At 42.5% G+C, this 72,089-nt stretch overlaps 2 protein-coding genes across 2 annotated transcripts; both read right to left on the bottom strand.

Moving 5' to 3' along the window:
• Window positions 1-36,788: 36,788 nt before the first annotated feature.
• LOC134286718 (uncharacterized) lies at window positions 36,789-38,798 on the bottom strand. The gene has a single exon (XM_062848379.1). It carries the CDS (start codon window positions 38,796-38,798, stop codon window positions 36,789-36,791), a length of 2,010 nt encoding a protein of 669 aa, XP_062704363.1.
• A 1,513-nt stretch (window positions 38,799-40,311) lies between these two features.
• On the bottom strand, window positions 40,312-51,039 carry LOC134286717 (uncharacterized). Its single transcript, XM_062848378.1, has 5 exons — window positions 50,935-51,039; window positions 41,914-43,025; window positions 41,196-41,872; window positions 40,483-41,151; window positions 40,312-40,436 (listed from the first exon to the last, which is right to left on the bottom strand). Exons 1-5 carry the CDS (start codon window positions 51,037-51,039, stop codon window positions 40,312-40,314), a joined length of 2,688 nt encoding a protein of 895 aa, XP_062704362.1.
• Window positions 51,040-72,089: the final 21,050 nt, after the last annotated feature.

Below are 72,089 nucleotides of genomic sequence, written 5' to 3'. Positions count from 1 at the left end.
TTCATCAGCTGCGAGAGAACCAACCATCGTTCATACCGCGAAAATAAGGGAGGCTACACTGGGCGGATTATCAGGATGTCGGATAGCAACCCGATTAAAATACTTCTCTAGAACAATCGGACCGGTACGAGAAGACGTGGTGTGCAGCGAGCAAGGTAGGTCGATCAAGTGGAGGAAGATTTGCAGACCCTTCGCAGAGTTCGGGAATGGAGATGCACAACCATGGACAGAGTCGACTGAAGACGACTCCTACGTACAGCAAATGACACTCATGTCTTAGTCTAAGAAATCAAACACAGTGTGGCACATTTTGAATACAGCCATGGGAAAAATGGCATTCACTGGTCATCGGTACCTCTTCCGTTTTCCGTTGAAAATCAAATAGTGAGTTGGATGCATCTGACATAGGACCAGCTGAGCACTGTCGGGCATAAAGACTGCCAGGGAAGCATTCCATATATTTCTATCTTCAGCAATATTGATCGTAGTTGTTCGATATACAAATCGTAATGGTGAACGATACTCGATGGCCCAGCCAACACATATCAATTGGAAAACTGTGACTGAATCGGAAATGTGAAGCTCAGCGATCAGCAGGAGTATTGCGAGCATGTGGATGTTTTGTACAGTGTGGAAAATAGATGTCTACAGATTTGCTATTGTGAAAAAATCGGTTCAAGGATTTTTTTATTTGTCTACGATTTGATGATCGAGAAACCAGATCTGAAAGAGTTCAGAAATCTAACAATAAGCTTGAGATGTTTGTTGAAATTTATCGGAAAAGTTATAACCCGCCATGCGTCCTAACCATTGAAAAACAAATTATAAAAAAAACAAAGTCCAGTTTTGCGTGCAGATTTTGAATATTGAAGCCTGGAAAATACGGTCTGAAATTACGAGTTTTCTCATCCAGCGACGGCTGTAACCTGAACTTGCAGGTTTACACAGGAAAAGTTCAAAACGTCCCAGAATGAAGGGCAGAGGATGCGAGTAGTGAAAGGTCTAATGGAGCCATTCATAGATAAATGGCATGAGGTCACTGCCGACAAGCTTTTTTACAATGGATTGACCCCGGTAGACGTTTTGTGGGACAAAAGAAAAAAAAAACGCTTCACACAGAAACAATCTTGAACACCAAAGTCCGTGAACACAACTCCGCAATTACATGTTTTAATGGCCAGAAAACATTGACGTCGTATTTCGAGAGAAAATTCACTGTTATCAACAAGTTGAACTCTGTCAACAAAACAGTTTGAAAACTTCCGTGAAAAAAAGGATAAACCAGAGATTGTGCAGTCCTATAATCACACGAAGGGAGGCGTAGACATTGGAGACCAGCAGGCCAGAAACACCACCGTGCAGCGGAGAAGCAGTGTGTGGACAAAGAAAATTATCATGGAGATGATCAACGTAGCGTGTCTCAACGCGTACAAGATGTTTACATCCCTTAACCCAACGTGGAGTATAGCGAGATCAGGACTTCGAACAAAACCTTTGGTATGTGGATTATCTGAGAAGATAGTATGTGTTTGCCCGTTTTTATATATTACTCACTGTATTGTAAACGCTATATATGTATAATAGACCGGCCCACATATGTATGAAGCGAAAAAAAAAGTTTTCAAAATTCACGGGGCACCCTCTAGAATCGTGCCTTTGGATGAGAAGAACAATCTGTGAAAGATTCAGCACAATCGGTTGAAAACTGAGCTGGCGCAAATGAGTTGAAGGTTTGTATGGGATGTTCAGTCCAAATATATGGGAAATTAGATGACCTCCAGTCTCTCATACAGCACGCCGGTTTGGTGAGTTCGATTTGGCTCAGAATTGAAAGAATAGCAATTGATACCCTAATGAACAACTTTTTAGAAGACCATATCATGATAAAACTTAATTTAGTTGCGGTTTTAACCAACGAAACCAGGATTAGGACATCTTCCCCCGTTTACTCTCGGTTGTTATATGCAGCACGTGTTTGCCGTTCGAAACTTGCTCACTGCATCATAGGCGGCTATGTTGTCCTTCATTTTCATTGCTCACGCATGTGGGTGAGTATCGAGACAATGTAGAATTACACAGCTGCCTATTATGTAGCGCGCAAGCTACGGCCGATCAACACGTGCTGCATATAACAACCGAGAGTAAACGGGGGAAGATGTCCTAATCCTGGTTTCGTTGGTTAAAACCGCAACTAAATTAAGTTTTATCATGATATGGTCTTCTACAAAGTTGTTCATTAGGGTATCAACTGCTATTCTTTCAATTCTGAGCCAAATCGAACTCGCCAAACCGGCGTGCTGTATGAGAGACTGGAGGTCATCTAATTTCCCATATATTTGGATTGAACATCCCATACAAACCTTCAACTCATTTGCGCCCGCTCAGTTTTCAACCGATTGAGCTGAATCTTTCACAGATTGTTCTTCTCATCCAAAGGCACGATTCTAGAGGGTGCCCCGTGGAATTTTTCGACATTTTTGTATTTGGGCCGGTCTAATGTATAAAGAAGTGGAAGCAATCGAACCCGAGACTGCATAGGAATAGCTGAGGATTAGCAGCTGCCAGCGCCACAGTAGGCTTGGATTTACCGGGCGGAATCTTACCAAAATCGGCTCCTAAATCTACATATTTTGCAACAGAATGGAATCTGAGATTGCTAAGAACTGTGAGTTATCTCCACTTTCGATATTGTCATAATATACTGTTTTCCGCTCCAAATTATATTTCTTGCACTTGATCAATTTGATCAAGTGCATAAAAGCTGCTTCCAAAATAACTCACAAAATGACGATTTGTAAAATGTTGAGAAGTTAGTTGCAATGTGGATTCCGGCGCGATTGCCTAACAGCTCTAATTTCCTTATTTTGTGTTACCACGTCCCAGAGTACTGTAAATTCTGTGGAAGCGATTTGAGCAAATACGGCGAACAAGCCAGTGAAGCAGTGCATTTTTATTTTTAATTTGCGTGGAATCGTGTCAAAGTTCCAAAAACTCAGAAACGTACAACAGTTTCGTATTACAAGAGGACCCGCATTTAATGCCTAAATGTAGGCAATTTCTTCCAAAATCGTCGGACTTCAATATTCTTAAGATCTAGGGTGCCTGTACCAGTTATCGCACTACCTACGGAAAACTACTTCTACAAAAATAAGAAGAAGACCGACGAATGTCGTCGATATGTCAAATGATAGATTTGTTTTCATACTTTACAGGAAAAATATAAAATCTGAGCCAAACCCACTTTTACAATTTATTACGGCGTGTGCCAATGATAGGAACCCTGTACCAGTTATGGACATACTTTTTAATTTCGGTTCCACTTCGCACTATTTACATGCATTCCTTATGGGATTTGCCATAACTGGTACACTATGGCGAAATAGGGTGCAAGGAGGCCGAAATTTTAAGGAAAATGATTTATTTATATCATAATTTGAGCAAAATGTGAATTTTAAATGAGTGCAATCATTTTTTATGAACGTGATCTATTGTTTACATATTTTTTCTTGATGATTTGCATCGTTAAAGATTGAACATCTACTATGGCGAATTTGAGGTACTATAGCCATAACTGGTACACTGAGCCTAGCTTAGAACAAAAAATTCTGCTCCTTGCGTGCCTTTCAATCTTTTACAAGCGCATATAAATTAGACTCAAATTTAAAAATGTGTTGAAGGCCTTGAAAAAGTTCTACACCACTTTTGTACTTCTTAACCCCCTGGCCCGACGCAATATACAACAATACATACAACTAACCACTTTTCAGATGAAGTCATCAATTCCAGCTAATGGGGTTCTTGCTAAAAGTGTAACCATTCGCCGAATTTGCTCGAGAAGTTTCTTGAAACTCGGTGGTTTTTGCGCCACTCTCGCAAACGAGAGACCACCGGTTCATTCTAAAGTTTGCCCGACTAAATTTACGACTCTTTTCTCAAGGGCTTTCTCGAACGGTCGCTGGCTCAAATCAAACCCTAAACGCACTAAATTTAATACACAAACTGTACAACTGGAACAATAACGGAAACTTACTCAAAAAAGACTAAAGAACTAAATAAACTACAACAACCGATCAAAAATATTTTAAATGAATGTATTAATTAACTAATCAAGAGAACGAACACAAACCAATGAAAACAAGAACAATAAACAATCGAATTCATTTTAAATGTATATTATTTCACAAAAGCCCGTCAAGTGGGTGTGTGTTGTGTGTGTGTGTGTGTGTATGAGCATGACCATGAACTGGAAAACGTACCTGCGCAGGTTTTGTTTGTCGTCGGTGCTTTCTCGTGGCCAATCGTCGACGTTGGGTAGCTCTCCTTTATGTTCGCCGAATTAAAGGTGCGGAGGGGAGTCGGCGGTCCGGTACTCTGCCCGATCATGCGTCAACCGCACGCAGGTAGGCCGGAAGTTATCCCCTTTACTCCGTTTGACTGCCATTGGTTGGCGGGCGAGGAGGAGCACCAGTAGAAAATGGCTTGAAGCTCAAAATAAAAAGCGCCTCTTGGACGCTTTTGTTCAACAAATTAACGCACAGGGAACAGAGTGTCTGCCCCTGGCGACAAAATCCAAAATTTAGTTCACTTTACAAACTAAAAACTGGCAGAAGATCGCCGGAGCTCACTTCTGTTCACCAGCCGACTCTAACTTAAAGTGATCGAGTCAAGGCGAGTTCTCTAGTCAAGTAAATTTCCTGCTATTGAAGCAGTCGTCTATTCAATCTACAAACTATTATATACAAGTGCGCCAAATTCAAATCGCACATGGCCGTAAAAACTATTTTGCGCCATCGAAAAAGTCCTTATAAGATACGATACATGAATTGTCATTAGCTTAGCCTAGACACACACCTTACATGAAACGGATAATCTCTACTAGATGAAACGGTTCAAATCCAAAGTCAAATTCAACGAATCCAATTCAAATAAGATTGTTGGCGAATCCACGCCACCGCGCCTTCACTACATTGTCGGACCAGCGTAGAGTCGGGTGATCCAGAACGACGTTCGAGACTACGTCAGGTATCGGGTGGTACCGAGGAATGGAATGGCAGTTTTCACTGTCATGTGGTGAGTTACCCACACACAGAAAACTGAATTGTCAATCATGATGTAACAAAAAAACATGATAAGCGAAAGTGAACTTACATACTTTTTTCAGTCATCAAAAATAGTTTATTTAAACCTTGAATTATAATTAGTGAATTATATCTATGCTTAAAGGTAACTTATTGCTATGGGAAGTGTTCGAACATATATAAAACTATGTACTATATTTGCACAGTTAAACCTAAATCTACATAATCGACCGCATATAGTCTAAACGTAACCTATCCGCTATTACTGAAAAAGGTAAAACTATATATGTAGAATATCATGCATTTGTTAAAACTCTAAAATTATAGTACGGCAGATTATATAGTACGGACTAGTGCAAACGAAACGCAAAACAAACATACATTGTACCAACGGTGGATGACTAATCGATTCGACTCGAGACAGACTTGTACTGACTACACGGAGAGAAACGAAACATTGAAATCGGGACTAAACGTAAGTGACAATTAGTAACATTAGACATGCATATTTCTCTATGATTTATATTGAACTGCACAAAGAAAGTTAATACGAACTACATGTTAAAATTATGTAACATTCTTAGGGAAATAATAATCATCCGGATTAAAACCAAAAAACCCATTCGCCGGCCGTTTTATTTCCGGGATTATTATTGCGGAATCACCCGAGGTTGTTGGCAATTTCCAACAAAGATTTTACCTGAAAAAGATAAAAACGTCAAAAGCTACAAATTAACTAAAATAGTAATAATTTAAAGAAACAAACTTTGAATTAGAAATCTTAAATATTGAAAAAAAAAACATATTTATCCAAGTGTATCGAACTGAATTCAAACTTTATTTTACTTAAAAAGATGAAAAACGTCAAAACGTTACAAAAGGAAGGTTATACAATGTTTACCCCTCCTGACCCAACGTCCACCGAAATAAAACTGTCCTTGTGGCTCCAATTTTTGAGACTCCCAGCATAATTGAAACTACAACTAGTAATGAAGTGAACCTAAAAATTTCATTGAAAAATATTGATGTTCGTGTTTTTGGCAGCGGTTTTCAAATTTTGTTCTAAGTCTCGTAGCCTACGGGTTAATGAGCCTTGTCGGAACTTGCGTGCGAAGTTCTAGCAAAGCTCGTTAGCCTCTGTTACCGTACGGTAACATTTAATTTGATTTGCCATGATGTGGGTCAGTAGGGACCGAAAATTGTTCAGCTAAAAAAACGACCGATTCAAACGGTGCGGGCGGCTGACAATCTGGCAAGACATACAAATGAGTGGGCGGTAACGTGAAGATGACGCCCACGATACGACGGATGCACCAAAACCTCGGGTGTTTAGAACATTCTGTGCACGTGAGTTTGATCGGTCCCTGGACATTTTCAACCGAACAGGAGGACCAATTCCCAGCCGTGGTCCCGAAGAAGTCCGATACGGGTGCCTCGAAGATTTTCCCACCCCGGCAATTACGAAGACTGATGGCACCGTGAAGTGGTCAATTTTCCGGCTTCTACTGGGATAGACAAGTATCAGCAGGGGCCACAAAACGCCGTGTCCCCGATCTACCACGAAAGCCATCATCGAAGCCACCTAGTTTGGCCATCCATCCGAGTGCCCTTCCAAGGAACCACGTGTGCGTTGCCCTACCAAGTTGCTACCAACGTTCTTCGGCTACCACAAGGCCGCCGGGCGAGTTTCGGATCCCTGGCGCTGGCGGTGAACCCATCGTCACGTTGAGGATCTCGATCGACCAGCGACCGCCCACCCCGGCTACCCGCGGCTACAACGCCCTCGGCTGGTAGTCCCGTTCAACACCAAGCTCCTACCAACGTTCGCCGGCTACCGCCAAGCCACCGGCGAGTCTCGGATCTCTGGCGGTGAACCATCCGTCACGGTTGAGGATACCTGCCAGCAATTGACCAACCCTATCGCCCACTCCGTCTACATCCACCGACCGCCAGGACATCCTCGGTTGCCAAGTGTGTCTCGTCGCCCATCGCCGAATAAATCACCGTAGGGTAAAAGGGTATAATGCGCCCCACCGGGACAAAACGCCCCCCTTCATTTTCTAGCTATTCACGCGCTTTTCGCATGCGTGATCTATTAGAAATCTTGAATATTGAAGAATAATTGCCATCAAGCTGATCCGTTAGTTAATTGGTACAGAAAAGCAACAAAAATATCAAAAAGTCTGAAATCGAGGCTTTTGGCGTAATATTTTACCTCTTGTAAACTGACATCATTGTAAACGAAGCTAGCTCTGTTCGCTTGTGTTATTTTGCAACTTTCATACAAATAAACACTTGTTAAAAGACCCTCCTAGGATAAGCATGGAGTGGAATTATTCCCTGGGACAGTTTTATCACGGGGCTGGAGGTTTTTCTTTTGATAGGGCGTATTGCCCCGTTTGTTTTGATAAGGCAAATTTTGGAACGTTTTCGAAAAATGTTTCAAAGCTTCCATAGCCGCTCCTCCAAAGGCAAAGTTTGCATGCAACATTTCACTAACTTTAGGAACAACGATTTGCAGTGGACAATAGATGGAATAAGGCGCAAGTTTTAGATATGTTGCTATTTCTGCTTGGGGGGGCTATTATGCCTGTTTACCCTAAGTCAAATTTACATTTTCTCATTAGGACTCCCACATCCGAAACACCCCTCTACTATCTACGCCCTGGGACCCGGGAGACAGAAGACGGCCTTGAGTGCCCACCCCGGAAGCGGCCGTCGGCTGAAGACCAGCTCCTTGGGGCTTAGGCCAGTTTCCGTCTGGGACTGAGCAGCTTCTCCCGGGTTCAAATCGTTTCACCTCTTAAGCAGCCAAAAAGTTCCATTCGGAACGTTATCTGAATTTCGTGCAACTTGTAAGTGCAATTTGCCATGGGAAGCGGAACTTTTGGTTACTTGGGTACGGGCATCGAAAGTAAAAGAGATTGCATACTTTTCCAACGAGAAAATTGTGCGGAAGAGTTTGACATATGATGACATTGTTTTTTGCCCTGGCAGTGTCTTGTCCGTAATTGTTCTCTATTTGTTTGAAGAAGCTTTCGTGTAAGTCAGCCATCTTATGAGTTTGCGTAAGATTTTTGACTGGAAGTTTAATGTTTTGGAGATTTTGGCTTTCTCAGTCTAAGGAATCCAAACGATTAAATTGGCATTGCCCGACGTTTCGGCCTAGTTTATTTGGCCTTTTTCAAGGGTAAACTTGTTTTTTGCTTAGTAATTCCGAAATGAATTTGTAAGGAATTTTCAACTAAATATTGATAAATGTACAAAAATAAAACAAAAAAAGCAATAAAAAATTGGAAAATATCAACGAAAATGTTCAATCAAACAGGATACATTCATCATAAAATAAAATAGTATTGCAACCGTATCCACTACATTTGCTGCTATATCTTTGTACTATATACGCAGTACAACCAATTTGGTTAACAGGCGTGAGGTGGTCGAGAGGTGGCGAGGACCACAGAGAGGACCTCAATGCCAACGTGGCAAGCACCGAAGGTGGCGTGGTAACAGATCTAGGAGTACGTGCGCAGGACGAATGATTTCCAGCCTCAAACCTCCAAGAGGTTGAGGAGGAGGTTGGCCGGTTGAAAAACAACAAAGCCGCTGTAGCAGATCAGCTACCAAGCGAGCTTCTAAAATATGGTGAACATTACCAATATTTGGGAGGCGGAAGTATTACCGGAGGAATGGATGGAAAGTATCGTGTGTCCCATCTACATAAAAAGGCGACAAGTAGATTTGCGCGAACTATCGCGCGATCACACTATTGAGCGCCGCCTACAAGATATTCTCTCAATTGTTTGCCGTCGTCTGTCACCGTTTGCAAGAGAGTTCGTGGGGCAATAGCAGGCTGGATTTATGGATGAACACGCTACAACGAACCAGATGTTCGCGATCCGCCAGGTGTTGCAGAAATACCGCGAATACAACGTGCCCACACATCACTTGTTCATCGAGTTCAAATCGGCGTATGATACAATCGATCCAGATCAGCTATGGCAGATTATGTACGAATACGAATTCCAGGATAAACTGATAGGATTGGTCAAGGCGACGGTGGATCGAGTGATGTGCGTCGTTCGAGTATCAGGAACACTCGAGTCCCTTCGAATCTTGCAGAGGGTTATGGCAAGGTCATTCGTGCTTGCTGTTTAACATTGCTTTAGAGGGGTGTTATAAGGAGAGCGGGGATAAACACAAGTGAAACGTTTCTTACGAACATGTGGAGGACACCTTGCGGACCATTCGCAGAGTGCGAAACTGGAGACACACAGCCATGGACCGAGTAGAATGGAGACGACTCCCATGTACAGCAAAGTTCACTCAGGTCTTAGTCTGACCGGTAAGGTAACGTAAGCGTGATTTCGTCTTGGCAGTTCGGTGTTGTAGTGGATAATTCCAAACCAACGCCTAGATACTGACTCCTACAGATACATAAAGGGAATTATGTCCATCCCACCCGAACTTCCCTCGGAACGACTACTGTTGCAGATGTTCATCGCTTTGCTTTCGCCACTGTTCCGCGTACATGTAGGTACGTACCGATTCTTCCGTGGCTGTCGCAGGTATTACGGAACTGCAAACCATCAGCTTTGTATAAATGAAAACATTTTCGTTTCCTCCTCCATTCGGGGAATCCTTCCGGTTCGGGCGGCATGTCCTATCTTCTCGGTAACCGTATCGGGCGGGAGGAGAGTGGCCCCGGCGATTCATTCACCCATTTGCGCCACGGCGACGGCTGGGGCACAATCCTCTTTGCACCTCGCAGGCAGTCGGCCCACCCAATCCGAATGCAAATAAACTCACGTGAATAATTTAAATTAAAAAAGAAGGAAAGGGACAGCGAAAAAACACCGTTTTGTGGGGGGGGGGGGGGGGAGACGTTGGTGCACGGGAAATACCAACGGGGGTGGGCAGAGCCGAAGTATGTTGTATGTAGAGGTGTGCAAAGCAGTAGGACGAAAGCTTGTTTGCCTTCATGTTTTAATTTAATTTTAATGACGCTTTTGAATTAAATTTCGGTGCCATCCACATGAGACGATTACGAGTGATGGCAGTCGGTGATTCTGCGATCACACTGAGGGACGTTAATTTTTTTTCGGAATTTCGAAAGATTTCCCACGTGGGTTACGAAAAGGGTGGCGGTTTGACAACCTGTCAAACGAATCCCTTTCACTCATCGTGGTCACCGAGAGTTTTAAATCATATGTTTAAGCACGTGTGAACTTTAGGTGGGTATGCTCACAAACGAAAAAACTTAAGAAACCATAAAACAAGGTTCGTGGTTGCAACGTTCCGACATCGGTTGTGCCAAAAGGTTCTCAGATGTTTACGCTCCACCTGGTCTGCCTACCGTACTCTCTGCACTGCGCACCTTTTTTTGCCTTTATTAACGTGGTTTTTAGCACCCCCCCCACCAGCCCTAGGTGAGAGAAGCACTGCGCACCTTCTTATATCAACCGAATCGAAAAGAGAACACCAACTATGTAGAGTGGTTGTTCGGCTTTCTCGCAACGTGCCCTGCTCTGTTTCCTATAGACTACTAGTAATTCTGCTATATACATCTGCATACGGATTCTATCGCCCCCGTTATTTTTGCTAATTAAATATTAGTAAATTTCGCTTTTAATAATCGCAAGTGACTGATTAAACGTTGGATTAACAGACGGAGTGAGTAGTTAAGGTGCAGTAAGGTGACGGAGTCTTTTTTTACGATAAATCAACAAATTATTTGTGCCGAAAGAAGTACTTTCTTATAGTACTGCGGTGGTGCGAACAAAAGGGGTTGATTGGGCAAGAGAGGCTGATATTGAATCCCGACCGTGTTCAATAGTGTGTGTAGCTCCGTTGGAGTACATTATGAAGACATTTATACGAAGCGAAAGATCAACAGCAGAAATTTTCGGTTTTATTACTCGTGTTTGTTTTGCATATGAACGGGATGCTTCCCATTTAATGTTACTAAGAAGTGGTGATAGCAAATATTACCGGACTAATACAAATACTCAAGTCCTAAACGATCGATTACGACCAAATCTGACTTATACATACAAGTGAAACAATCTTTTGACCCCGGAGGTGATGTGAATCACCTAAAGTGCGGCGAAAGGAAACTAGTCGGCTCTTTCATTCCTACGGCATTCTTATGGGAGTGACGCCATGTTTCATATTTATAAACATGACGTCACTCCCATAAGAACGCCGTAGGAATGGAAGAGCTGACTAGTTTCCTATCGCCGCACCTATGGGTAAATCTACATCGACTCAAGGCCGTCTTTTGGCTCCCGGGTCCCAGGGTGTTTAGCTATAGCTCTATAGAGGACGGTGGGGTTTCCTAAAAATTGAGCAATTACCGTTGAGTGAGTTTATTCGTTCGTTCGTCGTTTTCATGCCGGAGGATTATACACGTAAGGCAACCACGTGCACTGAAGTTAAGCGGGGGCCACAATGGTGCGTCAGCGTCGATTTCGACTTCAGCTTCAACGCATCCGTAAATGTAGGTAGTAAAAATGTTGACGGATGCGTTGACGCAAAGTATGCACACTACACGGAGAGACGAAACTACCCAAAAGTGAGTTCTTTCCACCCAACTTCGGGGTTGCGTGTGTCAAGCCAATTTTGAGTTGATGGAATCGATGTTTTTGTTGGGTTGTTCCCACTTGCTTCCATGTGAAAAAAATACCTAATTTTAAGGGGGCTATTTTATAACTCGAGTCGACCGTAATTTCATGTGACTCGATAGTTGTCGAATTATACAAAACGAGTTAGTCGATGGATGTCGAGTAAATAGTCTAGCACAACGAATGCTCGACTCACTAAAACGACTCGATGAAAACGGTCGGCCACCTGTCATCGCACAGCAATCAGTGCCTGCTGCGCACAGCGATCAGATAGATTGATGTGAAATTTTGAATTTTTACCAACAACATGGCTTTGTGCGCGTAGGGATTTTTTTGCATTTTATTAGTAAAACTACTCTAGAATATTCATTAGAATCCGTTTTAAACCCTCCATCAGTCGCGCCAAAAAGAGATACACGAGCGATCGCGTCGGGTATTCAGTACACGGCATACGCTTTAAGTTATGGTTGCAGTACTAGATAGCATATTGGTGTATTAGGCAAAAATGTGCTGATTATGAGTGTTTGATAGCTTGGTTGGTAGTGGACATGTAGAACCGACCAACCCGATCTGGTCCTGTCGCGAGTGTCAGAATGGCCCCCACGGAAACCTTGGCATTCAGTCAAGGCCGCCTTGGTCAGAACACCAAAGCTAGGCATGCGGCGGCTCTTTCTTGATGATTCATCATATCCATCATCTTAGCGAACCAACGGCCACCCTGGTGAACCCGTGGCCACCGGAATGTGCCCTGGAGGAGCCTACTCCGAGGACGCTTTGGCCATAGCGCCAGATCTTCTATCTTTTTATGTTTATCCTGTGTTTAGGTGATCAAAAACTGATTCTTCGCCTGCAGGCATCTAAGAAACTGAAACCAGGAATTGCGTCGGAATGAACAGATTACACTCAAGGAATTCCTCCAGAAATTCCACTAGAGATTCCTGCAGAATTCCTCCAACAATGTCTCTAGGAATTCCTCCAGATATTCCTCTAGGAATTCCTACATAATTCCTCTAGGAATCCCTCCGGCAATTCCTCTAGGAATTCCTCCGGCAATTCCTCTGAGAATTTCTCTGGAAATTCCTCTTAGAATTCCTCCAGGAATTGTTCTAGGAATTCCTCCAGGAATTCTTCTAGGAATTCCTTCAGGAACTCCTCTAGGAATTCCTCCAGGAACTCCTCTAGGAATTCCTCAAGGAACTCCTCTAGGAATTCCTCAAGGAACTCCGCTTGGAATTCCTCAAGGAAATCCTCTAGGAATACCTCCAGGAACTTCTCTAGGAATTCCTCCAGGAATTCCTCCAGAAATTCCTCTAGGAATTCCTCCAGTAATTCCTACAAGAATTCTTCTGGGAATTCCTACAAGAATTACTCCAGGAATTCCTGCAGGAATTCTTTTAGGAATTCCTCCAGGAACTCCTCTAGGGATTCCTCAAGGAACTCCTCTAAGAATTCCTCAAGGAACTCCTCTAGGAATTCCTTAAGGAACTCCTCTAGGAATTCCTCAAGGAACTCCTCTAGGAATACTTCCAGGAACTTCTCTAGAAATCCCTCGAGAAACTCCTCTAGAAATTCCTCCAGGAATTCCTCCAGAAATTCCTCTAGGAATTCTTCCAGAATTTCCTCTAGGAATAACCCCAGAATTTCTCTAGGAATTCCTCCAGAAATTCCTCTAGCAATTCCTCCAGAAATACCTCTACGAGTTTCTCCAGAAATTCCTCTAGAAATTCCTCTTGCAATTTCTCCAGAAATTCCTCCAAGAGTTTCCCAGTAATTCCTCTGAGAATTTATCCAGAAATTCCTCAAGAAATTTCTCCAGAAATTCATCTAGGAATTTCTCCAGAAATTCCTCTACGAATTTATCCAGAAATTCCTCTAGGTATTTCTCCAAAAATTCCTCAACGAATTTCCCCAGAAATTCCTCTAGAATTTCACCAAGAATTCCTCAGGGAATTTCTCCAAAAATTCCTCTTCGAATTTCCTAGAAATTCCCCTAAGAATTTCCCAGAAATTCCTCTAGGAATTTCTCCAAAAATTCATCTAGGAGTTTCTCCAGAAGTTCCTCTAGAAATTTAACCAGGAATTCCTCTAGGAATTTCTCCAGAAATTTTTCTAGGAAAATCTTCAGAAATTCCTCTAGGAATTTCCTCAGAAGTTTCTCCAGAAATTCTTCTAGGAATTTCTCCAGAAATTCCTCTAGGAATTTCTCCAAAAATTCCTTCAGAAATTTCTCCAGAAATTCCTCTAGGAATTTCTCCGGAAATTCCTCTAGGAATTTTCCCAAATATTCCTCTACGAATTTCTCCAGAAATTCCTCTATAAATTCCTCTAAGAATTCCTCTAGGATTTTCTCCAGAAATTCCTCTAAGAATTTCCCAGAAATTCCTCTGAAAATTAATCCAGAAATTGCTGAAGAAATTCTTTTAGGAATTTCTCCAGAAATTCTTCTAGGAATTTCTTCAGAAATTCCTCTAGGAATTTCTCCAAGAATTCCTCCACGAATTTCTCCAGAAATTCCTCTAGAAATTTCACCAGGAATTGCTCAAGGAATTTCTCCAGAAATTCCTCTACGAGCTTCCCAGAAATTCCTCTAGGAATTTCTCCAAAAATTCCTCTAGGAATTTCTTCAGAAATTCCTCTCGAAATTTAACCAGGAATTTCTCTAGGAATTTCTCCAGAAATTTCTCTAGGAATTTCCCAGAAATTATCTAGGAATTTCCTCAGAAAATCCATTAGTAATTTTTCCACAAATTCCTCCAGGAATTGCTCCAGACATTCTTCTAGTCAATTCTCCACAAATTCATCTAGGAGTTTCTCCAGAAGTTCCTCTAGAAATTTAACCAGGAATTCCTCTAGGAATTTCTCCAGAAATTTTTCTAGGAAAATCTTCAGAAATTCCTCTAGGAATTTCCTCAGAAGTTTCTCCAGAAATTCCTCTAGGAATTTCTCCAGAAATTCCTCTAGGAATTTCTCCACAAATTCCTCAAGAAATTTCTCCAGAAATTTCTCTAGGAATTTCTCCGAAAATTCCTGTAGGAATTTTCCCAAATATTCCTCTACGAATTTCTCCAGAAATTCCTCTAGAAATTCCTCTAAGAATTCCTATAGGATTTTCTCCAGAAATTCCTCTAACAATTCCCCAGAAATTCCTCTGAAAATTAATCCAGAAATTCCTCAAGAAATTTCTTAAGAAATTCTTCTAGGAATTTCTCCAAAAATTCCTCTAGGAATTTCTTCAGAAATTCCTCTACGAATTTCTCCAGAAATTCCTCTAGAAATTTCACCAGGAATTGCTCAAGGAATTTCTCCAGAAATTCCTCTACGAATTTCCCAGAAATTCCTCTAAGAATTCCCAGAAATTCCTCTAGGAATTTCTCCAAAAATTCCTCTAGGAATTTCTCCAGAAATTCCTCTAGGAATTTCTCCAGAAATTCCTCTAGAAATTTAACCAGGAATTTCTCTAGGAATTTCTCCAGAAATTTCTCTAGGAAAATCTTCAAAAAATCCTCTAGGAATTTCCTCAGAAATTCAATTAGGAATTTTTCCAGAAATTCCTCCAGGAATTGCTCCAGACATGCTTCTAGTCATTTCTCCAGAAATTCCTCTAGGAATTCCTCCAGAAATTTCTTTCGGTATTTCTCTAGCAATTCCTGTATAATTTCCTCTAGGAATTACTCCAAAAATTCCTCTAGGAATTCCTCTAGTAATTCCTCCAGAAATTCCTCCAGGAATTCCTCCGAAAGTTCCTCTAGGAATTCCTCCGGAAATTTCGCTAATAATTCCTCCCGAAATTTCTCCAGTAATTTATCCACAAATTCCTCTAGGAATTCCTCCAGAACTCCTCAAGGAATTCCTCCACAAATTCTTCTAGAGATTCCTCCCAAATTCCTCCAGAATTCTTCCAAAAATTCCTTCAGGAACTCCAACATCATTCCTCAAGGAATCCCTCCGTTCAATTCTCTAGGAATTCCTCCGAATATTCCTCTAGAAATTCCTCTGGAAAATTCTCTGGAAACTTCTCTAGGAATTCCTCTGGAAATTGCTTTGAAAATTTCTCTAGGAATTCCTCCTGGAATATCTCTAGAAATTCCCCTAGGAATTCCTCCAGAGGAATATTCGGAAGAATTCCTAGAGGAATTTCTGGAGGAATTCTGGATGAAACCCTTAAAGGAATTTGTGGAGAAATACCTTGAGGAGTTCCTCCGGAAATTCCTGCAGCAATTCCTCCGGGAATTTCTCCAGAAATTCCTCCTGAAATTCCTCCGAGAATTCCTCTGGAAATTCCTCCAGGAATTCCTCCAGAAGTTCCGCCGGAAATTTCTGCAGGAATTCCTCCACGAATTCCTCTTAAAATTTTTCAAGGAATTCCTCCAGAAATTCCTCCAATAATTTTAATTCCTCCAGAAATTCCTCTGGGCATTTCTCCAGAAATTCTTCTTGGGATTTCTCCGAAAATTCTTAGAGGAATTGCTAGAGAAATTCCAAGATGAATTTCTGGAAGAATTTCTAGAGGAATTTCTGAAGGAATTCCTAGAGGAATTTCTGGAGGAATTTCCGGAGGAATTTCTGAAGGAATTCCCAGAGGAATTTCTGAAGGAATTCCCAGAGGAAATCCTGAAGGAATTTCCGGAAGAATTCCTAGAGGAATTCCCAGAGGAATTCCTGGAGGAATTCCTAGAGGAATTCCTAGAGGAATTTGTGGACAAATTACTGGAGGAATTTCCGGAGGAATTCCTAGCGAAATTTCCGGAGGAATTATACAGAAATTCCTCAAGGAATTGCTGGAGAAATACCGAAAGAAATTTCTGAAGGAATTCCTAGAGGAATTTCTGGAGAAATGACTAGAAGAATGTCTGGAGCAATTCCTAGAGGAATTTCTGGGAAAATTCCTAAAAGAATTTCTAAGGAAATTCCTAGAAGAATTTCTGGAAGAATTTCTAGAGGGTTTCCTGGTTAAATTTCTAGAGCAATTTCTGGAGAAATTCCTAGAGGAATTTTTGGAGAAATTCCTAGGGGAATTTCTGGAGAAATTCCTAGAGGAATTTTGGGAGCAATTCCTAGAGGAATTTTGGAAGAAATTCCTAGAGGAATTTTCGGAGAAATTCCTAGAGGATTTTTCGGAGAAATTTCTAAAGGAATTTCTGGAGAAATTTCTTGAGGAATATTGGGAGAAATTCCTAGAGGAATTTCTGGAGAAATTCCTAGAGGAATTTTTGGAGAAATTCCTAGAGGAATTTCTGGAGAAATTCCTAGAGGAATTTCTGGAGAAATTCCTAGAGGAATTTTTGGAGAAATTCCTAGAGGAATTTCTGGAGAAATTCCTAGAGGAATTTCTGGAAAAAAATCCTAGAGAAATTTGTGAAGGAATTCCTAGAGGAATTTCTGAACAAATTCCTAGAGGAATTTCTGGATTAATTCCTAGAGGAATTTCTGGACAAATTCCTAGAGGAATTTCTGGCGAAATTTCTAGAGGAATTTCTGGAGGAATTCTGGATGAAACCCTTAAAGGAATTTGTGGAGAAATACCTTGAGGAGTTCCTCCGGAAATTCCTGCAGCAATTCCTCCGGGAATTTCTCCAGAAATTCCTCCTGAAATTCCTCCGAGAATTCCTCTGGAAATTCCTCCAGAAGTTCCGCCGGAAATTTCTGCAGGAATTCCTCCGGAAGTTCCTGCAGGAATTCCTCCACGAATTCCTCTTAAAATTCTTCAAGGAATTCCTCCAGAAATTCCTCCAATAATTTAAATTCCTCCAGAAATTCCTCTGGGCATTTCTCCAGAAATTCTTCTTGGGATTTCTCCGAAAATTCTTAGAGGAATTGCTAGAGAAATTCCAAGATGAATTTCTGGAAGAATTTCTAGAGGAATTTCTGAAGGAATTCCTAGATGAATTTCTGGAGGAATTTCCGGAGGAATTTCTGAAGGAATTCCCAGAGGAAATCCTGAAGGAATTTCCGGAAGAATTCCTAGAGGAATTCCCAGAGGAATTCCTGGAGGAATTCCTAGAGGAATTCCTAGAGGAATTTGTGGACAAATTACTGGAGGAATTTCCGGAAGAATTCCTAGCGAAATTTCCGGAGGAATTATACAGGAATTCCTCAAGGAATTGCTGGAGAAATACCGAAAGAAATTTCTGAAGGAATTCCTAGAGGAATTTCTGGAGAAATGACTAGAAGAATGTCTGGAGCAATTCCTAGAGGAATTTCTGGGAAAATTCCTAAAGGAATTTCTGAGGAAATTCCTAGAAGAATTTCCGGAAGAATTTCTAGAGGGTTACCCAACTAACAATCACTCATTTAACAGGCACCATTATGACGAATTAATTCAGCAAAATGTTGAATAACATTTGAATTATTTTCACGTACAACCTATATTCGGGTTTTATTCATACAAATTTGGAGAAGTTGTAAAGCATCATGTTGTGCACCAACTTAATTTTTTATTGTTCAAAGCGTTTTACAAATGTACAAGAAAGTTGCTATTCAGCTTTGGCAAAAATGACTGAAAATAAATAAAATGCAAAAATGTTGACCTCTCACGAGAGTAATTATTTGCTCTCATGTTGAGAACACCTATTATGAAATAAGAATTACATATAAAATTACCTAAATCCGGATTAGATCTCGAGACCTGTCGATTGCCAGCCGCATGCCTTCCTATCTGCGCCATCCTAGAGATGGTGAGATGCAGCACCCAAAGCAAAACATAATCTTCTCATGACTCAATAATGATCACCCCTGAACTTGTGTTCAGCAGTGGTGAATTAGCATAGCACGTGGTAATCAACTGAACAACGCCTTATACTTCAACAGCTGTTCAGCTCAAAACACGTGTTTTCCATTCTGATTTCGCTGTCAGTATTTTTATCGCACGGTGAGAAAACTTGTATCGAATGCGGCCAAAAAGTTTTGGTCCTTTTTGAAGATATTGTTTCCAGACGAACTAATTGCGATATAAATATGTTTTTATTTTTATTATTAAATATCGATCTTTAAAATGTATGACAATATGTGTTGCGGTATGGTCTTGGACATGGTGTAGTCACAGCATCTGTTCAGGTAATGTACTCATGCTCAGTCGAAGATCCGTCAAGCATTTTTTTTTATTTATGCTTTCGTCATGGAATCTTGATATTATGTTCAATATATAGTGCATAAGGATGTTTAGAGATACTTGAATTGTGTCGATTTCTGAATGCTGTTTGATTATCTAGGTGAATGTGGGAACAATATTCAGTAAACACGACGGGACTGCAATGTCAAATGCATCGATCCAAGCGTCTAGTACAATCGAACTGCTGCGGAAAATAAAAAAATATAATAACCAAGGTTCAAGTTCTCCTTGTTACAGACTAATCATAATAAATAAATGCCTCATTTTTACGTTGATTACGTCTCTTGGCACTCAATGTTAAACTACATAATTCTATTCTGTTTTATTTTATGTGATTCGTTTAAAATTTTGGTTCCTCAATAACTTGGTAGTCTAAACAGTTTTAGCCATGATTTATCCCATAATCCGAACAAAGTTCCGAGTCAAACTATGACGGGCTGAAGGCGTTTATTTGACAAGTGAAAAGCACATTGTTCAGGAGCATATGCTTATCGATGCATCAGCTCAATAAGATGCAGACAAATGTTTTGTTAAACTCCTTTGTTAAGGAATCAATGTTTGTCGAATAAATTTCTTGTTAAACTTTTCAAAAGTGTTTTATTTTATCATTGTTGATACCGATGAGGAAAGTCGAACATTGACTATTTTCTCAATTGAAAAATCATTTAAACAGTAATGTGTAGAGCATAATTTTAGTTCAGCTATCATTACCATTATTAAGCAACAATTCAGCAAGCTTGCTTGTTTGTGACTTGCAATTGTTAGTTGGGATTTCCTGGTTAAATTTCTAGAGGAATTTCTGGAGAAATTCCTAGAGCAATTTTTGGAGAAATTCCTAGAGGAATTTCTGGAGAAATTCCTAGAGGAATTTTGGGAGAAATTCCTAGAGGAATTTTGGAAGACATTCCTAGAGGAATTTTCGGAGAAATTCCTAGAGGAATTTTCGGAGAAATTCCTAGAGGAATTTCCGGAGAAATTCCTAAAGGAATTTCTGGAGAAATTTCTTCAGGAATATTGGGAGAAATTCCTAGAGGAATTTCTGGAGAAATTCCTAGAGGAATTTCTGGAGAAATTCCTAGAGGAATTTTGGGAGAAATTTCTAGAGGAATTTCTGGAGAAATTCCTTCAGGAATTTCTGGAGAAATTCTTAGAGGAATTTCTGGAGAAATTCCTAGAGGAATTTCTGGAAAAAAATCCTAGAGGAATTTGTGAAGGAATTCCTAGAGGAATTTCTGAACAAATTCCTAGAGGAATTTCTGGATTAATTCCTAGAGGAATTTCTGGACAAATTCCTAGAGAAATTTCTGGCGAAATTTCTAGAGGAATTTCTGAAGAAATTCCTAGAGGAATTTCTGGAAAAATTTCTGGAGGAATTTCTGGAGAAATTTCTTGGGGAATTTCTGGATCAATTCTTAGAGGAATTTCTGGGAAATTCTTGAAGGAATTTCTGGAGAAATTCCTAGAGGAATTCCTGGTGAAATTTCTAGAGGAATGTCTGGAGAAATTCGTAGAGGAATTTTTGGAGAAATTCCTAGAGGAATTTATGGAGAAATTTCTGGAGGAATTTCTGGAGAAATTTCTGGAGGAATTTCTGGACAAATTCCTAGAGGAATTTCTGGAGAAATTCCCAGAGGAATTTCTGGAGAAATTCCTAGAGGAATTTCTGGACAAATTCCTAGAGGAATTTCTGGAGAAATTCCTAGAGGAATTTCTGGAGAAATTCCTAGAGGAATTTCTGGAGAAATTTCTAGAGGAATTTCTGGAGAAATTTTTAGAGGAATTTCTGGAGAAATTACTAGAGCAATTTCTGGAGAATTTCCAAAAGGAATTTGTGGAGAAATTCCTAGAGCAATTTCTGGAGAAATTCCTAGAGGAATTTCTGGAGAAATTCCTAGAGGAATTTCTGGAGAATTTCCTAGTGGAATTTTGACAGAAATTCCTAGAGAAATTATGGGAGAAATTCCTAGAGGAATTTCTGGAGAAATTTCTAGAGGAACTTTGAGAGAAATTCCTAGAGGAATTTCTGGAGAAATTTTTGGAGAAATTCTTAGACGAATTTCTGGAGAAATTCCTAGAGGAATTTTGGGAGAAATTTCTAGAGGAATTTCTGGAGAAATTCCTTCACGAATTTCTGGAGAAATTCCTAGAGGAATTTCTGGAGGAATTCCTAGAGGAATTTCTGGAAAAAAAATCCTAGAGGAATTTCTGAACAAATTCCTAGAGGAATTTCTGGATAAATTCCTAGAGGAATTTCTGGACAAATTCCTAGAGGAATTTCTGGACAAATTCCTAGAGGAGTTTCTGGAGAAATTCTTAGAGGAATTTCTGGAGAAATTCCTAGAAATTTTGAAGGATTTGCTACTGGAATTTCTGGAGTAATTACTAGAGGAATTCCTGTAGGAATTTCCGGAGGAATTCCTGGAGGAATTCCTGGGGGAATTCCTGGAGGAATTCCTTGAAGAATTTCTAGAGGAATTCCTTGAAGAATTTCTAGAGGAATTCCTGGAGGAATTGCCGGAGGAATTCCTGGAGGAATTTCCGGAGAAATTCCTGGAGGAATTCCTGGAGGAATTTCTGGAGGACCAGAGAGGAAAATTCATGAAAATAGAGCCGTCGCATGCGTAGTTCTGGCTCCATGGCCTGAACGTCCTCGAAACAGATTTCTCCAGGCCACATTCTTATGACCACGGGATGAACACAGTCGCCTGGCCATTGGTCCTTTTTATGGATGATGGATGTCACAAAAGTTTAGCTTATTATATGTAGTGGCTTGATTGCCCTAACAGCGGGGAGGAAAAAAAGATAATTAATATAAAGAATCAAGAAGATAGACCGTCGTTCCTTCAGGGTATATTTCAGTGGCCACGGGTTGGTAAGGAAGACCATTAGACCTTTTCATGGTTACTAAAATGATGGATATGAAAAATCATGAAGAAAGATCCGTCGCATTTCTAGTTTTGACCGTATGGCCAAAACGTCCTCGAAATAGGCTTTTGCAGAGCACATTCCGGTGGCCATGGGTCGACCAATGGTTGGCCAGGGAGGCCATTTGACGTTTTACGGTGACCAAGAAGATGAATATAAAAAATCATTCTGACAGAGCCTTTGCATGCCTGGTTTTGGTGCCCTGACCGAAATGTTCACGGTCCAGGTCCCCGCGGGTGTAATTTCGATGCCCGCAACAGGACCAGATTGGGTTGGCCGGTTCCACATGACCTCTTCCAGACACGCATCATCCAGCTGGACATGTTTGCCGCAGACACCAACATTCAACGACGCGGCCGCTCGTAAAAAGCTTGTGTAAACAAAATTCCTCTCAGTAAACTGTCAAATTCGCGAATCGACCACTCTTCTGCTGTCGACTGTCGAGCTAGTCGGTTTCTGTGATCGCTTTTCTGCTCGACTCGACAGTGATAGCAGGCGACCCGATTTAATCGACTCGAGTTATAAAATAGCCCCCTAAGTTTTTTCCATCCAACCGAAATTTTGACTAGGTTGTATTCACTCAAATTTGAGTACTGTGCTAGAAACTCAGTGTTGGCTTGACGCACGGAACTGCAAAAGTTGGGGTGTTTCTCTCTTCACTCTCTGACAACAATTGAAAGAGCGCATGAAAAGGGAGATGAAAAAGAACTCAAAATTAAGTTTAAAAGTACCTAATTTTGAGTTTTTCAGTTTCTCCGTGTATGTCGCGTTGCGCCAGCGTCATCAACGGCGTCGAACGGTTTGTTTACGTCGCTGAAAAAAATGTTCTGTTCTAGGTTCTGTTTGTATTTTTGCTGGCGGCAAGTTTTTAAATCTTGCGATTATTTTAAACAAATTCGAAGAAATCCCGTTTCATTTCAATGGAATTCGTGCAAAACGTTGAGGAAGTGTTACTGGTTCTTTTCTAGCCTTCAAACGAAAACCGAGAAGAAAAAGGTTATTTTGAAACGGATTACGAACTCATGAGGAGCAGGGACCCGGAATACTTTTTAAAGTCGATCAGGATGAATCCGGATTGCTTTGACCTGCTGTTGAGCAAGATTGGCGATCGGCTGCAGAAGTATTCATTGCGGAAGCCGATTTCCCCGGAATGTAGGCTGTTCATGACCTCGATGTAAGTACATATCCGTATCGTTCTTGCATATAATTAGGTACATATTATCTATCACCGGGCTAGTCACCGGGGCACCTTGGTTGAAGACATTTTGATCGTAACGCATAAACTAGTCGAGCAACGGTTGTATTTTCAGACTATTCATACTCAACGCCATGATAACCATCAGCAAGACTAGTGACGCCACTGACATTCCTGAGGCCATCGGAACGTGAATCGAGGAATCCGTGTTAAGGAAATTTTGGCCATGGCGCCAAAACTAGTCGTGTGCCGGCTCTACCTCCATGATTTTTCACACTCACCATGCTATTAACCGTAAGAAGCGATCTAACTGGTACCTACTGGTACTTATAAGACCATCGGAGCTGGCCTAGGGAGTGCCAATGATGTCACTATTGGCGCGTTTATGAAAAAGAGCTGTGACAAGACTAGTTTTGACATCATGACCAAAATATCTCCGATACATGTTCCTCCAGGGGTACTTTCTGATGGCCAATAAGGTATATAGTGGTTTTGATGACCACTGGATGATTAAATATATAAAATCATGAAACCAGGGTTCCTTCAAGAATTCCTTGTTGAATTACTTCAGGCGTTACAACTGAAGAATGTTATTTCAGGAATTCTTCCAAGAGTTCCATCAGATTTTTTTTCCAGGAGCCTCTGGCCGAAGACAGTGTAATTGTCTTTGAACATTTGACTACAAGCTCCTCCAGTATTTTTTTCGCGAAATCTTCTAGTAGTTCCTACGGGAATTCCTTCGTAAATTCCTCTAGAAGACACTTCGGGAGTTTCTTGAGGAGTTATTTGTGAGTTGCTCCAGAAGTTATACAATTGCTCCTTCGTCAGTTCCTCCAGGAGTTGTTGGGGGATTGTCATGAAATTCCTTCGAGAGCCCTTTCAGGAATTTCCTCGCGTATTACTATGGATAGCAGATCTTGTTATTTCGGAAATTCAAGTGCTTTCATGAAATCTTTCAAGAGTTCCATTGGGGTTTTCCGAAGGAATTCTTTCGACAATTCTTCCAGGAGATTCTTCAGAAATGCTTCCAGGAGTTTCTGCAGCAATTTCTCCAAAGGTCCTATCGGGAATTCTGCCAGAAGTTCCAGCGGGAATTATTCAATTTTTTCCTTCGCGAATTCCTTTATGAGTTACATCGAGAACTCTTCCATGAGCTCCTGTGGGAGTTCTCCCACGAGTTCTTTCGGGAGTTCTTCCAGGACTTCCTTCTCTCTTCGGGAACTTCCTTGATATGTTTTTAAATAGTTCCTTATCTGCAGGATTTACAAGAAAAAGAATAAATAAAAATAAATAAATTAAACTATATCAGTATTCACCTAAGCCCCATATATATATTGGATGAACAAGGGCTTCAATGGGAATTCCTCCATTTTCGGGAATACATCCAGGATTTCCCTGAAAATTTACTCAAAAATTCATCCAGCATCCTCATGGGAATTCTACCAGGAGTTCCTGGGGAATTCGTCCAGGAGATCCTAGAGAGTGTAAACGCACGGGTATTCAGCATGACCATGCTGAGGGTGACGGGTTCGATTCTCGGTCGGTCCAGGATCTTTTCGTAAAGGAAATTTCCTTGATTTCCTTGGGCATAGAGTATCTTCGTGCCTGCCACACGATATACACATGCAAAATGGTCATTGGCAGAGAAAGCTCTCAGTTAATAACTGTGGAAGTGCTCATAGAACACTAAGCTGAGAAGCAGGCTTTGTCCCAGTGAGGACGTTACGCCAAGAAGAAGAAGAAGATCCTAGAGAGTGCTTCGGGAATTCCTCCAGTAATTTTTCGAGAATTTCTCCAGGAGTTTCTCGAGAATTCTTTCAGGAATTCCTCCAGGAGAGTCCTGGATCTCGGAGAGTCGAGAATTCCTCTAGAAGTTCCCCGAGAATTTCTCTAGAAGTTGTTCGGGAATTCTTCCCGGAGTTCATCCAAGAGTTCTACTTATATACCAGAAGTTCTTCGGGAATTCCCTCAGGAGTTCTTCGGGAGTTTCACCTGCCAGCATTTCCTCCAGGAGTTCCTAACGGTTTTTTCCATGAGTTCTTACGAAATTTCTTCAGGAGTTCCGCGGGCATTCCTCAATTCCTCCAGAAATTCCTCGGGAATTTCTCCAGGAGTTGCTCGGACATTCCTCCAGTAGTTCCTCGGGAATTTCTCCAGGAGTTGCTCGGCAATTCCTCCAGGAGTTGCTCGGGAAATTCCCCAGGATTTGCTTGGGAAATCCCCCAGGAGTTTCTCGGGAAATCCTCCAGGAGTTCCTCGGGAAATCCTCCAGGAGTTTCTCGGGAAATTCTCCAGGAGTTCCTCGGGAAATTCTCCAGGAGTTCCTCGGGAAATTCTCCAGGAGTTCCTCGGGAAATCCTACAGGAGTTCATCGGGAATTCTCCAAGGGAAGTTCCTCTGGAAATCCTACAGAAGTTCATCGGGAATTCTCCAAGACATTCCTCCAGGAGTTGCTCGGGAATTCCTCCAAGAGTTCCTCGAGAATTCTTCCAGCAGTTCCTCTACAATTCCTGCAGAAGTTCCTCCCCAAGTAGCCAAAAGTTCAGATAAAAGGGTACTTTATAAGCTAAGCAGCTTGTTCGAGGTCGCTCATTAGCCTTCTAAGCAGCTTCATTTTTAAGTAAATTTGGAACTTGAAAGTTCACATAAGCACGCTGGATATAGCCTTCTAAGCAGCTCCTGACAGAACTTTGTCAAAATTCATGCAGAAACAAAAATGTGTTTTTCAGAATCACACCCTGTTGGTGGGGGGCTTGTGATTCACGTCTGGAAATTGCTTCTGATAATTATATTTTCACATATGTCGCTGCTATGTAGATTTGAACTGGATCCTCCTGCGTGATAGCCTGCCGACTTACCGCTGCGCTGCTGAAGACACTTGACAAAGTCAAGCTAACTTCACTACTGTACAAATGTGCAAAACTAGCTGCCGACAGAAAATCAATTCAAGTCAGACTCTACCTGCTGTCCACTCAATCGCAGCTGTAGTACTGTGGTAGAGCGTAGGGCTCTTACGCAGCGACTATCGGTTCGAATCCGATGGGCGTCAATATTTTTTTTTGCTCACGCCTAGCATTCATTGATTTGATACTTAAATTCATATTTGTCTTTCATTCGTGTACGCTTAAACAGTTGTTTTCTGTAAAAGAAATAAATTTAATCTTCATTGAAACACAATGCTACTGAACTGAACTTCTATGAACTTGAAAGTTCCGATAAAGTTCCGATATAGCATCTTAAGCAGCTTTAAAGTTCCGCGAAGTTCAGAAAAAGTTCCGAATGGAACTTTTGGCTGCTTAAGAGGCTAACAATTAGCCTTGCCGGAACTTGTGACCGAAGTTCTAGCAAGGCTCATCGTTAGCCTCTTAAGCAGCCAGGAAGTTCCGTTTGGAACTTTATCTGAACTTCGCAGAACTTGAAAGTGCATTTTGTCATGGGAAGCGGAACTTTTGGTTACTTGGGTCGGCAATTTCTCCAGGAGTTCCTCCAGGAGTTGTTCGGTAATTCCTCCAGGAGTTCTTCGGGAATTCCTTCGGGAGTTCCTGCAGGAGTTCCTCCAGGAGTTTCTCGGGAATTCATCCAGGAGTCGTTGAGGAATTCCTCCAGGCGTTCCGCGGAAATTCCTCCAGGAGTTCTTCGGGAATCCCTTCAGGGGTTCCTCGGGCATTCCTCCAGGAGTTCCTCGGAGATTCCTCCAAGGAGTACCTCGGAGATTCCTCCAAGGAGTACCTCGGGCATTCCTCCAGGGTTTGCACAGGAATTCTTCCAAGAGTTCCTCGGGAATTCCTCCAGAAGTTCCTCGAGAATTCCTCCAGCAGATTTCCACTAGGAGTTTCTCAGCAATTCCTCCAGGAGTTTCTCGAAAATTCTCCAGGAGCTCCTCGACAATTTCTTCAGAGATTCCTCTGGAATTCCTCCAAGAATTCCTCGGAAAATCCTCCAAGAGTTCCTGGGGAATTCTTCCAGCAGTTTCTCGGTAATTTCTCTAGGAGTTCCTCAGGAAGTCCTCCAAGAGTTCCTCGGAAATTCCTTCGGGGGTTCCTGAAGGCATTCCTCCAGGATCGGGAATTCCTTCAGGGGTTCCTCGGGAATTCCTCCAAGAGTTCCTCGGGAACCCCCAGCCATTCCTCCAGGATTTCTTCGGCAACTCTTTCAGGAGTTCCTCGAAAATTCATCTAGGAGTTTCTCGGGAATTCCTCCAGGATTTCGACAAGGAGTTTCTCAGCAATTTCTCCAAGAGTTCTTCAGGAATACCAACAGGAGTTCCTCGGGGATTCTTCCAGTAGTTCCTCGGCAATTCCTCCAGGAGTTCTTCGGGAGGAGTTTTTCTAAAGTTTCTCGGGACTTTCTCCAGGATTTCCTCGGACAATCCTCGGGCATTTCTCCAGGAATCCTTCCAGGAGTTCCTCAAGATTTCATCTAGGAGTTTCTCGGTAATTCCTTCAGGATTTCCACCAGGAGTTCCTCAGCAGTTCCTCCAGGAGTTTCTCGGAAATTCCCCCAGGAGTTCCTCGGCAATTTCTCCAGAGATTTCTCGGAAATTCCCCCAGGAGTTTCTCGGCAATTTCTCCAGAGATTTCTCGGGAATTCCTCCAGGAGTTGCTCGGGAATGCCTCTAGGAGTTTCTCGGAAATTCCTCCAGGAGTTCTTCCAGGAGTCCCTCGGGAATTGGTACAGAAGTTCCTCGGGAATTCCTCCAGGAGTTCAATGGGAATTTTTCTAGGAGTTCCGATGGAATTTCTCCAGGAGTTCCTCGGGAATTTCCAATGAAGAGTTCCTTCAGGTACTTCTTGGGATTTCTTCGGGAAAAATCCCCCAGTAGTTCCTCAGGAATTCCTCCAGGAGTTCCTCGGGAACTTCCTCCGGGAATTTATCCACAGGAATTGTATAGAAGTTCCGCTGCAATACCTTCCTATGAGTTCCTCGGGAATTCCTCCAGGAGTTCTTCGGGAATTTCTTCAGAAGTCGCTCGGGAATTCCTCCAGGAGTTCCTCCAAAATTCCTTCGAAATTCCGAGTCGCCCGGGAATTCCTCCAGAAGTTCCTTCAGGATTTCCACCATTTCCTCGAGAATTCCTCCGGGAATTTATCCTCAGAGGACCCTCAGGAATTCTATAGCAGTTCCACTGGAATACCTCCCGAGGGATTCCTCCAAAATTCCTCCAGGAGTTCCTCGGGAACTCCTCCAAGAGTTCCTCAGGAATTCCTTCAAGAGTTCCCCGAGAATTCCTCCAGGAGTTCCTCGGGTATTCCTCCAAGAGTTCCTCGGGAATTCCTTCAAAAATTCCTCGAGAATTCCTCCAGGAGTTCCTCGGGTATTCCTCCAAGAGTTCCTCAGGAATTCCTTCAAAAGTTCCTCGAGAATTCCTCCAGGAGTTCCTCGGGTATTCCTCCAAGAGTTCCTCGGGAATTCCTTCAAAAATTCCTCGAGAATTCCTCCAGGAGTTCCTCGGGTATTCCTCCAAGAGTTCCTCGGGAATTCCTCCAGAAGTCGGTAGACGATGACTCTATGGATCCCAACACATATCCAAAATTCTTGTTATTCGAGCTGGCGGTTGATGGCCCACCCTATAGAAAGAGACTACGAAAGAGAGAAGGCTGGAAAAAATTTGCAACAAGTGTGCAGGACAGCATTTTGTAGATTCTATTCTTGTGGACGCAAAACTTTTGGATAATCTAGATATGTTTCTTTGACCCTTATGCAAGGCTTGAAAAGTTATAATTTTCGAATCTGAATTGTGGATTTCGTCTCTCCAAACATCAATCAGTTGCAAACAACTTCAAAAGACTTTTCAACAATAAGTTAATTATTGTTCACATATATTGAACTTAGAATATCGATTTATGAAGGAAACATTACAATGAGCGTGACATCGACTTATGTAGATATATGAAAAAAATGAAGAGACTGGTGAATCCATCTAGTTATAGAAAATATAGAGTTGCAACACATCGAGTTGTGGAGCGTTGACTGCATCTTCGTGCCTGCCACGCGATATACACATGCAAAATGGCAGACAAAACTCTCAGACAATGGAAGCCCTCATAGAATACTGCTGAGACGCTGGCTAGGTTCCAATTGGCACGTTAGGCCAAGAAGAAAAGAAAAAGATGAAGCATGTGTGTTAATATAACTTTCACTTCACATGTTTTCCACGTCAAATACAAACTCACAGATGGGTATATTTGCTTACGCTTTCTGCAGGTCAGGTTAACATCGAATTGTATCTTTCTTTTTCCCTGTCATAGAGTAACATACACATCTACTATCTACACTATATTGGCAGGCAGCAGTTCTTGAATGAAACATCCTACACCACCGGGAATTTCATGATGAATGAAACTGGTGTAATGGTAAATGAGCAGTTAAAAGCAAACAACCACGTCTCGAGTGATTCTTTGTTCGCATCGCATATCACACCCATCTTATGTTGTTGAATTTCTCATCACGAACCACACCAACAAATGTGTCGAAGCTGTAAGTTCACATCCAGTCAGACGTTCAGCATATAGTTTATCCCCAGAATGTTGACTTTTTCCATCCTACCTGTTCGCCTAGACAAAATCTACTGAGGAGATTTCCTTTAATCTGACACTAGTGCAAGTTTTCCTTCTACAGCAGGAATAGAAGAATCAGGATTCTGGAAGAGAGCATATTTACAAACAATGAGTCAGAATCCAGCGGCAGCTCTCAAACCGAAGGCAGGATGCTAAATATCTCTCTTTCGATAGCCGTCCGAATGCTGCAGAACCGGTCCCGAACGAACGGACTCCACGTGGTTGGATGCGCTCCAACTCCGACAACTCTCAGGCAACTGCATATGGGGGAGAGACTGCAATGCTCACAACTCTGCCACGACGTCCGGCGAGGAGAATTAGAGAAAAGGCTCTTCGGGTGAACTCACAGCATCCCTAGCGCAAGCGTGGTGCGTGCAACGAATGAGCATGAATTGTGAGTGACAAGAACGATGGTACAACCGATTTCTCTGTTGTTATTTTGCATTACACTCTGTATAGTTGGAAAGTTTGAAACATTATGCAAAACAGTAAATTATTTGATGAAACTTGACGGTTTTAGAAAGACGCATATTCCGTAACCTGGGGGAAGTTGATCACTTCTAGACCATCATTTGAAAAGGGCGTAACAGCCATTTTGAATTTCTGCTTCTCCCGTCCCTCCTAGGCTTACCCCCCATTATTCACGAAATCTTTTACCAGTAACAGATAGATCTGACTCCCCTCTATCTGTTAACGGGAAAAGTTTGCATAAAAATATTGGAATACGCCCAGGAGGGACGGAACAAGTGAGAATTTGCAATGGTTGTTCCGCCCTTTTCAAATGTTAGTCTAGACTTTTCCTGTATTCGTTTCAATAAAATCAGGTACCGTAAACCTGGGTTAAATTGATCATTCGGGTACTACATTGTAATTCCATACTAGGAACTCTTGAGCGTCGTAATGATTAAACTTTTCACGTCATCCGGTTCGTAGCTGTCTAGAGATGAGTGTAGACTTTTATTCTTTAGAAAAAAGTTAGTTTTGTCTTATTTTTTAAGGAATTTGAAATGTATTTCTCATTTAGCTGAAATTATTGCTACAAAACAATCGATTGCTAATAGAACTTCCCGTAAATTCTCTGTTTTAACATTGTTGAGGAACCTTGGTTAGGAAGTTATGAAGCTAATCAGAACATGAAATAGTTATAAAAAAGTTCATTTTATGATGAAATAGTCATTTATTGCGATAAAAATCACTTATTTCAAATTAAATTGCCTACCTTTGGGCGTTTAAGGGGAAATTTCATAATTTATTTTGCATTTAAAGTATTAAATTCACTAGTTGTAAGATTTTAAACGCGTTATTCGGTTTTAGAAGAGCAAAATTAAGTGGAGAAGGAAATGTTCCTTTCCAACCGATGCTTAATTGTATACTGATCAATTTCGCCCCAAAGTGGCATTTCCAATTTTTTGATATTTGGAGTTATTTAACTTGCAGTTGAAATTTATTGAACAAAATTCCGTCATATGGTTCCATGGAGATCCACAGGGTACTGGTTTTACAGAAATTCTTTTGGAATTATTTGAATTGGCACTGATGTTTTTTTTAATTCTTAATCACTTAACCTAATTTACAGCTCTTTTGTCCACTAGGGCACTACGTGAGCGATTCCAATTGGACGCTGTACTTACACTTTGTACAGCGCCTACATGTATTCTATTCTAATTCAACTATTTCGAACTGGTGCCTTGTGCTGCTTCAACTTTTCTACCCTGTCTACGGTAGAATGATGAGCACGATGATGCTGATGTGTGGCTGCTGTTCCTTTTCCAGTCCAATTGGGGGTCGTCCATTATGAGTTGCGGTTCGCCGATATCCAAATTCCGGGTCCGTTAGAGCTATATGCTCCGAAGAGGGTCAGGTGTCAGTCGCTCTCGGGGGAAAGAGCAACTGACGAAAAATTGCAAGCACTGATGTTATCCGCAAAAGTTGTTTTAAAGTGATCAATTTGACCCCGGATTACGGTACAATGCATATCATTCCAAACCAATACTTTTAAAACATAAACTGCGTTCACCTGTATCAAGTTCCGTATGCGAAATTCTTACAAAAAAAACCTTAATTAATCCACCTAGCGGTGGTTGTGCCTCCGAAAATCCATATCAACAAAAGTTAAGTGATATGTAAATGAATATCGCACTCTCATACGTTTGAAAAAAAATAATTTCATGGCCCGAGAAATCATATCGTTTTTCTGGCTTTTGATGTTTGAGCCTTAAACTCTTTAGAAAGCCGCAATCTTGAATTTTGATCCGCCGTCTTGGATATTACGGTATCCATATTTGAAATCCAGACATCTTCTACATATCAATTATACCCATATTGAATTGATTTTTACGGCTGTTCAGGCCCGTATGAAGTTGATCATCAATATTAACTTCTTTTCTCGATCAGCCTAGATAGCTGTGTGGTGTCGGTAGCGATTGTCTCAATTGGCTAAGAATAACACTACGGACCGCCTGTTCCGGTGGTAAGAGTCCACCAACAGGTGACCCCTAATTCATGGTGTGATGCGGCTTCATGCTTACCGTGCCTAGGAATGAATGGCTAGGGGGGTCTAATAAAAACATAACCGCAAACGGAGCCTGTGGAGTACCAGGGCGCCCTCCACAGTATTTTGCCCTTACTGCGCTAACCGGAGCAATGGTGCAGTGGACCTTGTGTTTCTCCGAGACAATCGGCTGCCCTTCTTTAGTCTCACTTGAGGCTAAATAAGGGCGGGATTATGAAGATGTTAGTAATTAGTTTAAATTTTCACCTATATGGTTTCACATTATGCGATTTACACAGTGTATTCTGTGTATCCTCGCCTTTGGCGTTTTCCAATCGATACCGATCTGCTTTTGTTGCTGCTGTTCTTTGTTGTGCTGTTGTTGCGAAGAGTATAATCTTGCCTAGTTTGGGTAGTGGCTACGGTTAGGATAGCTCAGATCAATCTTCAGCATAAAAGAACAGCAACAATCAATCTTTGCAGACTTATGCAAAACGGTTCAGCCCAAGTGGCCTTGGTCCAAGAACCTTACTTCCGTAAGGGGAATTTCTATCTAGGAAACCTTGTGAACCCGGTGTTTGCTACTTTCAGTAAACATGAAATGGCAAATTCACGTGTCATGCCTCGAGCCTGTGTGCTTGTCAACAACGCAATAGTTGCTACACTCATCTCTGAACTAACCACCAGAGATGTATGTGCCATCACAATTGATGTATCTGTTGGAAACCTCAACAGGAAATACGTGTATTGTTTATTTACCGCATGATGAACCATCCCCTACGGATGCTTTCAAACAAGTCATCGCATACTGTACTTCAAAAGGCCTTCCGCTAATTGTTGGCAGTGATGCAAATGCTCACCATATCATATGGGGCAGCTCAAACATTAACTTGAGAGGCTCCAGTTTGATGGAGTACTTAAGTAGTACATATCTTGCATTACTTAACATAGCAACCGCCCAACCTTCATGGTATCTGCTAGAGTGTTAGACATAACGCTTTGCTCTAGAAGAATTCGTCACGAGCTGACCAATTGGCATGTGTCAGATGAAGAATCTTTATCTGACCATCGCTACATCTTTTTTGAACATTTAAATGTTACTTCGCAAACATTGCGTTTCAGGAATCCCAGATCAACAAACTGGGATCTTTTTACTGATTTGGTGCGGCCAAATTTCATGGATACTCACCATCCATTGACACTCCAAGTGATTTAGATGATGCCGTTGATACTACAACGACCTTCATCATGGAAGCTTTTGAAGAAGCATGCCCTCTACGGTCTGTGAAGATCACAAGAGGAACCCCTTGGTGGAACTCTGATCTGGCGAAACTCAGGAAACAATGTAGAAAGAGTTGGAACAGACGACGTTCGGCTGGTTCGGAGGCTTTCAGGTCGGCTCGCAAGGCCTACAGGAAAGCTCTCCGGTCTGCTGAACGATCCGGCTGGAAAAACCTTTGTACAAATGTTTCCAGTTTGAGTGAAGTCAGCCGGTTAAATAAAATCCTTGCGAAATCTAAGGATTTCCGAGTGAACGAACTTTGTTTGCCAAATGGCGATCTGACTTCCTCTGATGAGGAAGTTCTGGAATGCTTAACGGGTGGCCACTAAATAACGGGAATGCTTTTAGCAGCTGATTAAAAACAATAGAAGCGTCCATAGAGTAAACATTTTTTAGACAAAACCATCGTCTATCTATCCACAAAGTCAGCGTATTTTTTATTTTGTGTCAACTTATTCTGTTCTGCAGAAAACGACATTGAAACAGGAAGCACTACCAAAACGCCTTGGACGGCTCTACTGATTGCTCAAAACAACCGTAAAAAAAGTTAATAGTAAACCATTATAAAACTAGAACCCGCCCGGTTTTGAATGAATTCCACATTTCGGCATCCCAAGAAACAGATCCTGAAGGAAATAGAGGAAAACTAGCAAAACCAATAAGCATGATATCATTTCACATAATAAAATCTTCTTTTGTGACATGGGCTGGATAAATCAATAGAATGCCTTGTTAAATAACAAATATTTACATCAAATCACATTTACACATTGAACAACATGTAAATGGTTCGTTATAAAAAAAATAGCACAAAAAAGTTCTACAATGAACCGCAGTGCACAAATTACATCGACACGTTTTGGTGATACAGAAAAATAACATTTTTTGGAAATTTCTATAAATGTCATTTACGGGAAAAGGCTACAACCAAAGCAAAACAAAAACAAGTCAGTATCCCCATTTTTTCTTATTACTGTTTGAGTGTGTAGATGCTAAAGGTAGCTGAGAAACCATTTATTTTGACCAACGATTTCACAGACGCAGAAAATGCGTGAAAGTAAACTCTGAAAACTCGTACAAAGCAGTTGCTCCAACATCACTGCAAAAAAATACTGTACAAATTACTACGTTCAACTTTCTTAAATTTTATATTTTCCATGGATGTACATTGTTAAACCTTTATGATAGTTAAATTCAGATTGCCATTTTTAAAGATCATATATTTTTAAGAGCACATTCAAAGCATTCCCGTTATTTAGTGACCACCCGTTATTCAGCACTTACTTCCCTGGATGTATGGATATTACATCTTCGGATGAACCTGATGTCTTTTCTTGTAGTTACGATTCCCTGGCTTCGGCTCGGAGTATTTTAACTATAGAATCGATTGAGTGGGCACTTAATAGCTTTGCTCCTTTCAAATCTCCTGGGGCAGATGGGATTTATGCTATTTTGCTTCCGAAGGGATTTGATCATTTCAAACATGTTTTGAAACAAATACTTGTTTGCAGTTTTGCTACAAGGTATATTCCCAAATCCTGGCGGGATATTACTGTGAAGTTTATTCCGAAAGTGGGTCGTATGAAGAAGCAAAGAGTTTCAGACCTATCAGTTTGCCCTTTTGTCGTCTGAAATGCTTAGAACGCATTGTGGATCATCACATCCGTGATGTTCATCTGGCCAACGTGCCTCTTCATGTGAACCAACATGCCTAAAAATCTGGTAAGTCCACTGTGACTTTTTTACACAAGGTTGTTTACGATATCGAGAAAGCATTCGCTCAGAAGCAATCTTGTTTGGGTGTTTTCTTAGATATCGAGGGTACCTTTGACAATGTGCCTTTCGATGCCATATTGGAAGCCGTAGCAGATAGGGGATTCTGGGGTAATACGCACCACTTAAGGAAGATGCGTCCAAATGCATATAAAAAGGCAATAATTTATTGGTTTAATGCATGCATTCATTACATATACTTTCATTCTAAGAGAAACCAGACAAAATTTCAGCCTTAATACAGTTCAGCTCTTGAAAATAACGTTTTTTGTAAAGACTAACATTACGGCTTCGTATGCACCCTTGCTCGGGGTAAAATGCACTACAACAATGGGGCAGGATGCACTCAAACAAAGGGGCAAGACGCACCACCACATTGAGGCAAGATGAACCGTCGAGTTTAGAAATCTTTTTACTTCTTAGACAAAATGCATGTTTTATAGGGTTTTAAGACAAACAATAGCTCAATTTTGTTTGCGATTACTTACAGAGCACTCATAGATATTATTACAGCTTGTTTTCTATAGGTGCGTTTTGCCCCAACCAATGGAGTGCATATTGCCCCAATCAATAGCAAAAAAAAATGTTTAAAACATATAATTTACGTAGATTACTGTTTAAGTTATTTTTCCTATGCTTAGAATTGCCCTCAATGAACTGCATAAACACAACAGCATTAGATGTTTGGTCGGTTTTCACCATCAAATCATTCGACAAACGATCGGGAAAATTACATCAGAATCGTGCTTTTCAATTTTATTCATTTTTCTCACTAATTACGTAACGCAGACATGTAAAATTTTCCAGATGCTCATTTATTAAGACGTTCTATTAGACTGATAAGGTTTCAAAGCTCTAAAACGGATAATCCCTGAAAAACAAAGGGGGTGCGTTTTGCCTCGACAGTGCGTATTACCCCAGATGCCCCTACGCCCCTAGGCAACTCAATAATAGCGGTTTTCCTACTTATGGTTTTGCCGACGACTACCTAGCATTGTTAGTTGGTATGTGTATCACCACCCTTTTCGATCTGATGCAAAGCGCCCATTCAGGTAGTTGAGGGTTGGTGTCGCCAATATGGCCTTTCGGTTAATCCGAGTAAAACATCTATTGTTCTTTTTACGGAAAGGCGTAACCGTAATGGCGTTCGACCTTTGCGTCTCTTTGATTCTGAAATCGATGTGACTGAACACGTAAAGTACGTTGGAGTCATTCTTGATTCCAAGCTTTCCTGGACACCTCACATTGAGTTCAGAATCAAGAAAGCTTGTATGGCCTTCGGGCAATGCCGGCGAACCTTTGGTACAACTTGGGGTCTAAAACCCAAGTTGTTCAGAGGCAAGACCTCCAGTGGTGAACTCGCGACGACAGGTGATCAACGGTAGACCCAAAGCGGACACTTCGCGAAAATCTGACTTTCGACCGACGACAAGGTGTGGGTATTTCGGTAAAAATCGATTGTCTCGACAGAACACGTTTTGGCTTCTGCTTTCTAAGAGGTCTATAATTCAACTAACTTATCTAATACAATGCGTGCCTTTAGATTCGGCTTTATCTTTATATGTATATGTGAGAATATGCAAAAGTAAAATATATGCGACTACAAATTCGCCAACCTAGTAGTAAACAGTGTTATCATAAATTCTTTATAACAGTTTGATTTTGAATTCATTTAATTTAATTTTAATAACTATTCAGCTCCAAACATCCCGGGCCCCGTTGAAACAGTCCGTTTCAACAGTCATCAGCTGATGTTCTAGTTCGCAGAAGGTTGATTGTCATCAGGCTCGTCAATCGGTAATACTCGGACCTCGGTGACTGCCCGTTTATACACACCACGGTTCGTGCGCACAAGAACTACACGCACTAAACCGTCAGGGCCTGTGTATGTTTCGTCGACCCGTCCAATGTTCCACATGAACGGCGGAAGCCCCTCCTGTTTCAGAAGGACTAAATCTCCCATCTGGATATTTGGCGAGGGAGTCCTCCATTTTGATCGCTGGTGTAACTGTGTGACGTAATCTCTGGACCAAAGTTTCCAGAAGTTTTGGACAGAACGGCGTGGGTCCTGGAATCTAGAGAGTCGCGACACGGGATCCTTCGTCATGTCCGGCTCTGGGATGTAGAACATCGGTTCCCCGACCAAAGAGTGGCCAGGCGTAAGCACGGTGAGGTCATCGGGATGGTCAGTGAGGGGTGTGAGAGGCCGGGAATTCAGAATGCTCTCAATGTGTGTCGCTGCTGTAGTAAACTCGTCCAAGGTGTAGGAATTGGCAGCGAAAATTCGGTGAATTTGGTATTTGAACGACTTTACTCCGGCCTCCCACAACAGCCCCCCAAAATGTGGAGAGCGAGCAGGAATAAAGCGGAAGGATATTCCGGAATCAAGGCAATAGTCCTTCCACTCGTCCGTCTTGAACTGCTCGAGATATTGACGACGCAACGATTTCAACTCGCAATCAGCCCCGACGAAGGCTGTGGCGTTATCGCAATGTAGCTCAATCAACCGACCGCGTCGAGCTACAAACCGTTTGATTGCATTAATGCACGCGGCGGACGTGAGACTCGGAACGATTTCGAAATGCACCGCTTTTACCACCAGGCAGACGAAAATCGCGACGTACATCTTAACGTTGGTCCCCCTCCCATACAAAGGACGAACGCTAAATGGCCCGCAGTAGTCCAGCCCGGCTTTGGAGAATACTCTGGATGGAGCGACTCTGGCCGCTGGTAGTGGAGCCATTTGTTGGTGGTAATCCGTAGGGCGGCAGCGGAAACAAGTAATGCACTTTCGGACCACTCTCCGAACTAATTTACGCCCACGCACCGGCCAAAACCTCTGGCGCATGGTCGCAAGTAGTAATGACGGTCCTGCATGGGCCGTCCTCACGTGGAGAGAGCGCGCTATCAGGAAGCTGATCTGGTGATTTGCTGGTAGAATCAATGGGAATTTCGAATCGTATGGGCCAGGAGAATTTTTCAACCGACCATCCAAGCGCAGAAGGTCGAACTGATCGAGGAAAACGTTCAGGTTTCTTAGAGGAGATTTGGCTTCGAAGTCAAGTTTAGATCGTTTGAGAAGATGGATTTCCTTAGAGAAACTGCTTACCTGAGCGAGACGTACCATGGCTTTCAATGCTCCGTCGATTTCCGGTGGAGTGAGATTGCCGTACACTCTTTCTGCTTTCGGCCGTCGACAGTTAGAACCAAATCGGATACACATTGCCACCGTCCTCAACAGCTTCCCCAGGTCTGAATACCGCTCGAAAATGGAATCGTCGATTGGGTTGGTAACTAGCACTACGATGACGCATTTCTCCAGCTCGGTGTCTTGAGTTTTCGTGGGGTTTGATGGGAAATCCGGCCAAGATTCAGCCTCCTGCCTTAGAAAAGGTGGCCCATGCCACCAAAGTGAGTCGTTGATAATTTGACTCGGATTTGTCCCGCGCGATATGCGATCCGCAGGATTAAGCTCGGATGGGACGTTGTTCCAGGGAAGCTCACGAGCAAGACGTTGCACCTCCGCAACACGATTAGAAACGAACACTTTCCAGTCACTCGGTGGCGACTGTATCCAGTGCAATACGACAGTGCTGTCCGACCAAAACACTGCTGATCCGTCGAAATCTGTTGTTGTTCGTAGGTTGTGGATCAATTGACTGCCAAGGACAGCCGCACAAAGTTCCAACCGGGGTATGTACAAGCCACGAAGAGGAGCGACTCGGGATTTTGCAATCAGAAGCTTGCTTTCAATTCCGCCATCCATATTGGGTCCAACAACATACACACAGCATCCGTAGCCCTTTGATGACGCATCGCAAAAGCAATGCAATTGATATTCCCGGTGATAGTTGGAAATGACGTGCCGCGGATCGGCAATTTTCTTCAGTTGCGCCAGATCTTCCCGAAACAATTGCCACCAGAGACTTTCTTCTTCGCACAATTCTTCATCCCATGTGAGCTAGGCCTGTCCAGCTTTTCAAAAATGTTCTCTGATTCTCAAGTCCACCCCCATATTTTGATTGGCATCCTAAAAGAAGTAACTGGTCAAAATTTCAGCCAAATCCATTACAATTAAGAGGTGCATCAAATCAATTTTGTGTTTTTCGACTATTTTTGAACTTCAAAAAATCATAACTACACTAAAACATGTCAAAACTTAATTCTTCCGGCAGAAATTGAAAGCTATACTTGTTTGCTACAACTTCTCCGAACAACGTGTGTCAATAAAATTGAAGGAAACATGTGTAATTATCACATTTGTAATCAGAAAAACCTTAAAAAGTTGATTTTTTGATAGATTTTGTTCTGGAATACCCTAATATACGTAATAAGTTGGATTTTTCAAAACGGCATCATATTCTCCAATGTTTTTTGGTTATTTGCTTCTTTGGCACCAATGCTGTAGGAGTTGAGCAAAAATTACTAAAATTCGTGAAAGCCAAATGTGGCCTAAAAACTAGCTTTTCGGGTGCAATCACGCTTTGGCGCGCAAAAAGTGGCATCGCGTCAGCACTGATATGATAGCCAACACCTGTCATCGCGCTTGTTTGTTATCACCCGTGGTAGGGGGTAGCCAAGGCAAACTACTAGGAAGCAAAGCTACTACGTTCAGTACAATTTCGCGCCACAACGTGATTGCCTCCAAAGAGCTAGTTTTTAGGCCACATTTGACTTTCACGAATTTTAGTAATTTTTGCTCAACTCCTACAGCATTGGTGTCAAAGAAGCAAATAACCAAAAAACATTGGAAAATATGATACCGTTTTGAAAAATCCAACTTATTAAGTATATTAGGGTGTTCCAGAACGAAAACTATCAAAAAATCAACTTTTTAAGGTTTTTCTGATTACAAATGTGATAAATACACATGTTTCCTTCAATTTTATTGGCACACGTTGTTCGGAGAAGTTGTAGCAAACAAGTATAGCTTTCAATTTCTGCCGAAAGAATTAGGTTTTGATATGTTTTAGAGTAGTTATGATTTTTTGAAGTTCAAAAATAGTCGAAAAACACAAAATTGATTTGATGCACCTCTTAATTTCAATGGATTTGGCTGAAATTTTGACCAGTTACTTCTTTTAGGATGCCAATCAAAATATGGGGGTGGACTTGAGAATCGGAGAACATTTTTGAAAAGCTGGACAGGCCTAATGTGAGCCGCTTTGCCCACAATCCTTGGACGAACATCCTTGCGCTGATGACGACCGGTCCCTGTAGGCCTAAGGGGTCAAAGAGCCTTGACATTTCGGATACCACGGCTCGTTTGGTGACGATGTCTAGATTTTCCAGGTCGGGAACTTGGAAACTGAGCTTATCGGTGATTGGGTTCCACTGTAATCCCAGTGCTTTTGTGACCATACTACGTCCGATTTCCGTTGGGCCGGTTGCTCCATACAGTTCACTGGGTATGTGACGTAGCACGGTAGGGTCGTTGGCAGACCACTTACGAAGGGTGAAACCCCCTCTGGCGAGAAGTTCTTGTAACTGCTGGCATGTCTCCGCAACCTCCTCTAAGATGTCACCTCCAGCAAAGGCATCATCCACGTAGAAGCGCTTTGTAACAACTGGTGCGGCTAGGGGATATTGGTCTCCATCATCTTCAGCGAGCTTATTTAGGACGCGGGCAGCTTGATACGGTGAGCTGGCCAATCCGTAGGTCACCGTTTTCAGGTGGTAGTGCTTCAACGGTTGAGACGGATCCGAACGCCAAACGACAGATTGGAATCTTCGATCGTCCGGGTGGACCCACACTTGCCGAAACATTTTCTCGGCGTCCGCGGAGAATACGTACCTGGGAAGCCGGAAATTAACAACCACGGCGAGCAAAGCTGGCTGTATCGTTGGGCCGGTGAAAAGGACATCGTTCAGCGACAATTGGCCATGGGATTTGCTGCTCGCGTCGAAGACGACTCTGGTTCTTGTGGTCGTGCTTTCTGGCCGGCGTACAGCGTGGTGCGGGAGGTAAAACTGAGGACCATCGACGCGGGAACATTCCTCCATATGCCCCAGCCTTAAGTATTCCTCCATAAACTGCGTATATTCCACACGCAGTTCGTCGTCCTTGGCAAAACGTCTTTCCATCATCGAAAATCTATTGGCAGCAGCTAATTTCGAGACTGCGTAGCCGTTTTTAATGATAGTTGAAACGATACAGTCGAACCTCCACTAGAATACAACAGATTGGCAGCAGCTTTGTAGGAATCTCCAAGGAATGGAACGCTGGATTCTCTAAGCGGTAGACGTACAACATAGCGTCCTGTGTCGTCACGGGATACAGTGCGCATGAAGTGGTCTTCTACATGTTGCTCTTCCTGCGTTAGCGCTCGTCCGACGTCGAAATCGTCGACTTCCCACATCCGTTCCAGCTGGGCGTTTAGATCTTGTTCGGTAGCAACGTGGCACACTACCGTCTTCTGCGCCTCTGCGGGGGATGTGCCAGACACCACATACCCTAATACAGTTTTCTGCAAAATGGGAAATCCGTCAGCGAGGGTAAGCCTTTGGGATTCGAGAAGAGCGAAAAACAGTTCCGCTCCAACAATGAGATCCACTCCTTGGGAAATGTTAAACCTCGGATCAGCTAACGGCAAGTTACGCGGAATGGTCCAGCGAGAAATGTCTACACTTCGACTAGGAAGACTCACGGTGAGTTTCGGTAGGACCAAACAGTCTATTTCTTGTTCGAAACCGCCGAACCGTGACGCGAGCGCGATATTCACCTTGTAGTGTACGTTTACGGTGGCTTGCCCGATACCACTAACAGGAAGGCTGATTCGTGTACGCTTGAGATCTAATTTCTGGCACAGTGATTCAGAAACAAAGTTCGATTGGGAACCACTGTCCAATAGAGCCCGTGCATAGTGGTACACATTATTCACATCTCGAACTCGAACAACAGCGTCGATAGGAACACAATGCTTTCAAAAGTATTGTTTGCTTGGGTCAACGATGTGGCGGGTGGTAGAGGCTGTGGAGGCTGGGCGCAGTATGGGGTTGGTTCAGATTCGTTGCGATCGAGCGAAACAACCGGCGACGGAGAGGGGGGTTGGTCGATCGCGGCGTGAGGCGACGAATCGTTTCGCGAGACCGGCGCGGCTGCCTGGGGTAACGAACGCGTGAGCACCACCGGTGGTGCATTTGCGACCGAAAACGATATCTCAGCTTGAGATGTAGTGGTTGCTGTAGAACAGATGGCTGTACACGCTTGGGTAGTGTTCGGCATTTGTTCTTCGTTCGGCGGAGTGATAATCGCCGAATTCGACACCGGTTTTGGTAGATGTAGCATACTGTGATGCTTCTTTCCACACGTTCTACACAAACTACTTCGGCAGTCCTTAGCCATATGGCCACCTCTCAAACAATTTATGCACAAACGGTGTTTTTTGGCGAAGTCGAGTCGATTGTTCGGGTTTAACTTGATGAACGCATCACACTGAACCAACGCGTGAGCTTGTTTACAGCTCGGACATTTCGTAACGTTCTCAGAAACCACGTGAGAAGAGGTTGATTTGGCCTTTGTGGGCTTCACTTGCACAGTCGAAGAAGAGTTACACGACGTGGAGCACTTTTGTAGAGTACGCGATCTCTTTCGGATGAACTCAAGCAAATCCGTATACTGAGGCGATTCTTCTTCACTACACTGAGTTTCCCACTCGATGAGAGACTTCTCGTCAAGTAGGCTGCTTAGGCGCTCCACCAGGAAAGAATTCCAGTGGGCATCTATATTCTCGAGCTTGTCGAGAATTCCGACATGGCGGTTGAATTCGTCCGCTAATTCGGACAAGGCTGAAGAAGTACCCTTTCGCACTGACGGAACGCGGAAAAGAGCAGACATATGCTGCTTCACGAGATAGTTTGTGTTTTCGTACCGGTCACAAATGGTTTTCCATGCGATAGCGTAATTGTCCGCGGTAATCGTAATGGAAGCGATAAGTCGAGACGCGTCACCCTTCAAAGTACTGCGCAAATAGTGCAGTTTTTGCACAGCCGACTGCAATGAGGTTGCCTTACGGCGCACTATACGACCTCGCAAATTGAGGTTAGGTATATCTCCGCCGGACCGACGGATACTCGAGATATAATCACTTTTTATCACTTTGGGGAGTTTCTCTGGCTCAATCACAGCCCGCGGCCACCAGAACGACAACGAAGGGTATTCAGCTGTTTTACAGCAGCGACAACAATAATCACTGGGGCTGGAGCGAATGATAAAGCACTAGAAGCACGAGGCACTACACGTGGTCGTTCACCAGAGCACTTTGTGGGATTTCCTCCCGGGTTTCGGCACCATAAATTTGTTCAGAGGCAAGACCTCCAGTGGTGAACTCGCGACGACAGGTGATCAACGGTAGACCCAAAGCGGACACTTCGCGAAAATCTGACTTTCGACCGACGACAAGGTGTGGGTATTTCGGTAAAAATCGATTGTCTCGACAGAACACGTTTTGGCTTCTGCTTTCTAAGAGGTCTATAATTCAACTAACTTATCTAATACAATGCGTGCCTTTAGATTCGGCTTTATCTTTATATGTATATGTGAGAATATGCAAAAGTAAAATATATGCGACTACAAATTCGCCAACCTAGTAGTAAACAGTGTTATCATAAATTCTTTATAACAGTTTGATTTTGAATTCATTTAATTTAATTTTAATAACTATTCAGCTCCAAACACAAGTATATCAAATGGATCTACACAACTGTTGTTCGGCCAATATTGGCTTATGGATGTCTTGTGTGGTGGCAAAAGGGCGAAATGAGAACGATCCAATCAAAGTTAGGCCATCTCCAAAGGATGTGCTTAATGGCGATGTCTGGAGCGTTCTCTTCAACTCCCACGGAAGCGCTCGAAGTTCTCTTTGACGTTGCTCCACTACACATTCATCTCAAACAAGAAGCACTTACTTGCACTTACCGTCTACGGGTACTCGGTCTACTAGAGGAAACTCCTGTGAACCGCACATCAACACACACTTCGTTGTTTCCACTTTTGGTGAATTGGGACAAAATTGTCCTTGCTCCAAGTGATCTTACAATTGCTTGTAATTTTCCATATAGGACATTTTCCACAAAATTCCCTTCCCGGGAAGAGTGGACATCTGGTTATCTGAAAAGAAGTATTTCAGACGGCATCGTATGTTACACTGATGGCTCCCTTCTCGAAGGTCGAGCAGGTGCTGGCGTTTATTCTCGTGAGCTAAGGCTGTGTCAGTCTTACTCACTTGGTAGACACTTTACCGTTTTTCAGACCGAAATCTTTGCTCTTATGTGCGGAGTGCAATCAGCACTTCAGCAGCACGTAATGGGCAAAGTAATATACTTCTGTTCAGACAGCCAGGCTGCTATTAAAGCACTTGCTTCGACCAACTCCAGGTCGAAGATAGTTATCGCTTGTCGAACTAAAATCGAGGAGCTGAATTCAGCAAACGCTGTTCACCTTGTATGGGTACCTGGCCATTCTTCCATCGCTGGAAATGAATTGGCTGATGAGTTAGGCCCTGAGCCAGCTATTCCGATATCGAAGTGTTGGATTAAGCTTCAGATTCACACCTGGGCTGCTACTCAACACAGACAATACTGGAATAGTTTGGAGTCATGTCGTCAAACCAAATTGTATTGTACTGAACCATCTCCAAGGGTGGCAAAGTATCTTACAAATCTGTCAAAGCAGAATTGCATCACTCTGGTCAAAGCACTGACTGGCCACTGCCGACTCAGCTATCACATGACGAATATTCAGCAAGCTGATTCATTTGCATGTGATAGCTGTGAATCCGATTATGGAACTTCGTATCATTTGATATGTAACTGTCCAGTTTTTGCGCAACTGCGTTTCCGAGTATTCGGTAAACACTTATTAAGTGAAACTGACTTCAGAGACCTGAATATTCAGGATATTCTGTTGTTCTTAACCCGCAGTGGTAAAGAGCTATAGGCTCTCTTTCGCTTTATGCGTTATTAAAGTGCTCTTTTCAGAGCGCTGTTTGAACCCATTGTGGTACGCTTATGCGTTATTACAGTGTCCTTTTCAGGACGCTATGTGAAACCATTGTGGTACTCTTTTGAGAGTATGACGATCCTATTCTCTTACCTGTCCTTTCCCATGTCCTATCCTTTTTCCTTCCCTTCTCCGTCAGGTAAATAATGAATAGGCTCGTGTTCATGGCGATGGCACAAATGTCCCAAATGGAGGATAACGTGCCTCTGGAGCCGGCCTTCTGATACCTGATACCTGATCCATATTTGGAATCCAGACATCTTCTACATATCAAATATACCCATATTGAACGATTTTGGAGCATAAACCTCCATTAAACAGCCGCCGTCTTAAATTTTGGGACGTCATCTTGGATATTCTAGTCGCCATTTTTAAACTCCGGTCATCCTCCCATACCAAATACGTGGTTTTTGGGCCGAAAACTCTATAAAACAACCGTCATCTTGAATTTGTAGCCGCCATCTTGGATTTTAGACCGCCATCTTGGATACTCTGGTCGCCATTTTTAGAGCCCTTCTTCCCCAATCCAAGTATACCCATATTGCGTTATTTTAGGTCCTAAAACTCCATTATACAGCCGCCATCTTGAATTTTAAGCTGCCGTATTTGATTTGAGACCGCCGTCTTGGATATTTTGGTAATCATTTTTAGACTCCAGACTGCTTTCTCGTACCAAATATACCCATGTTTCATGGCTTTAGAGCCTAAAACACCATTGAACTCCTGCCATCTTGGATTTTGGGCCGACATCGTTGAATGTCTGGTCTCCATTATCGATGCTCGCACAAAATTCGTCAACCATGCCAAAGGTTTCAAAAATCGCCGCAGTTTGATGGGGCCAGGTTTAGTTTTATATACGACCAGCTCTACCGGTGCTGGTCCGGATCACTGAAATATCCATAACTCCGGAACGCAGTGACCGATCCGGATCATTTTCAATAGCAAACAATGCGGTAAAATTCCGGTTTGATTCGAGCTATACATAATTCGAAAAATCTGCCAATGGGAAGTGCCTTAAGGCCGTACGGAACGGTGGTTGAACCGTCCGCCATTGCTCTGTTGCTAGTAAGAAGCAAATCTCAACTTCTACTTCATATTATTGACTAGAAATTTGATCGTTCATTTGCTCACTTGTGGTGCACAATCAATGAGAGTATATTACAGGTGAGGAAGAAGAAGAGATGGCTATGTATTAGTAAGCAAAGAAACATGTAAACACAAATAGTGACGTCACTATTTGACACGCGTTCTTATGGGAGCTCGTTATGCTTGTAGTAGTGACATGTTTTGCACCAGACACGGATCTCACGCACACGAAGTATCTTCTTCCCCACCTTTAATAGACTCTCATTGGTGCACAATCGACTAAAGTTTCAGTTACGTCAGTGCAGCGGAAATTGATATTTGCTTCTTCAAAATCGCGAGACAAATTGTTAGAAAGAGAAGGAAGATAGGAAAAATTACACGTCGTCCCGTGCGGCCTTAAAAGCGAGTGAACTTAATTTGCGCACATACATACATACATACACACATACAGACATCATCTCAATTCGCCTAACTGAGTTGATTGGTATATGCGACTTGGTCCTCCGAAAAATCATTGTTTGAGTGAACATATAGCCTTTCCAGTACACTTAGTGTACGAGAAAGGCAAAAACATGTTCAAATGGCCAAATTTGAAAACTTTCAATCTGGGGTGATCAACCAATGATGTAACATTCTAAGATTGCAATATTATTGATCAATTTAAATTTGATAATGTTGAGTCTCAACAAGTTTTCGAAAATTTTGCAACTGGTGTATTTTGTATGTTAAAAATAAAATAAAGTTTAATAAGGCCTGAAGCAGCCGGAACCCGTGGCGCAGTGGCTACACGTTCGCTTCATAAGCGGATGGTCATGGGTTCGATCGCAGCCTCGGCACTTCGTCAGTTGCTCTTCTTCCCCCCGAGAGCGGCTGGCATTTGACCCTCTTCTGGAGCTCTCATAGCTCAAACGGACCCGGATAATTGGATATCGGCGAACGGCAACCCATAATGAACGACCCTCCATCGGATTGGAAAAGGAACAACAGCCACACATCATTTCATCATCGTGCTCATCATTCTACCAAGGACAGGGTAGAAAACTGAAAGCAGCACAAAGGCAAACCAGTTCGATATAGTTGAATAAGAATATAATAGAATACATATTTAGGCGCTGTACAAAGTGTAAGTGCAGCCAATTGGAATCGCTCACGTAGTGCTCTAGTGGACAAAAGAGCTCTAAAATAGGTTAAGTGGTTAAGAATACAAAGGCCTGAAGTACACAGGGTTAAATATTTGACAAGGAATGAACTAAAGAAACAACATCTGTTTGATACTGATGAAAATTGGATCGAGTCAAACAAGCTACCATCGTTTACTAAGAACTCACCTGCTACTGAAATAGTTATCTATTGCCAGAACTTTAATCGTATGAGTAGCGCATCAAAGTTGAATGCAATCCATAAAAATATATTGAGCTCAAATTATTCAGTTATACTGGGCACTGAAACTAGCTGGAGTGACAGTGTCAAAAACGAGGAAGCTTTTGGTAGCGATTATAACGTGTTTAGAGACGACCGTGATCTAGTATTAAGCCAAAGACAATCTGGAGGAGGAGTACTCATTGCAATCCTAACTAAGTATAATTCGGAACATATAATTTCACCAAAATTTAAAGAGTTTGAACACGTGTGGGTCAAAACTAATATTGATGGTGAAACTCACATTTTCGCCTCAGTTTATTTCCCACCTGATCAAGCATACAAATCAACTTATGAAAAGTTCTTTCAAACAGCTGATGAAATTGTATCTCGGCTTCCTCCTGAATATAAAATACACATATATGGTGACTTTAATCAGCGTGATGCAGACTTTATTCCTGATGCAGAAAATGAGAGTATTTTATTGCCAGTTATTGGTGACAATGATACATTACAATTTATTTTTGAGAAAATTGCCTTTCTAGGTCTTAATCAAATAAATCACGTGAAAAACGAACAAAACAATTTCTTAGATTTTTTACTGACGAACACACACGAAGATTTCTGTGTAATTGAATCTCTTGCACCTCTATGGGAAAACGAAGTATTTCATACGGCAATTGAGTATTCTGTATTTGTACATAATAATAGCATTCCCATCGAATGTGAATATGAAAATGTATTGGATTTCAACAAAGCAAAATTTGACAATATTAAGGCTAAATTAAATAGGACAAACTGGCAATCTATTTTAAGGAGTCAACAAAGTATTGATTGCGCTGTGGGATTTTTTTACGAAATATTATCGGGTATCATTCAAGAAGAAGTTCCACTTACGAAAAAGCGACGAAATTACAATTCCAAAAATCCAATTTGGTTCAACAAACAAATTCTGAATTTGAAAAATCGAAAGCAGAAGGCTCATAAAACATATAGAAAAAACGAAAATCAAGAAAATTTGATGAAGTATTTAAACATTTGCAATCAACTTAATACAGCAATGTCTTCTGCTCTTTCTGATTATAATGTGAAAACTGAAAGTGAAATTAAGTCATGTCCAAAGAACTTTTTCAATTATGTTAAATCCAAGTTAAAGTCAGACAGTTTCCCTCCAAAATGACATTAGACGAAAAAGAAGGACATAATTCAGAAGACATTTGCAATCTTTTTGCATCATTCTTCCAAGAAACTTACACAAATTTTTCAGATAATGATCGTGATTTTGAATACTTTTCTTATTTTCCTGATTTTCCAAGCGATGTTAGTGTCAGTCACATTAATGTCAAAGACATTTTGGCTAGATTAAATGACCTAGATATCACAAAAGGTTCTGGACCAGACGGAATTCCTCCATCTTTCTTAAAACCATTAGCAGTTGAACTTACAACTCCATTATTTTGGTTATTTAACATGTCGCTGGAATCTGGAAAATTCCCGATGGAATGGAAAAAATCTTTCCTAATACCCATTTATAAGTCTGGTAAAAAATGTGATGTTCGAAATTATCGTGGAATTGCTATTATTTCATGCATACCAAAACTTTTTGAATCAATCATCAACAGAAATGTTTTCGCTCAGATTAAAAATAGAATAACTAATTCTCAACATGGCTTCTTCAAAGGCCGTTCAACAGCCACTAACCTGATTGAGTTTGTCAATTACTCTTTGAATGCAATGGAAAACGGTAATCATGTGGAAGCTCTCTACACTGACTTCAGCAAAGCATTCGATAGACTGGACATTCCTATGTTGATTTACAAGCTTGAAAAGATGGGAATTGCAACGGGGCTCCTCAGCTGGATCAAGTCTTATCTAACTGATCGTCAACAAATAGTGCGATTCAATGAGAAAAAATCAAAACCAATTAAGGTCACATCTGGAGTTCCCCAAGGTTCACACTTGGGGCCTCTTCTTTTTATTTTATACGTTAACGATATCTCTTTTATACTAAAAAAACTAAATGTTCTTATATATGCTGATGACATGAAGCTGTTCCTAGAAATTAGAAATAAACATGACGCCGATGTACTTAAGAATGAAATTCAAATTTTCCATGTATGGTGCTCTAAAAGTTTATTGGAATAAAATGTAAAAAAGTGCAATCATATAACGTACAGTAGAAAACGATGTCCATCAGTTGTCTCAATAAAGCTAGGCAATCAAATTGTTGAAAAATGTGAAAAAATAAGAGATTTGGGTATAATTTTAGACACAAAATTAACGTTTGTAGAACATTATAATACAATTATCCATAGAGCATATAATATGTTATCGTTTATAAAACGTTTTGGTTATAGCTTTCAGGACCCATACACTATAAAAACATTATACATTGCGTATGTGAGATCAATATTAGAGTATTGCAGCGTTGTTTGGTCTCCTTACATGAAAAAACATGAAGAACGCATAGAGTCAATTCAGAAGCAGTTTCTATTGTACGCACTACGTAAGTTAGGATGGACAGTATTTCCTCTGCCTTCATACGAAGCACGTTGTTTGCTGATCAACATTCAGACATTGAAAGAACGACGTGACTACGCTATGGTATCGTTTGTTACTGATATTGTCTCACAGCGTACTGATTCACCTGAATTATTGTCCAAATTAAATTTTTATGCTCCCAGTCGGCATCTACGTGAGAGAAATTTGTTTTCAGCGGAACGTCATCATGCTGATTATGCAAAATATGGACCGTTAAATCAAATGATGTACGCTTATAATCGGCATTGTGAAATGATTGACCTAAATATGACTAGAACGCAGTTGAAGAAACATTTTCAAAACATTCGAAATCGTAGAAGCTAAAAATAGCAGAAAGATGTGGCCTTTAATGATAAAAACTGAGCTAATAACAATTATAAATATAAAATATGTATAAATAGATATTAAGCATGAAATGTATTGAAATTGGTCTACGTTTGATTGACGACAATAAATAAATAAAAGATGTTTGAGCATTGATTTCTTTTTGGAGAATTATTTGACTTTGTGTTCTACGATGTTAAGGTATAGAATGATCCACAATAAACGCCTAGAAGTAGGCAATTTCTTAAAAATCGTCTTATTTTCGCAAAAATATGCTTTTTGCAAATAGAACTTGTATGTTAACATCAATTTCAACTCAAAGCAAAATTCAATAAGCTTACCATAAATGAATAAAAGTGTTTTGTGAGTCATCTGATCTGCAAAGTGTGTATGGGTGGCAATTTTTTTTAAAAGACAGTCTTTTTACCGAGTTTTTATACATATCCAAAAAAGTTGATATTTTTACTTAAAATCTGACACAATTGGCTATGACTGCGCCCCGATTAGCGAATCGTGTTCATTCGTTGGGGCAACTGTCGACAACTGAACCAAATGTTCTATACACACGCAAATGTCTTGATTGCTAACGAACTTGCTGATGGTCGGGTCTAAAGGAATAGACTGGAAGTGGAGGCTGGCGGTTATCCACAAAGACGTCGTTGGAATCATCCAACCATTTCGACTGTCCGAGAACCATTTTGGCTGTCCGAGTCCAAGCGGGTTGCCAGAAATGTTCCGACTGTCCCACACTGGGGCAGAACTGAAAATACATGGAAAAAACCTCTAGCTCGTCGAGATGTCGAGATACTCATTTGGTGTCTTCAGAGAAAATATTTCTATGGACATGGTCGATATTCTGAGTGGTGGTCAATTTTTCTTACGTTATTCGCATAAAAGTTCTATAAGTCATTTTGGCCAAATTGCATTTTAGCGATATGGTTTCTTCGGCAAAGTTGTTTGGCTATTTATGCTAAAAAAGTTTGCTGAAGACGTCAAATTTCCAAAGCCTACTATTCTTGAGATATTGACCGATTTATAAAATACCTACCTAAAATCGATTTTTTTCATTAAAATACGTTTTTAAACAAATTTAATGTCCGTTTTCGAGTTATAATAATGAAAAATACTAAAATAAAACATATATCGAGGAAATTAGTTGAAAAAAATAAAATATGCATTGATTTTATATAGACAGTTCCCGAAAAACACGCAAAATGTATATAGGACGTTTTTGCAGTCAAGTTCGGGCAAGTTTTTTCATCGGCAATCACCTAAAAATACATTAGCTTTTATGCAAAAAATTTTCACAGACATGATATTTAATGGTTTTTTCTAAATTGTGTTCAAAGTTTACTGTTTTGGGTAAATTAGTACAAAATTTTTGTTCATAAAATACTACGTTTTAAGGTGCCAAGTGGGCTGCAAAACGGTGAGTCGATAAGGAGAGCGTCCAACATAGCTCTGGTCCTCACAAGTTCCTACCTCATGCTTCCACGGGTCAAATGATGACAAAGACCGCCAGCTAAGAGTTGTGTGCTTAGCTGGTAGTGCAGCCTGGGCACTGTTGTCCTTCTGACTTCAGCTAGATTGAGGAGGTACGATCCGAGCGTCTGTTCACCAAGGAGGTGCGGCTCAAACAGCGTCTGTTCTGGCATCCAGCGGCTGAGTATGAAATGCTGTATTGCGTCAGCTATACCTAAGAAGGCAGCCCCTTCAACGCAATGTAGGCAGCGCGGCCCCGGTAAGGTAGCCTGCTGAAAACCTTCAAACACCCAGAAAAGCAATAGTAGAGTAAACGGATTGATTCAACGGCAACAGACCCGGCAACGAATAAAGGACAACGATTGGAAAGTCGGATCTTGGAACGTGAGAACTTTGAATGAACCCGCACGTGTTGGGCTCCTGGCTCGTGAACTGCGGAATGTCGGCGTTAATGTGGCCGCTATCCAGGAGATACGCTGGCCCAAAACTGGAGAACGCGAATTCCGAGCGGTGGATCCCATCGTCAACACTTTATTCAAGTACCACATCTACTACAGCGGCGGCGATAAGGCAGAACGCGGAGTTGGCTTTATAGTGATCGGGAAGCAGATGAAGCGAGTTATTCGGTGGAAGCCGATAAGCGACCGAATCTGTGTGTTGAGGATGAAGGGCAAGTTCTTCAACTACAGCCTGATCAGCATCTATGCGCCAACGAACGACAAACCCGATGACATGAAGGATGAGTTCTATGAGAGCCTTGATAAGGCCTACGGAGAGTGCCCAAAACAAGATGTCAAAATAGTCATCGGAGATGCAAATGCGCAGATCGGCAGAGAAAGTTTCTTTCGGCCTGTCATTGGAACGGAAAGCCTTCATTCTGTTACCAACGATAATGGTCTGCGCCTTGTGACATTCGCTGCTGCTAGAGGGATGGCAATCAGCAGTACCTACTTCGCACGTAAGAATATCCGAAAACACACCTGGCGACATCCGAGTGGTGACAGTTGCTCCCAGATAGACCACGTGCTGGTCGACGGGCGACATTTCTCGGACGTCATAGATGTGAGGTGCTACAGAGGCCCGAACATCGACTCGGATCATTATCTTGTAGCCGCTAAAATTCGGGCGCGATTATCCAGCGTCACGAGTTCAAGAAACAACAGGACGATGCGTTTCAATATCCAGCGCTTGTCAGCCGAAGGGATTGCTGCACAGTACCATCAGAAGCTAGACGAGAGGATAGGAGAGACCAACGGATCTGGAGATGTCAACAGCTTGTGGGGAAGTATCCACGAAGCAGTGACAACAACAGCGCAAGAGGTGATTGGTACCGCTCAGCGACGCCAACGTAATGGTTGGTTTGACGAGGACTGCCAACGAGCGACGAACGAAAAGAATGCCGCCAGAAGTCGAATGCTAGTGGCCGGTACCCGGCAGAACAGAGAGCGGTACAGGGTTGCAAGAGCAGAAGAGAAACGAATGCACCGCAGGAAAAAACGGCAACACGAAGAGAGTGTTATTGCTGAAGCGCAGGAAAGCATGGACAGGAACGATATGCGGAGATTTTATGCAACTGTCAATGGCGCGCGGCACAAGACTGCGCCAGTGCCCGCCATGTGCAATGACCGGGAAGGAAATTTGCTGACAGACAAAACAATGGTGGCAGCCAGGTGGAAGGAGCACTTCGAAGATTTGTTGAATGGTAGCAGCGAAGGAGCACTCAGGAACAGGATTAACATAATGGATGACAGTCAAGCAGTGGAACCACCAACACTGGATGAGGTTAAAAAGGCCCTTAAGGAGCTGAAAAACAGCAAGGCTGCTGGGAAGGACGAGATCTTCTCGAACTTCTTAAGCACGGAAGCGGGCAGCTACATCAATCAATCCATCAGATTATTATAAAGATTTGGGAGGATGAAGAATTGCCCACTAGTTGGTTGGATGGCCTCATATGCCCAATCTACAAGAAAGGGCACAGACTGGAGTGTGCCAATTACAGAGGGATTACCCTTTTAAATTCGGCGTATAAGATACTGTCGCGTGTCCTGTTCAACAGACTGCGACCTCTTGAGGAGTCCTTCGTCGGCGAATACCAGGCTGGTTTTCGTGAGGGCCGATCAACGACGGATCAAATGTTTACCCTGCGGATGATCCTAGATAAATTTCGGGAATATAACTTGCAGACTCACCATCTGTTCATTGATTTTAAAGCAGCGTACGATTCAGTGAAAAGAAATGAGCTTTGGCAGATAATGTCAGAACATGGTTTTCCGGCGAAACTAATTAGGCTGATACGCGCAACGTTGGATGGATCAAAATCAAGTATTCGGATCGCGGACGAAGTGTCTACGTCGTTTGTGACCTTGGATGGATTGAAGCAGGGGGATGCTCTTTCAAATTTATTGTTCAACATTGCACTCGAAGGAGCGATTAGGAGGTCAGGCGTGCAGAGGAATGGCTCTATCATCACACGGTCGCACATGCTCCTCGGTTTTGCGGACGATATTGATCTTTTTTTTTTTTTTCCTTCTAAACCATAGGGGGATAATCTGCTCAACAGACACCCTAACAGAAGGTTAGGGTAGTGTAGGTCTGACAGGCCGTCTTCTACAACAAAAGTAAAATCCAGGACTACTCTCTCCTCGTACCCACTAAACCATTCCTATGGTCGCCAAACCCTACGTCTCTCCGGAACCACCAAGAAGGTATTGCTTCAGAGAGGGGCTAGTGCACATCGCACCCACAAGGTTAGCTGCGTAGCCTGCAGCAACGAACATCGATGACTCGCTTTGGAGAGTCCATCACGGTAGCATGCTGGCGCTTAGCCAGTTTCCCGAGTGGTCCTCGCCACTCCCTTTGTCCTCGGAAGGCGGGCAGGGTCAACCCCGCCCGCGCCCTACTGCTGAGCGGACATCAAGAACTGATGCCCACGTGCAACCCGATCTGACCTGCCCGTAAGGAAGGGTATCACTACCCTTCAGGCCCTATCAGATGCACCCGTAGGTTGCAGACAGCAGGATCTCACCTACCCCGACCCTTGCCGGGAACCCCTTTCCAACCGCGGGCTCGGATCCAACCCAGTAGACCGACGCCACGACAGCACCGCTACCGGGACTTCCTCTCCGCGGCCACTTAATCGTTGTAAGGGTCGATCTCGACCGCAGGGCACCGGTATGACCTACGAAGCCGACTCCGAACCCCTGGACCACCTCTTGTACTGCATCTGGACTAGCCATTCTCCGAGTCCACGCGCCACCTCCTCTGTAGCTCCCAGATGATGTGGGTAATAGCCGTTGAAACGGCGTTCCAGCCAAACTCATCCCTACACATCCTCTGGACCAAGTTGTCCGGAGTTGTGTCCTCCCCGCATGTGGCAAGCATGCGGTCACGCATTGTGCGAAAACGCGGGCACACGAACAAAACGTGTTCCGCCGTTTCCTCTAAACCATTGCACACTGGCAGACCCCCTCAACTTCCATTATTTTCTGGAATCACAAATGCAGCGCCATCAGTAAGCATGCGGAAGAATATAGAACTAAATAGTGGTACATGGGTTGAAGTATGCCTTGCTTTTATTGGTTGCTAACTCAACAGAATTTTTTTCAGTTGTCAAGCGTTTGTGCCATGGTTTGTGCTTTGTGAGAGAACAAAAGGTTGGTAACTTACCATCATTTGAATAATTTTGTATTGAAAGCTTTCCTCAATTATTTTAGGAATATGTTTAAAGTTCTACCTATGAAGACAGCGAGGCCATGAACCCGGGAACAATGCGTTGGACAATTTGCACATCCTGACGAACAATGCGGGAGCTAACTGGAAGCGACGTCAGAGCATCTATGCATTTCATATTGCTATCCTCGTAGCATAGGGAGAGTTGGTTGAGATAACCCAGAACTTCGCAAGAACTCGGAAGAAATCCATAATACAGTAAACCTTTACATACAATGTGAAATTGAAATTTGCAAATAAATGCTTGCATATGCTTTGTATGTTGTTTTACTATTCTTTATGTGCTTAAAATATGAAGAAATAAAATGAATATAGCTTGGGTGAGGCAAACTGGCCATTGACCATAAACCATCGTTTCACAAAATTTGCTCTTGCGATCCACTAGTCTGTTGTCATTTCGTATAAGTAAAGGTCGTTCTCCAGTACGTCGCTTGAAAGAGAATATATTCTCCATGCAATTGGAACCCGGACTTTTCGAAAATGGATTTTCTTCAAACCCGTCTGTCGGACCCTGAGACGTCGGAATTAACATCGGGAGTGGTGCGCTGTATAGCTGACACAGCGCACCACTACCGAAGTTAGGTCCGCTGTACGGGTTTGGAAATAAATCCATTTTCGCAAGTCAAAGACTCCGATTTCCAATAATAATAATAATAATAATAGTTTACACGAGTAATATTCAATATCTTTATTATTTTCTCACCACTAATCGATTTAAACCGCATCATTCAAAAATCTATACACAAACACCATGCAATGGCGCCGCTTAAAACCATTCGAGGTCCATTTGTCGGCCTTGCTCCTGTAGCTTCTTCAATACCCGAGCATCATATGTATGTCAGTAATTGGGATCATCGCCTGGAGCCATCCGAAGCACTATCTAAAGTTCGATCAATATTTTACGTAAATTTACCTAATATTAAATGGAAAACCTGCCTTGCCACACTCATATTGAGTCGTTTGGATCTCCCTTTGAATTCACATCGATTAGTTCAAAACAAATCAAATGTCATTTTCTTCAAGAAAAATCTCAGTATGCTTTGTAACATATTTATTTATAGTTCTATATTGTTACCCTACGTGGCAGCACAATCGTTAAAAAGACATGTTTCCAATGACTTATATGGGGACCCCACTCACATGGCCATCTTGTTAATCGGATATCTTTGACACTGGGCATTCGGGAGAATCCGCATGCCCGAAACGGTGTAGATACTGTCGGAAGCAACCATGACCTGTAAGGACCTGTGTCAGGTGGAATGTGACTTCCCCATGGCGCCTATTAATCCAACTATCTACCCTCGGTATCAACCTATAGGTCCACCTTCCTTTGGTGGAACTGTCCCACGCGCGCTGCCATTTGACCATAGAGGCCATCCTGACAGTCCTGCGTATGCCTCTTGTGCCGCGCATTTCGAAGCACTCCATGTCCTCACTGATAAGAATGCTGATAGGCACCATGCCAGTAATGACGCAGAGAGCGTCGTGTGACACGGTACGGTACGCGCTCGCAACCCTCAGGCACATAAGCCTGTAAGTACTTTCCAGCTTCCGTCGGTAGCATTTAGTACTTAGCGCGGTGCCCCACGCCGGGCCGCCATACCTAAGTATGGATGTAGCAACACTAGCCAGAAGCTTGCGCTTCTGGCGTACACCGCAGAGCTATTGGACATCATCCGGGACAGTGCCGCAAGCTGTGGAGGCTCTTTTACAGGCATAATCGACGTGGCTACCGAAGGTAAGCTTATCGTCGATCATCAAGCCCAAGTGTTTGACGGAGCGCTTTGACAGGATAGTACAGTCTCCTACACTGATCTCCGTCTGCTGCTCCGACTTCAGGTTGTTAACAACCGTCACCTCTGTCTTGTGGTGAGCCAGCTCCAGTTTTCTGGACCGCATCCACGCCTCCACAACTTTGATCGAGTGGTTGGTAGTCAACTTTACCTCCTCGATCGTTTCACCGTAGACTTCGAGCGTAATGTCGTCGGCAAATCCGACAATCACCACTCCCACTGGATACTCTAACCTCAACACCTCGTCGTACATGACATTCCATAACACCGGACCCAGGATGGAACCTTGCGGGACTCCTGAGGTTATGTGAAAGCACTTCCGACCCACCTCCGTGTCGTAGACTAGTACACGATTCTGAAAGTAACTTCCGAGAATCTTGTACAGGTACTCCGGTATCCCCAGACGTAAGAGCGCATCGGCAATAGCAGACCAGCTGGCGCTATTAAACGCATTCCTTACATCCAGAGTCACTACCGCGCAAAAGCGAATTCCCCTCCTCTTAGGCTCGAGTGCTTTCTCGGCGGTTTTTGTAACCGACAAGATAGCGTCTACGGTGGACCTCCCCTTCCGGAAGCCGTACTGGTTACTCGAAAGACCATTTTCGCCCTCGGTGAACCGCAACATTCTATTGAGGATGATCTTTTCGAGCACCTTCCCCGCCGTGTCAATCAAGCATATTGGTCTATATGCCGACGGGTGTCCGGGTGGTTTCCCCGCCTTTGGCAATAGTACCAGGCTCTGCCTCTTCCAAGCTTCTGGGAAAACTCCCTCGTCCAGGCATTTCTGCATAGCAGACCTGAACATCTCGGGAGCCTCTGCAATAGCTACTTTTAAGGCCAGGTTCGGAACTCCGTCCGGACCTGGGGCCTTACCTACGCTAAGGGACTTAGCTATCCCCGCAAGTTCCACATCGGTGACCCTCTCCTCATCGCCAGCCCCAGTCCCCGGCTGTCCTACGAAAGGAGGCCAAGGACTAGGATCATGACGCGGAAAAAGTCCTCCAATGATCCCCTCCAACATCTCTGGAGATTGCTCTGTAGGAGCCATCACACCTCTCGTCTTGGCCATAACGATCCTGTAGGCGTCACCCCACGGGTTCGTATTGGCACTCTGACAGAGACCCTCAAAGCAGGCCTTTTTGCTTGCTCTTATCTCGGTCTTAAGCGCGGCTTTTGCAGCGGCGAACACCACCCGCCGTTCGTTTCGCTCTTCCTCTGATCGTGCTCGCTGCATCCGCCGCCTAGCCCGTAGGCAGGCGCGGCGCAGGTCCGCAATCGCGTCGGTCCACCAGTAAGCCGGTGGCCTCCCATTTCTAGGGTGGACTCGCCTAGGCATGGTCGCATCACACGCACGTGAGAGCACCGCTACCAGCTCGTCGCCGTCTAAACCGATTAAGTTTCGCTCACGGCGGAGCGCCTCCCTAAATACCCCTTCGTCGAAGTATGATGTCTTCCACCTGCGAGGGCTTGGCCTTGGCCTAGCCGCCTCTTCTTCTATCCGCTGTCTGCTGTTATTGTAGTCGATACTGTAGCGAACCGCCAGGTGGTCGCTGTGAGTGTAGCCATCATCTACTCTCCAGTTCGAACTACTTGTTAGGCCAGGACTACAAAAGGTCACGTCAATAATTGACTCCGCTCCGTTTCGACTAAAGGTACTCTTGGTACCGACATTAGCCAAGTCGACATCTAAGATGGCCAGTGTTTCTAGCAGGATCTGACCCCGCTGGTTCGTGAAACGGCTTCCCCATTCCACGGCCCAGGCATTAAAGTCGCCCGCTATTACCACCGGCCTTCGCCCTGTTAGCACGGTCGTTAAGCGGTCCAGCATTTGCGTGAACTGCTCGATCGGCCACCGCGGAGGCGCATAACAGCTACAGAAGAAGACCCCGTTTACTTTGGCGACCACGAAGCCCTCATAGGTAGTAGACACCAACTCCTGAACGGGGTATTTACCCGTCGTCCATATCGCCGCCATTTTTCTGGTCCCATCCGCGACCCAGTTGCCGTTGCCGGCGGGTACTCGGTATGGGTCCGATATGATGGCGATATCCGTCTCCCACTCAGAAACTGCCTGACAAAGCAGTTGCTGAGCCGCATCACAGTGGTTTAGGTTCAGCTGCGTTACCTGCACTGTGATTTGTTGTTCACTGCGGCTTTCTTGAAGGCCGGGCACCTTGGACCACCCATCGGATGTCTGTTGTTCGAGGATTTCCCGGTACAGATCATGCAGATGGGCGGACTCGTGCAGCTTTGGGCCTTATGACCTTCAGCGCCGCATCGCCTGCACAGTTTGCGCCTGTCGGGGCCTTTGCAGTCCCACGACTTGTGTCCTGGTTCCAGACACCTGAAGCAAACCTCTGGTGGCTCGTGGAATGTCAGGTGACATACACACCAACCCACCTTTATGCTCCCTACTTTAACGGACTTTTTGACGTCCGCCACAGGTAGCTGAACCAAAGCTATCTGTGTCCCTGCTGGCCCTTTCCGTAGCTTAACGGCTGCGGCGGCCACCTGCACATCGCACTGTTGCCGCAGTGCCGTGACGAGCTCTTCCACTTCGGTGATCTCATCGATGTCTTTGACCTTCAGAGTCGCCTCATGTGTCAGAGCCCTCACCTGCACACCCTCACCAAGGACCTCTTCTGCCAGCCTCTTATAGGCGGCGCCCTTGTGCTCCTTCTGGCGCTTCAGCTCCAGGATCATCTCGCCCGTACGAGTACGTCTAATACTGCGTACGTCGGCTCCAAGACCCTCAAGCTTGGCGTCGCTTCGCATCATCTTCAAGACGTCCGAGTACTTGGACTGTTCCGTCTTGATGACGATAGCGTCGCCTTTTTCGCGCTTGGCACCTGCCCTCCTACGCCTTGGCTTGGCGTCCTGCGCTACTACCTGCGGATTCGCCTTCTTCTTCCTCTTCCGCTCTACCTTCGTCCAAGGGGGGTCCACCCCTTGGATCGCCCTACTCTGTGGCTGTTGAGGGCCCACTAGCGGTCGCAACCCCTTGTTCCCATCGTTCCGGGACGGGCCAGCCTTTTCAGGCCCACCCTTCCCAGCTTTCCGGGAACCCTGGCTGGGGTCCGACCTTCCGGCATTATTACCGACTTTCGGGGTAATGATTCGCCTGGCCTTGCGGGCACCGCCAGACATTTCCTCGCCTGACGGTTGCCTCGCCCGCTTCTGCGATTGCTTGCCCCGTTTGTCGCGAGCAGTCGCTTCCGCCTTATTCGGACTTCCTGCGAAGGAGAAGGCCTCCGTTTGGGTAAACTTCGGCACTTTCTCATTTGCAGGCTCCGCTGCTGCAGCAGTCAGCAACGCGAGTGCCGCGTGCTCCTGCTTGGCATTGTCGATCGACGCCCTAAGTCGAAGCAAGGCCGTTTTCAGGTCCTTGCTTATATTCGACTTAGTGGACGCAAAGTCGATGATTTTGCCAAGCTGCTGCTCAGCCACCTCTATTGCGGACCGTCCTTTGGATCCTCGGTTGACGGCCCTCAACAACCACGCTCCGTCCATAACCTCCACCGGCTGGCTTGCCGGGAAGTGGACTGGAGCACCCACGCTTGAGCTGCGTACGCAACTCCCAGCGCCTATCTCCTCACTTCTCCTTGTCGGAGATCTCATCAACCCGCTTCTTGCGAAGGGGTTGATCCCACCACTACTACCTGCTACACTTGATTTCTGTATTGGTTTGTTACTCATATTTTATTCCCACGAGTCGCACGAGAAAGAATGTCCACCACGTCAGAGCTCTGCATTAACGCGGTAAGGGACAGCTTACTGTGGGGGGTGCCCAGGTGCCCCACAGGCTCCGTTAAAGATCGAGCAGCTTTTTCACCCCCTCGATCACTCATTCCTCGGCACGGGTCGCTTGACACCTTGAATTGGGGTTAGTAGTCCTATTCTTAGCCGGCAACTACGCGGCTGACTCGCAAGCGGGGGGGTGCGTCAGGCCCCAGGACATCCGTCCCTGCTGCCCCACGATATTGATCTCATCGGCATCGATCGTAGGGCAGTGGAGGAAGCTTATGCTCCTCTGAAGAGAGAGACAGCGAGGATAGGCTTGACGATTAACTCTACCAAGACGAAGTACATGATAGCGGGTAGAGACAGAAGCAGGCCTAGTGGTGTTAGTGCTGAGGTAGTGATTGATGGGGAAGTGTTTGAAGTTGTTGAAGAATTTGTTTATCTTGGAACACTTGTGACATGTGACAATGACGTTTCCCGTGAAGTGAAAAGGCGTATTGTAGCTGCGAATAGGGCCTTTTACGGATTGCGTAGCCAGCTTAGGTCCCGTAACTTGCAAACGCAAACAAAATTCGCTCTGTACAAGACGCTGATTCTTCCGGTTGCCCTCTACGGTCACGAAGCGTGGACGATAAAGGAGGTAGACCGAAAAGCTTTTGGAGTTTTTGAGCGCAAAGTGCTGCGGACAATTCTCGGTGGGAAACAAGAAAATGGAGTGTGGCGCAGACGCATGAATCACGAGTTGTACCAAGTGTACGAAGAGGCGAATATTGTGAAACGTATAAAATACGGCAGACTTCAGTGGGCTGGACACGTAGTGCGAATGTCGGAAGAAAGAATAGCGAAAACAATATTTAGCAGAGAACCCGGTAGAGGTAGGCGACTTCGTGGGCGGCCGCGAACTCGCTGGCTGCACGCGGTTGAAGAAGATCTACGATCCCTACACGTTCGGGGAAACTGGAGGAACATCGCCCAAGACCGACAAAGATGGTGCTCTACTATACGCTCGGCATTGGAGTAAAGTTACTCTGTAGTCAACAAGGGTCAAGGGTCAAGGTGCCAAGTGAAGCATAAAAAGGATAGATACAATCTAGTAATAGATTTAGTTGTTTCTAATCTCCAAACAAATTGTAAAACACAAAAATGACCCAAATGCCGCCAATAAAAGCATGCCTTGATTTTATCGTTAATGATTTATTCACACGTAATGTATTTGCGTGGTGATTCAATGACTGTTTTACAACACATCCAGATTTTGTAGAGATCTAGACATATGTTTGCTTTCTGTGATGGCCACTAATTTGAAAGACAGCTAAATAATAGAGGAATCAAATAACGAAGAATAGTTATTTGCTGGTTTATTTCTGATGAATTGTTATTAATTTTGCTTAGTACGCAAAATATTTAAATATTTAGTACGTACGACTAGGTTTAAATAATTTAAAAGCTTTTCTATGTTTTTTACTCACATGCTTTTGAGTTTTTAGATCATTGAATACATTTATTTATGCTTATAACTCTCCATTTTTTTTTTAAATATCTGTATTAAATAAGATAATAACCATACAATCAAAAAATATTCATGATGTGTGACTGTATAACGCATTGACGAATGATAAAACCAAAGCATACTTTTGTTGGCGTTTGGGACATTTTTATGTTTTACAATTTGTTTGGAGATTAGAAACAACTAAATCTCAGCACCAACATTTCAAAAGGGCGTAACTGCATTTTGAAACAAACCCCTCTTTCACATCTGTAGATCGTATTTCAATGCCGCCATGCAAATCACCGCCAGTATAGGAAAGAAGAGCAATTTCTCTGTCTAGTAATGTTTGTGAATTTCGTGGGAAACTTAAAATATGACCCACAGATGTGAAAGAGTGGTTTGTTTCAAAATGCAGTTACGCCCTTTTGAAATGTTGGTGCCGATGTATACTTTTCATGATTCACTTGGTACCTTAAAACGTAGTATTTTATGAACAAAAATTTTGTACTAATTTACCCAAAACAGTAAACTTTGAACACAATTTAGAAAAAATCATTAAATATCATGTCTGTGAACATTTTTTACATGAAAGCTAATGTATTTTTTAGGTGATTGCCGATGAAAAAACTTGCCCGAACTTGCCCGACTGCAAGAACGTTCTATATACATTTTGTGTGTTTTTTCGGGAACTTTCTATATAAAATCAATGCATATTTTATTTTTTTTCAACTAATTTCCTCGATATATGTTTTATTTAAGTATTTTTCATTATTATAACTCGAAAACGGACATTAAATTTGTTTAAAAACGTATTTTAATGAAAAAAATCGATTTTAGGTAGGTATTTTATAAATCGGTCAATATCTCAAGAATAGTACGCTTTGGAACTTTGACGTCTTCAGCAAACTTTTTCAGCATAAATAGCCGAACAACTTTGCCCAAGAAACCATATCGCTAAAATGCAATTTGGCCAAAATGACTTATAGGACTTTTATGCGAATAACGTAAGAAAAACTGACTACCGCTCAGAATATCGAACATGTCCATAGAAATATTTTCTCTGAAAACACCAAATGAGTATCTCGACATCTCGACGAGCTAGAGATTTTTTCCATGTATTTTCAATCCTGCCCCAGTGTGGTCCTCAGTCGCAGATGTTGCACTGCCTACTACAACGAACGTTAAACCATCTGCAGTATATGCAGCGTCATTTATCTGCGACATTGTTTCATACAGCTAGGAAGAAGATAAAGAATTGAACAATGTTATTTTTTTCATTATTATAATAGTACTTACCGCTTCCAATACGTATTCGTGGTTTTTATTCTGACCGCATATTGCATGGTATCATAGATCAAACCACCATTCCAAGGCCGCAATCTTGGATTATGGTACGCCATCTTTGATTCCAACATGGCGTCGGGTATTGATTTTTGACATCTTCTCATCAAGTCCGATCACCTGATGTGACGGTTAGAACACTTGACTATCACGCCGAGGACCTGGGATCGAATCCCACTCCCGACAAACTTGCAAAATGTGAGTTCTTCCTTCGGAAGGGAAGTAAAGCGTGGGTCCCGAGATGAACTAGCCCAGGGCTAAAAATCTCGTTAATAGAGATAAAAAAAAAATTGAAAAAAAAAATCAAGTCCGTTCGATGCATACCCATATTGCATGGTATCATAGCTCAATCCATCATTCCATCGCCGCCATCTTGGAATATGGTCCGCCATCTTAGATTCCGAAATGGCGTCGAATATCGTGCCCTCAACTCGTGAATAACATCATCAAAGCAAGTCTACTCGTGAATAACAGAAGCCTGAATATATTCGTACTTCTTCACTCGCGAGCTAACGAAGCTGGTACGCATTCGTATTTGATTCGCGAACCGCTCTGAACATTTTTCAGTATAATTAAAAACGCATTTACACGGGTTACAGTTCTGCTTTTCAGGAACAATAAACCACAAATTATTACTTTCTGATGGATAATGACTTATTTTGCTATTAAAACCGTACCGTACGTAATCGTACTCAAGGTCATCATGAATCATACATTTTTTTCAGTGTGATCCAATAAACCGAAAAACGGGATTTTTCTGTGCATTAGCAATACAAATCAATGCCTAACCATCTGGTTTGACTCGATCGAATTTTCATTAGTGCCAAACAGATATTTACACTTTAGTTCATTCCTTGTCAAATAGGGCAACTTGCGTATTTTCAACAGTTTTGTTCTCTTCTCTTAATCTTCTTGAACTTATAGCTGGCTTCAAATCCTTCCCAACCAAACTGAATCATATGACAAAGATTCGGGCAATTTTGCCGACAAAAAACTCCACGACGAAGAAAACAAACCTGCCGGTAATACCCAAAGTCACCCTATTTGACCCTGTGTACTCGGCACCTAAAACAGAGAAGCAGATATTGTTCCAGTTGAAGGGTCGTTACACCAACACGGTCTTGATGTCCAGGCATTTATCGCTCCGGCTTTCGGCGTAGCTACGTCCAAATGAGCTCTGGAGGTGAAGTCTTCCACTCTCCAAATCTATCCAAATTTCTAAACTCCATTTTCTGCTTAATGCTTTAAACTTGCAGCCTACTTGAATAATTAATATGAATACTGCGAACTGCTAGTTCAGACCCAGTCTGGCGCTAACTATCACCTAGAAGCACAACCGTAGAGATTGGGGGTGTTGTTTTCCTTCACTATTCTGAAGCTGGAGTCAGCAGCACAGTGAGTGAATGAACCTATAGAAAGCGTTGATTTACGACGGAAAACTTTCCCAAATGCTCCTCTTGCTTGGTTGCTGCCCGCTTTGTACACTCAATGGAAAAATATGTACAATTTTATATGTGATCTTGATTAAAACTTCAGTTCGTTAGTATTCTGTGGTTTTGGGATAATTTATATTCCAGTATCTGTGCCAAAATTGCCAGAGTACTGTGCAACGATTTAGCATTCCTGGGTTGGGTGTATCAAACCAGAAGGTTACTTTTCTTCCGTTCCTTCTTTGAACGGCAAAAGGCAACCACTATCAGAGAAGGAAAATAAACTCTCTTTTCGCTTGGTTCTATTAGATGAAATCCCGTAAACCACAAAACATAAATAAAACATTAATCCAAAAAGTAGCACAAAGTAAAGTGGCTCAAGGGTTGCACAGAGAAATAGCTGTAGTCGGCGGTGTGCGGCTCGCTACCTTCCGGCTGGCCGTGTTCATCAGGCAACAACGGTAAAATTACCAACCGATGACGATCAGTGAACAAGAGCGGTTCATGCACCATGGTGTGACCTTTTTCAAATATTGCAATTTCAAGTTGTGCGCATTCTAACAACTTATTAAATTCACCCATTTATTTAGGACAACATCTTTACAAAGATAAGATTTAGTCTACAATTCTAGGTTAACCTACGTCGTCTGAAATAGACGAAAAAAAGAAAACAAAGAAAAATTATCTCTAGCGAACACAATCTCTGCAGGGTTGCTATCCGGCATTCTTGTCCACTATGCCGCCGTTCTCATCCATGATTTTCTATAGCTCTGTGTGATCGATCAATACTGTCGTACGCCGCCTTGAAGTCGATGAGCAGGCGGCGGATTTGGTATTCCCGGCGTATTTGGAGGATTTGTCTCACGGTGAAGATTTGCGAGCGGCAGTCAACGAAGCCGGTTCGAAAATTTCCCACAAACTCATTTACTTTGGGTGAAAGCACTTTGTAGGCAGCATTCATATTTCGGATCGCTCGGAAGTTTTCACACTCGATTTTGTCACTTTTCTTGTAGATGGGCCAATTATTCCTTTCTTTCCATGCCTATGGTAGCTGTTCGTTCTCCCAGATACAGATTAATAGCGGGTGCATGCAGGTGGCCAACTTTTTTCGGGCCCATCTTGATGAGTTCAGATCCGATACCATCAGCTGACTTACTGTTCTTGAGCTGCTGCATAGCAACCATAACTTCCCTCAACGATGGAGTTTGCTCCTTGCTGCTGCCACTGTACGGAAGTGATCATTTGTCTCGCAGCCTTCGTCCTTCGTGTCTGCGTTGCCCTCACCATTCAGATGTTCGTCGTAGTGCTGCTTCCACTTTTTGATCACCTCACGTCGTGACGTCAAGATTCTCCCGCCCTTATCCCGGCACGTTTCGGCTCGCGGCACTTAACTTTTGCGGGATGCGTTTAGCTTCTGGTAGAACTTCCAAGTTTCTTGTAAACGACAGAGCAGGTCCATTTGTACGCACTCCGCTTCTTATAGGAGTTATGATTACAAATTTTCGAATCACTCTATAAAATTGTTAAACCTGCCGGAGAAATTCTGAAATGATCTTCCAGAAGTAACAAAAAAGAAACCTCATGGATAAATTCTCCAGAAATTTTGTTGTGGAACGTAAATATTGTTCGAAATGAATCCAGAAAGTCCGTCAGCAACCTCTTCGCATATTCGACCAAAAACTTTGATCGGATAAATGGAATTTAATAGCCCAAAAACTTATTTTTTAATTAGTTGAGTACTTTTTTGAAAGCTTTCAAACATTCTTGGAGGTTTTTGATTGTCTTTTCACAATCAAATGTGTTTATAGTATGTACTTTTCTATCCTACTGAAAAGAAGGCTTTGCATTCTTATATTCATAGGCATATCAGTTGCATCACGGCTACACCAATGTGTAATTTGTATGTTTTTAATTGGTTGATTATGGGGGCATGGGATTGAGGTGAAACATCAGGCAAATCATATATGCCTGATTGTAAATTCTCATATGAATGTGTCCAGAAATTTCTTGAGGTATCCATACAGAAAATCTTGCAGGAATATCTCCAGAGATTCTTGTGTTATTCAGGCTGAATTTTCCTCAGAGATTCCTGCAGGAGTTCATGCAGAGATTCCTGTAGCATTTCCCCCTGTATATGGAATATAGAATTATTTCTTAGGAATTTCTACAGGAATTCCTTTAGAAATACCTTAAGGGATCTTAACAGAAACTAAGCATGACGTTTCTTCAGCTTTTTCCACAGAATTTTTGTTTTCAGAAATACACCAACAAATGAATCCAGGAGAACTCTCAGAAAATCTTTCAAAGTTCTTCTATAAAAGGAGTTTTCTATGAATTTTCCTAAAAAAATAAAAAAAAAAACTTTTCTAGGAACTCCACCAAAGACTTTCTCAGAGGTTTTCAAGTATTTCCCCAGCAAGTTCTTCAGAAATTCATCCTGGGATTGCTTCAAGAATTTCCATCGTATTTCTTCAAATATTTATCTACAGATTTATTCAATAGTACCGTAATCCGGGGTAACATTGATCAGAATTTTCGATCTTTCTTGAATAATTCTCTCGTTAAAGGTAATGTTACATGTTTTATATTTTTAAAACAAGTACTGGCCCTCTGATTATGTGTTAAACTACTCGAAAAAGTATTGCAAAACTTATAAACATGTTTAAAAAGACTTTTTAATCTAATTTTTGATTTTGTTGATTTGGGGTACCTAACATTGATCGTGTCTGTGATCAATGTTCGTTTGTGTTGAAAATACCCTTACTTACTAAATTCGGGGTCCCTGATCTCGAATATGTTGTCCAAATTCTTACAAATTATGTATGTACTTTTTGAGTTATTTTAAGATTAAATTCCTCCAAACCGCGAATAACGCCTAAAGGTAGGCAATTGCTTAAAGATTTGGTAGCTTACTTTAAGTAAATTGTATATTTTACTAAAAAGGAGCATTTTCATAAAAGTTTCGTTCATTAAATCCAACTCTAGGATATCATATTGAAATAATACAGTGATTTCGAACCTCATATTTTATCTAGTATTCATGCCATGCATGAATGTTTCATCATGTATCTCATTGCGTTACGCAACACAGTTATGGAAAAATCGATTTATTTCATTGTTTGTGAAATTCAATTTTCAAGAATTACATGTCATTTAATAGCTAAATAACAGCAGATTACGATATTTTAAAAGACACGGACACGTTCAATGCTTCCAGTGAGCTTTTCGCTCTTTGAAGGAAGCACGACACTAGACAACGGACTAGCATGCAACGCCCAGTGGCACAGCCGAAAACTTTTCCTGACAGCTGCGGCGGGAATCGAACCCGCGCTCCTCAGCACGATGCGACTAAGAGCTTGGTGACCCTAGCCGCACGACCACGGAGCCGCACCATTCGATAGCAGAAACTGGTTCAATGTAAAATGCTTGTTTTAACATTTCATGAGGTCGGTCAAGCCGATCAATATTACCCCGCTGATCAATGATACCCCGTTTTACGGTACCTACTTACTGAGACTTCTACAGGGATTCTTCTGGGAATATCTTCAGATTTTTTTCAGTGATTCCTTCTAAAATATCTTCAAATACTGTTTCAGAGTTTTCTCATGAAATTGCGCAAAAACAACTAGAAAAATTTTTGAAGGAATCTCTGGAGGAATTTCTAAAGATGTTACTGAGGATTGTCCGTAACAATCTCTCTGGTGATACCTTTAGAGATTTCTAGAAGAAGTTTTTGATTTATTTTTTGGAAACATTCCTGAACAAACATATCTGAAGCAATTTTTGCGATATCTCTGAAGAAATTTCGAGCTAAATGGCTCAAAGATAGCCTGAAGAAACTGATCAAGTACATTCTTAACCCTTCCGTTACCAACCCTCCCTAATGAGAGTGCGAAAAAACACTCTTTTCGCTATAACTGTTTTTGTTTTTCAATATTTTTCCACCAAATTTTGACACAAGAAGCGGATATCCTTGTTTAGGGATTTTCCAGGGATTATTGGAATGGCCACCTGGTTCCGAAGTTATCCCGGAATCAAAATGGGTCATTGGAATTGGCCATATTGGATAAAGTGAATTTTCGATATGAGAACAGGTATGTTTTTAGACCTAAATGAACTAGAATGATAGAGACATATGTCTGGAAGTCCTTGGAATCAGTTTTACGGATGTTCCGGGTAACAGGTTCCGGGGTCAATTTTTGAATATGATTCAATACCATCATGCGACACCTCAAACTTCGTGATTTTTCAAGATACATCATTTTGAACTGTTTTTGTGTATTCCGAAATACTTTTGGCCATTTTGGAACCGAAAGGCGGATTTCACGGGAATTGGTTCCGGTGGTCCCGGGGTCAAATTTTCTAAGATGAATAAACACCATCATGCGACAGCGACATATTAAACTTCATGATTTTGAAAGTTATAGCATATTATTACGATGATTGGTCATTTAGAATACATTTTGACATTTTGGAATCGGTTCACCGATTTTCCGTAATCCAGTTCCAGGGCAAAGTTTTGGAAATGGTGCAATACTGTCATTTGGAAATTCAAACATCGCGGTTTTCAAAATATACCATTATAGTTTTGCGTTGTATGGAATACTTCTGGCCATTTTGGAACCAACGAGCTGATTCTAGAGGTTCCGGGTTCCATTTTTCGAATGTGAACGAAACAGTATCATGCGACACCTCGAATTCGGTGGTTTTTCAAGATACATCATTCTGAGCTGGTTTTGTGTTATCCAAAATACTTCCTCCTGGTATTTCTGCAAGGACTTCTCTATGGGTTTTCAAGGAATACTGCTATCGATTCTTCCAGTGAATTCTCTATGTAGGTATTCCTTTATGGATTCCTCCCGATATTTCTTCAATATGCTTCTCTTGGGATTTTTCCAGGCATCTCTGAAGTTTCACCAGACATTTTTGCAGAGACCTCTGCAGCAATCCCTCCTAGGATTATTCTAGAAATTCCTGCTATGATACCTCCCGCAATTATTCTAGGGATTTCTCTCGAGATTTATATTGGTTTTTTAAAGAATTATTGGTGAGGTTATTCGAGACAATCTTCTTATGATTCTTCCAGAAGTTTCTCCAGCGATTCCTCCAGGAATTCCTTCAGAGATTTTGGTCTGGGATTTCTCGAGAAATTCCTCATGGGATTCCTCCAAGAACTCGTTTCGGCCTACCTCCAAGAATTGATTGCCTGCCATTCCTTCAGGGACTCTTTCATGGATTTCTCCAGAATTCTTCTAAAGATCATTCCAGGGATTTCTCTAGGCATTCCTCTTGGTATATATTCAAAGAACATCTTTTAGGATTCTTCCAAGCATTCCTTATGGGAACACACAAGAGAATTCTCTAGTAATACCTACTAGTTTTTAGAAAAATCACTATAAGTATCATCGAGGCATTCCTGAAAGTATGCCAGCAATAATGTCAAGAGAAACCTATAAAGGTATCCCAGTAAAACTTTCTGGAGGAGTCCTAGCAGGCATTCCTGAAAGAATCATAATAGGAATCGTTTGCGTAATCCCAGCTGGAGCTCCAGGAGGAATTCCTTGGGAATTTTCGGATAAATCCCACGATTAAGTCTGTGTAGTAATTTCTCGAGGAAACACCAAGGGGCTGTTCATAAGCCACGTAGACCAAAATTTGGCTATCTCAGACCCCCCCTCCTCCCCCCTCGTAGACTTTTGTCCATACAAACATTTTAAAATTTTTATGGAGCGTAGACTTTGGCCGCTTCTTGTGTCAAAATTTGGTTGAAAAATATTGAAAAACAAAAAAAGTTATAGCGAAAAGAGTGTTTTTTCGCATTCTCGTTAGGGGGGTTGGTAACGGAAGGGTTAATTCCCAAAAAAAAAAAAAAAACGTTTGAAACTTCTGGAGCAACTCTGGAAGTAACTCCAAGAAAATTTTTAGAAGCATTCTTCCTAAGAGGAATTCTGAAAGGCATCCCTTAGAATTTTTTGCAGCAACTAACTGCAGACAAAAGTACTGGTGGATTTTTAATGGAACCCCTCAATGAATTTATTGGGAATTCTTGGATGATTTTCTGATGGAATCCTTGGAATACAACTAAAGATACTTCTGGAGTACCTACGTGCTACGTGTGAACAAAATTTCATAGGAATCGGTACAAAATTGACTGAGTTATTGCAAACACCAGACCCGTGCAAAAAAAAATCGGGTGTAATTATTCGAAGAATTTCTCCAACAATTTTGAAAGAAATTATGTAGTACATAAAAAATAAAACAAAAAATTGAAGGAAATCTAGCAGAAATAAAAAAAAACTGCAAACCGCTTAACATTGTTTTGAAGGAATCCTTAGAAAATACCATAGATAACTGGACAATCATCTGCAAATATATAATATATAGTTGAATATCTTGAAAAAATCCTTGAAAGATATCAAGGAAAAAAATCTGGAGTTATTTCTACAGGAATTGCTGAGAGAATTTTCAGAGAAATTCCCGGAGGAAAAACTTCTGAAAGAATCGCCGAAGAAATGTCTGCTTCGTGGCCGTGCGGTTAGCGGCGTCAGTCGTCTAGGCGTTCCGTAAGCCTCGGAGTGCGGGTTCGATTCCCGCTCCAGTCGGGGAAAACTTTTCGTCAAACGGAAAATTCTCCATTGGGCCACTGGATGTGTTATGTATGTTGTCCGTTGTCTCGTGTTGGTAATGTTCAGTCTGTGCAGCCGCTGGCTGAAGACGGTGTAGTGTCTTTTTATAAATATTA

The sequence above is a fragment of the Aedes albopictus genome, chromosome 2 (genome assembly GCF_035046485.1).
Source record: "Aedes albopictus strain Foshan chromosome 2, AalbF5, whole genome shotgun sequence".
In the NCBI taxonomy this organism is placed as follows: Eukaryota; Metazoa; Arthropoda; class Insecta; order Diptera; family Culicidae; genus Aedes; species Aedes albopictus.
This window is presented reverse-complemented; position numbering and strand designations above follow the sequence as displayed.

Excerpts from the sequence above, each read along its gene's own strand:
- LOC134286718 (XM_062848379.1), bottom strand. The coding sequence starts at position 38,798 with ATGGATGGCGGAATTGAAAGCAAGCTTCTGATTGCAAAATCCCGAGTC.
- LOC134286717 (XM_062848378.1), bottom strand. The coding sequence starts at position 51,039 with ATGGTTCTCGGACAGTCGAAATGGTTGGATGATTCCAACGACGTCTTT. Across the intron at positions 43,026-50,934 it reads TTAGACCCGACCATCAGCAA|TCGGCTGTGCAAAAACTGCA; the intron begins GTTCGTTAGCAA and ends ACCTCATTGCAG. Across the intron at positions 40,437-40,482 it reads CAGAGGGGGTTTCACCCTTC|TGAACTGTATGGAGCAACCG; the intron begins GTAAGTGGTCTG and ends TCACATACCCAG.